Source organism: Lithobates pipiens, unplaced genomic scaffold (genome assembly GCF_037356315.1).
Source record: "Lithobates pipiens isolate NorthernLeopardFrog02 unplaced genomic scaffold, aLitPip1_a1.2 Scaffold_28, whole genome shotgun sequence".
NCBI classification, from domain to species: Eukaryota; Metazoa; Chordata; class Amphibia; order Anura; family Ranidae; genus Lithobates; species Lithobates pipiens.
In genome coordinates this window covers 31,246,720-31,301,695 of record NW_027507789.1, presented here as the reverse complement: position 1 = coordinate 31,301,695, position 54,976 = coordinate 31,246,720, and the positions used below count along the sequence as shown (strand labels likewise).

At 42.1% G+C, this 54,976-nt stretch overlaps 1 protein-coding gene across 1 annotated transcript; it reads right to left on the bottom strand.

Moving 5' to 3' along the window:
* Window positions 1–14,796: 14,796 nt before the first annotated feature.
* ERGIC3 (ERGIC and golgi 3) lies at window positions 14,797–54,603 on the bottom strand. The gene is made up of 13 exons (XM_077459023.1): window positions 54,442–54,603; window positions 46,168–46,238; window positions 39,026–39,113; window positions 35,192–35,311; window positions 31,315–31,411; window positions 29,426–29,591; window positions 28,491–28,548; window positions 22,949–22,980; window positions 22,739–22,835; window positions 19,931–19,995; window positions 17,361–17,497; window positions 17,208–17,263; window positions 14,797–15,439 (listed from the first exon to the last, which is right to left on the bottom strand). The coding sequence occupies exons 1-13, from the start codon at window positions 54,527–54,529 to the stop codon at window positions 15,360–15,362; spliced, it is 1,155 nt and encodes a 384-aa protein (XP_077315149.1). The 5' UTR covers window positions 54,530–54,603; the 3' UTR covers window positions 14,797–15,359.
* Between the last annotated feature and the right edge of the window lie 373 nt (window positions 54,604–54,976).

Here is a 54,976-nt window from a genome sequence, read left to right as displayed (position 1 = left end):
TATACGCTTATTTTATTTAAAAAAAAAAAATATATATATATATATTTCAAAAATATGTAGCAGAATACATATATGCCTAAACTGATGAATACAGTGTTTTTTTTTTTTTTGGGGGGGGGGGGGGGGGGGTTGCTTGGAAATGTTTTCTAGCAGAAGGGAAACCTTCCTTTTTTTTTTTTTTTTTTTTTTTTTTTTTTTAATTATAGACACAGAATAGCAACCAAAATTCCAGAAAAAACACACTATAAATGGAGTTGCAGTTGAGTAAAATAAGTATTTAATCCCCAAGCAAAACATGCCTTTCTACTTGGTGGAGAAACCCGTGTCGGCAAGCACAGAGGTAAGATGTTTCTTGTAGTTGGTTACCAGGTTTGCACACATCTCAGGAGGGATTTTGGTCCACTCTTTACAGATCTTCTCTAAATCCTTAAGGCTTCTTGACTGTTGCTTGGCCACTCAAAGTTTCAGTTCCCTCCATACACTTTCTAAAGGGTTAGGGTCTGGAGACTGGCCAGGCCACGCCATGACCTTTTCAATGTGTTTCTTCTTGAGCCACTTGTTTTGCTGCCTTGGCGGTATGTTTTGGGTCATTGTCATGCTGCAAGACCCATCTTCAGTGTTCTGGCTGAGGGAAGAAGGTTCTCATCCAAGATTTTACAATACATGGCCCTGTCCATTAGCCCCTCTAATGTGGCAAGGTCGGCCTGTACCTTTTTAGTAGAGAAGCAGCCCCAAAGCATAATGTTTCCACCACTGTGCTGGACTGATGGGGATGGTGTTCTTGGGGTCACATTTTCTTCCTCCAAACATGGCGAGTCTAGATTATGTAAAAGAGCTAAAATTTTGGTCTCATCTGGCCACAGCACTGTTGCCCGATCCTCTGTATCATTTAGATATTCATTGGCAAACTTCAGACAGGCCTGTTCATGTACATTCTTGAGGAGAGGGACCTTGTGGGCGCTGCAGGATTTCAATCTATGGTGGCGTATTGTGTTGCCAATGGTTTGGTGACTGGTGCCTTGAGTTCATTCACAAGCTCCTCCTGTGTAGTTTTGGGCTAATCTCTCACTTTTCTCATGATTATCCTTACACCATGAGGCAAAATATTGCATGGAGCTCCAAACCGAGGGCAATTTATGGTGGTTTTGTATTTCATTCATTTGTGAATAATCATTCCAACAGTTGTCTCGTTCTCAGCAAGCTTCTTGCTGATGGTCTTGTTGCCCATTCCAGCCTTGTGCAGGTCTACAGTCCTTTGACAGCTCCTTGGTCTTGCCCATGATGGTGAGGTTTGAATGGAAGAAAGATTCTGTGGACCGGTGTCTTTTATACACATGACAAGTTGTTCGGGGCACCTTCTTAAAGTGGATGTAAACCCACTCTCATCCTTTCTAAACGACTGCAATATTGGTTATCTAGAAGGATATACAGGCCTCCTGCATGTATATTTATCTGTCAAATGTCTGAGGCCAAAAAAAAACTGCATATTCTGTGGGTGGGTCTGTTTTCCAGGGCTCAGTGGATGGAGTCGTGATGACAGTAGACTCCCTGCCCACCTCTACGCTCCCCTTATTAACATGCATTTTCTCCTGTGTATTTCTTACACTGAACTTCTGCTGTGATCACTAACATCCAGTCAAAACCCAGAAAAGTCCCCACATGACTTCAGCATGCCAAATCGTGCTGAGGTGTGGATCAGTCAATTCTTGCAGAGCTGCTGAAGAAAGGAGTGGGGGTGGGAATTAAAAAATAATGCATGTCTAAGGCTAGTGCACGAGATATGTAAATCACCTGTCAATCACAGCAAGGGGAAGAACAGACAAACTTGTCCGTTTTTTTTTTTTTTTTTTTTTATTTCACTGAAAAAAGATATGAGCATTGCTCAGAGCTGGATTAACTCTGGGGCAAGACTGGGCACAGCTGATCCGAGATCCAATACTCTATATTGTGCCAGACAAAAAGAAAATAAAAAATTTCGGCTTTACATCCACTTTAAAATTGACAGGACTAATCTGTCTACTATATGAGCATATACTGTAGCCAGAGTTATGGTTGGTTGGGGATCAAATACTTATTTTACTCACTGAACTGCAACTTAAATTTAGAACATTTGATTTTTTTTTTTTCTCTTATTTAAAATACACCTGATAAATTATAGACCCTTCATCTATTTTGTAAGTGGGCAAACTTTTATAAAATCTACAGAGGATCAAATAATTATTTTCCCCACTGTATAGTTAGATTTGACTGGAATGCAAATTTATTTATGTATATAAATTTTCAGTTTTAGGCCCCTTTCACATTTTGGGGGGGGGGGGGGTCCGCTTGGTGGACTCCACTAGCTCAGCGGGGGGTTCACCCTGATGATGGCAGGTGACAAGTCTGTTTCTGTTTATGATGTAGGGGCTGACCTGTCAGAGCCCCACTGTCCTCTATGGCGAGATTGGATGAATGTTTCGCTATCCGTCTGGTTTCAGCAGATCTTGTCGGAGTGGATGGCAGGTGTCAGTGGACATCTCTGCTGACATTTGCCAGTCCATACAAGTCAATGGGTAACCCACTCCGATCCACCTGAAAAAATGGACAGGTGCATCTTTGGGGGCTGATCATGTCAAAGGGGCCTTTATAACAAGAAAAACAAGCAATAAAAAGAAAAACCACGATTCAAATACAATCACAGTATACAAATAAGCTTCCACCCATGTGACATTTAAGCCTTGAACAAGCAACATAAAATGTTAGTCCCTAGAAACCATATAAAAGATCTTACAATAGCTCTAATCCTGTAGTAACCGTTGTAATCATACTAAAGGCTTGGCATGTTGATGAAACATTAGGATGCAACCGATTCCCCTGAGAACATACAAGGCCCTCTACCAAACATTCACATACAAATGTCTCTTCGCCTTGCCACAACTTTAAGTCATCATACCCTGCCATATCGCCTGGGCTATTTATTTCACCAGACAATTAGAAACTTGGGGAATACCCACAGCCATGTGTAGCCATATGAGTGATGCTTATTACTCTATATCAGAATTGTAAGAGACCAGCGAAACAGTTTCTAGGCCTGGTATACCTAGCCATGGCTCCCAAAGTTTATGCAATTTGTTGGTTGTGCCCTTATTGTGGTAGATCTGCTGTTCTTTCAAAAGCGTGTCATTGAGCTGGAGTTGCCATTCTTCGTGAGTGGGAGGCCTAGCAGATAACCAACTTAGAGCAATGGTTTTATGTGCTATAAACAATCTGTAATTTGGTTCCCACTTGGCCTATGGCATAATGGCGCTGGCGGTGACCTCCCATCGATCCGGGTGGACGCTCCTTCCCAGATGGCGCTCAACCTGTCCAACGGCTGTGTCCACCAGACCAGTGGTCATCAACCCTGTCCTCAGGGCCCACTAACAGGCCAGGTTTGCAAGAGAACTGAAATACATCACAGGTGATATCATCTGCTGCTCAGTGATCTGCAGCTCCCCAAGGTAATACAGAAAACCTGGCCTGTTAGTGGGCCCTGAGGACAGGAGTTGATGACCACTGCACCGGACACAGCTGATGACCGATCGCTGTACTGGCCCGCTGCCGGTACCATGTGACCAATTACAGCATGTCACATGACAGTTGTAAAAAATGAACAAAACAAAAAAGGAAGGCGCACTGAAGGCGTATTACCATAAAAAGAGCTTTATTACAAACAGAACAAATAGCTACTCACAAAAGAGTATTGATGAAAGGCAAAATCAATACAATTGGATCCATCGCGCCGAACATCGACACATTCAGATCTGATGTCAAATGAATTGACAAATAGCTCAACGGAAACGGCTGACGTGTTTCGGGGGTGAACCCCTTTCTTCAGAGCGAAAATAAGAACCATTGCTTATTTTGGCTCTGAAGAAAGGGGGGTTCACCCCCGAAACGCATCAAATGTTTCCGTTGAGCTATTTGTCAATTCATTTGACATCAGATCTGAATGTGTCGATGTTCGGCGCGATGGATCCAATTGTATTGATTTTGCCTTTGCTCAATACGTGTTTGTGAGTAGCCATTTTGCTGTTTGTTTGTTCTGTTTGTAATAAAGCTCTTTTTATGGTAATACACTAGGTCAGTGCGCCTTCCTTTTTTGTTTTTCTCCAGTATTTGAACACCCGATGTTCTAAAGGAGGGCTGAAAGACCTTTTTTGACACTACCACCTTAAACTGTCGGTATCACACTTCGAAGACCGAGACACCAGAGCACAGGAGTTGTTTTTTTTTTTTTTTTTTTTTAAGTTGTAAACAATGGACGTATACAAGGAAAGAAAAGGAAAATAAAGCACGGCCACCCTAGTGTAATACGGTTAGAGCAAATGCTAAAAATGACTTGACAAAGGAGGCCACACCTCTGAAATGTGTTGTCATAGCAACCCAGCAGGCTGACATATTTGGTCTCCATTGGCTCTCCCTCTGCACTGGGTCAGATCATCCCAGCGTAATGCTGGCTGGGCTGGGTGCAGTGCGTGCCGGAGGTAATGACGGGTGGCTTGTGAGCTGACATCTGATACTGGGGAGGTTGGCTGTTCCTCGTCCATTGACACTTCTTAGACCCCTTTCACACTGGGGTGTTTTGCAGTCGCTATAGCACCTGCAAACCGCCCAAAAACAGCTGCTCCATTCACTCCAGTGTGAAAGCCCGGAGGATGGTGAAATGCAATGGTGGAGGAAAAAAAAAAAAAAAAAACTTTAAATTTTGCAAAAACTTATGCCAAAAAAAATAATAATAATACCTTGGGCTGTGTTCTATGATTCTATCCACTCTGTACTGTCCTGGCATTTTTTTTTTTGTGCCTGAAGAAAGGAAATGGGTCATCAGTATTGAACAATTTTCAGCTGTATACCATCGTTTTTGGAGTTTCCTACAGACTAAACGATGTACATTGATTTGATTTCTTTTTTCTAACTGTTACAGAATCCACTTTGGCCTAAATCCCAATTTATGCAACTCCCCATATTTCCCCCATAGTGTTGCATACACTGAGCTACCGTCATATTTCATAATGCGTCTCGTCTCTTGCCAAACTTTGTTGATGTGTATTAGCGTTAGGCTGTGAAGGACAGGGGCAAAAGCTCCTGACTCCAGTTGGGCTACAAGATTATAACGGGAAGAACAATACAGAAGCAGTCTGTATGGGGGTCTTCCCAGTTCATCACTCCCCATCTGACAAAGTGCTGAAGTTGAGCTTCCGTGAAGTAGTCTTGCTTGAGGCACCGCCAAGCACCCCTCATCTTTGGGCAATTGAAGCGTTGATCCCAGGACGCTGACCTTTCCGTATCGCTGTGTGGAATAAAGAGTATATCTTTTTGACTCATTTAAGGGACACCCACATAGACATAAATTTGCCGAGGAGCCCAAATCATTTTTATTAAGTTTGCTCTTCCCACCACTGGTAAAGGTAGTTTGGTTTTGGTATCTACACTATAGATAGAAAATGGACTTGGACTGTTACTGGTGAAATAAACCCTCAGCCTTGCCAAACAGTTTGAGTTGTGTATTGTTTTCGTTTCAGTGTTTGTTTATACAATATACCTATAAAGGATAACTACAATTTCCTGTTTTGTGTGATTCACTCATTTTTCTAAAGTGGTGTAAAGGGTTTTTTTTTTTTTTAAGTAGTTATGCAGTAGTTTGCACAAATTGTCCTGTTAGCCATGCCCAGTTATCTTGCTTAACTACACAATTGCACCCCCCTAAATCTTTTAAACATAGGGGACGATGTTCTGTATTCTTAGGGGAAGAACTGAGAGGGGGTTAAAAAAACAAAACAAAAAAAAAACTTCTGGACTGGAGACTGCAGAGATCACAGTACAACTCCAAATTTACATTGCCTCTGGTCCTGTGTTTGGACACTCAAGATCCCCCTTTACACATTACATAACCTCATGGTAATTGAGTTACCCGTCTATAATTACCAGGGTATATTCCTGTCACTCTTTAGAGCTGAAGAAGCCACTAACATAAGTACCCCGTTTCCCCGAAAATAAGACCTATTGATGGTGATGGCTGCAATATAAGCCTTACCCTCCAAATAAGCCCTACCCTGTTTCCCTGAAAATAAGCCCTACCCTGAAAAGAAGACCTACAAGGACTTTAACTAGGACTTATTTGGGGGGGGGTAGGGCTTATATTGCAGCCATCACTGACAATCACGCTAGGTCTTATTTTCGGGGAAACAGGGTAGTAAAACGTCTTCAATACTACCAGACAAGTCCATTTGAATGGGACTAAAAGGGGTGACAATAAACACATCAGAATTGTATTTAAATAAAATCATTTAATGAAGTTCATCAACGTTTGACACAATCACTCCCCCATAAAACACCCCACAAGAATTAAAATAATTGTTGTTTGGATATTTGGCAAAATTTCCCTGCCAATGATCAACATATTTAAAAAGGGCTAGGAAATTGTATTTTTAATATAGAGAGGAAGTCTTTTATGGTTGTTTTTCTTGTAATCCTCAATCTCGGGGGAAATATGGAGCCAATGAGGTTTCCTTCTGAAAATAGGAGATGCCCCATTTTTGTTTTTCTGATTTGCACACTTCATAAGAAGGAATTTGGTTGAGGCAATATGGAATTTTATGGTACCACCATAGACAGAACACCACTTTTTATATGAATTAAAAACCTATTTTAGTACAAAACTATAAAATATTGTAGATAATAAATCATGCCTGAAGAAATAGTATAATCGGGCATGATTTATGGTCTACAATATTTTCTAATTCTGTAATAAAATGTTTTTAATTCATATAAAAAAGGTGTGTTAGGTCTATGGTGGTACGATAAAAGTCCATATTGCCTCAAATTCCTTACTGTATAGTATTTCTGGATACAGATAACTTATGTACTAATCCTTTTTAGCATAGACTCGCACCCTTATTCTGGACCAGTGACTTATAATTCACATAAGCAGCACACAAAAAAAAAAAAAAAAAAACACTCCAGGGTGGTGAGTGGGCAGTTCAATGATCCTTTTTTATTTTTATAAACCTTTATTGGCAGTGTACAAAAATTCAAAACCGCCAATGCGCTACAGTTTTCTGCACCGCACACATCAACTTTGTGGTGGGATTTTGCAGCAACTGGTGTTGATCAGGTGCAGGAAAATACCAGTCGCCATACAGGTGAAAGGGTATATCATATTGTGTTTGTGTACACTAAAAATAAACTTTTTTTAAAGTCCTAAAAAATGTGCATTTGAAAAAATGGCTGCACAAATGTCATGTGCAACAGCCACCATTTTATTCTCGAGGATGTCTGCATTCAAAACAAAAAAAAAAATATATATATATATATGGGGACTTAAGTAATGTACTAGCAAAAATGCAGATTAAGGTGTGTGAAAAATTTAACCACTTCCTGTCCTGGGCAATTTTTAAGGTACAAAAAGCAGCAGCTCATAACAGCATTTTCAGAAGGTCAACAATAGAAGCCCCCAAACTACCCTTAGTAGTTTAAATTAAGGTGGACCTATATTTATAAAAAAAAAAAAAAAGGCTATGTCAAGAATCTTGCAGAGATAGATGATAGTATAAACTAAAACATCACTTTAGGCACCCCCCAGTGTTGGTTGTGGAAGACATAACATTTGACCACATGATCTCTGTTGAATAGAGGAGTTGCGAATTGGCTGGTTAACCATTCAGCAGAGTGAAAGTGACCAAACACCTAGGGTTCTGGGTTTGCAGAAGGTACTGAGGGGGAGCCTAGGGAAGTTTTCAAGTTCCAAACTAACTAAAACTGTATTATCTAGATTCCAACCATCAATTTTTTGAAATAAGATTTATTGGTTAGAATCCAGCACCTGATTGGTTGAAATGGGGACTAGCTCAGTCTGTATTCTTTTCTCTCTTGCCAGAGCTCAGCGTCAGTGTGCAGCAAACACACATAGTGAACAATGATCTAAAGTTAAAAATTGTGCCATTGTATTACTGCTTAAAGTGGTGTTGCCACCAAAAAATGAAAAGCTGCTTAAAATTCATAAAAAAAATAATTGGCAAAAAAAAATTTTTTTACTCGCCTCTAAATACCGGTTGCTAGGGGGTCCCTCGTAGTCTGCCTTCTTCATTGCCCGGGCTGGTGACATCACTTCCCCTTGCGCCACACATTCACCTGGGACCTGTCACATGTCCCAGGTGACTGTACGGCGTATCACGGCGCCCTGCGCCGCTCGCGCATGCGCAGTGGGTGCCCACAGTATGCATGACGGCGCCGCGAGCAGAGCGGGGAACGAGGGGGGGCTTCGTTCCCCCGCATTGCTGGACCCTGGGGCAGGTAAGTGTCCGATTATTAAAAGCCAGCAGCTGCAGTATTTGTAGCTGCTGACTTTAAATTTCTTTTTTTAAGGGGTACTTTAAGTGTAACCTGCAGCAAAAAAAAAAAAAAAAGTGGGCAGCCATGATATTCTCAGCACCATTATCCTGTAAAACAGCAATAAAAAAAAAAAAAAGCAGTAACCAATAGCAGCCAATCGGTACTTATGTATGTTACCAGAAATTAATTGGTTACCAGTATTGCACCACTTTAATAACTAGATCTATACAAATGTACCCTGTTCCATAAAATAAAAAGGGGAGAAGGTTCAATAGGCAGTAACTAAAGTAGAACACTAGAGCAGTGATGGTGAACCTTGGCACCCCACATGTATTGGAACTACATTTCCCATTTCCCTCCACTGCATGAGCATCATGGGAAATGTAGTTCCAAAACATCAGGGGTGCCAAGGTTCACCATCACTGCTCTAGACCAACTTTTTTTTTCAACCAGGGCACTTCAGATGTGCCTTAGCAAAATGTCAAAAAATTGCCAAAATTTGGTAAAAGGCAGTCGGGGTGGATCAGAACTGCTTTTTGTTACACAAAGTCACAGATTTTCATTGTGCAACATTCACAACCTCGGGCACCGTGCAGGCCAGCTGCCATCATCCTAATAACCGCTGAGGTCATTGGTTGATCAAGGACATTGCTCGCCCAATCCCCCCCGTCAGCAGTAGGATCAGTCACTGCATGGGAAAAAGAAAATAAGGAATAAAAATGCTGGAATATTAGTCAGTAGTAGTGTGCAAAAGTGTATTTTAAAGAATAAATCCCCTCTAATGTGGGATGTCTTATGTGCGTGGATGTCCCTGTTAAATGTAAAGTATTTGTTTGTTTATTACACTTTAGAAGGGGGTGCCTTGTAATTATGCAAATTTTAAAAGGGGGCCTTGACTGAATAACAGTTGGGAAACTGTTCGTCAAAAAAAAACAAAAAAAAAAAAAATTAATAATGAAGTTATGTACCAAAAAAATAATAATAAATCATTAAGTACAGTGTGCTTAATGGTGCATTCTGCCTTCATCTGAGATAAGTCTAAGTCACTCCTGAGAACATTCACAGTTATTTGTGTGTTTGACCTTTTAAGCTATATATCAAGTTACTTTTGCATTCCCATCCACTTGTAGAAGAGGACAAGCATTTCTGGTGCATGATAATAAGTCCGTTACTACAGGCCCTAAATGTGTTTTTAGAATGCAACTACCGTAGTAGTTGAATTCATCTTGAAGAACAGCACTGGAACTCGGCTGCCCTGCACACATGAGGACAGCAGAAAACCGATGGATGTCCTAATTACTGTACTGCTTTTCATTCAATTTTCCAAACATTAGGCTTGTAGTATATTCTAATCTAGACCATACCGTACAGCTTTTGCAGTCAAGTTCAAGTACCTGGCTGTGCTGTCCAGCATCATTGTCTGAGTCAAAACTGACTAAACAGAATAAATCTTTTGTTAGGATAAACAGATTACGTAAATGTATTTTTAACAAGGTATTTATTTTGTATTTATAAAAGTGTGTCCTTATAAATGAGACATCTCGTTTTAAACTGTCAAGTCTGGCTTCATAGATGACTGTCTTCAGACCTCCCATAGAGGTGCAGCCCCTCGGAGAAACAGTTTACTGTAAGTTATTAATGCAATGATATTTTAGAAACTTTAAAATGGACTACATTTCATATTACATTTATCTCCCCCCCCCCCCCACCTCATTGTAATTATACAGGTTATTCTGGGAACATATTCACTTTTAGCTATCTTAAACTATTTACATATTCTTACCAAGCAGTAAAAGTATTTTTTCACCCTTGACGCCACTGCCCCTTTAAAAGGCAGAGGTGGGATTTCAGATCTTGCAGCCACATTATCAAAAGCTGCCAATCGCAAGTAAGCATTGGGAGCTGCCCGTGACAGCTTCGGTACTGTTTTGTAAGTATACGCTCAGAACAGAAAAGCCATTCCCCATGTGGCCACTTGGCCTAAATGTCTAGAAGTTGCATATATGTGTATGTCCAGTGGGAACAGGTTAAATGACGCCATGCCTGACCTCTCCAGCGGTTTGTACTATGAAGTAGTTTATTCTCAAAATCTTCAAAGACTAAAGTCATGTTTCAGTCAGAGTCTAACAGCTATGAAACACCTGCTGATTGATTGTAAGAAAATTTTTTTTTTATATATTTCTTTATATTACACATACACACAGCATCTCACAAAAGTGAGTACACCCCTCACATTTTCATAAATATCTTGAAAAATCTTTTCATGGGACAACACTGAAGAAATGACACTTTGCTACAATGCTACAAAGTAGTGAGTGTACAGCTTGTATAACAGTGTAAATTTTCTGTCCCCTCAAAATAACTCAACACACAACCATTAATGTCTAAACCGCTGGTAAGAAAAGTGAGTACATTTGGGCCCAATTAGCCATTTTCTCTCCCTGATGTCATGTGACTCAGTGTTACAAGATCTCAGGTGTGAATGGGGAGCAGGTGTGTTAAATTTTGTGCTATCGCTCTCATACTGGTCACTGGAAGTTCAACATGGCACCTTATGGCAAAGAACTCTCCGAAGAACTGGGAGAAAAAACAAACAAAAAAAGGATTGTTGCTCTACAGAAAGATGGCCTAGGCCAGTGATGGGGAACCTTGGCACCCCAGATGTTTTGGAACTACATTTCCTATGATGCTCACCTACACTGCAGTGTGCCAGAGCATCATGGGAAATGTAGTTCCAAAACAGCTGGGGTGCCAAGGTTCCCCATCACTGGCCTAGGGCTATAAGAAGATTGCTAAGACCATGAAACTGAGCTGCAACATGGTGGTCTTACAGGACAGGTTCCATTCAGAACAGGCCTCACCAGGGTCAAGCAAAGAAGTTGAGTGCACGTGCTCAGTGTCATATCCAGAAGTCGTCTTTGGGAAATAGCGGTATGAGTGCTGCCAGCATTGCTGCAGAGGTTGAAGGTCAGCCTGTCAGGGCTTAGACTATACAATGCACACTGCATTAAACTGGTCTGCATGGCTGTTATCCCAGAAGGAAACCTCTTCTAAAGATGATGCACAAGAAAGCCTGCAAACAGTTTGCTGAAGACAAGCAGACTTAGTACATGGGATTACTGGAACCATGTCCTGTGGTCTGATGAGACCAAGATCAATTTATTTGGTTCAGATGGTGTGAAGCGTGTGTGGCAGCAACCAGGTGAGGAGGACAAAGACAAGTGTGTCTTGCCTACAGGCAAGCATAGTGGTGGGAGTGTCATGGTCTGGGGCTGCATGAGTGCTGCTGGCACTGCGGAGCTACAGTTCATTGAGGGAACCATGAATGCCGACATGTACTGTGACATACTGAAGCAGAGCATGATCTCCTCCCTGGGCCACAGGGCAATATTCCAACATGATAATGACCCCAAACACACCTCCAAGATGACCACCACCTTACTAAAGAAGCTGAGGGTAAAGGTGATGGACTGGCCAAGCATGTCTCCAGACCTAAACCCTATTGAGCATCTGTGGGACATCCTCAAATGGAAGCTGGAAGAGCGCAAGGTCTCCAACATCCACCAGCTCTGTGATGTCATCATGGAGGAGGGGAAGAGGACTCCAGTGACAACCTGTGAAGCTCTGGTGAACTCCATGCCCAAGAGGGTTAATGCAGTGCTGGAAAATAATTGCGGCCACACAAAATATTAACACTTTGGGCTTACCGTATATACTCGAGTATAAGCCGAGATTTTCAGCCTCTTTTTTGAGGCTGAAAGTGCCCCCCTCGGCTTATACTCGAGTCATCGCTGTCTGCCCGCTCGATCAGCGTGTCGAGCAGACAGACAGCGGCCATTCTGATTCAAAAGCCGCGCCTCCGGCTCCGCCTTCGCCTGTGATAGGCGGAACACTGAATTTCCCAGCAGCCTGTGTTCCGCCTATCACGGGCATCTTCTCATCCTCGTACTACGGACGAGGATGATACGACGTCCGTGATAGGCGGAACACAGGCTGCTGGGAAATTCAGTGTTCCGCCTATCACAGGCGAAGGAGGAGGCGCGGCTTTTGAATTTTACAATGGCCGCCGACGAAGAGGGCACGGGACGGAGGCAAGGCACGGCACGGGACAGGACGGGACGGGACGGGACGAAGGCAAGGCACGACACGGGACAAAGGCTCGGGACACAGGTAGGCTGGACACACACACACACGGATGGATGGATGGATGGAGACACACACACACACAGGGATGGATACACACACACACAGGGATGGATGGATGGATGGAGACACACACACACAGGGATGGATGGATGGATGGATGGAGACACACACACACAGGGATGGATGGATGGATGGAGACACACACACACAGGGATGGATGGATGGATGGAGACACACACACACACAGGGATGGATGGATGGAGACACACACACACAGGGATGGATGGATGGAGACACACACACACAGGGATGGATGGATGGAGACACACACACACAGGGATGGATGGACACACACACACACAGGGATGGACGGACACACAGGGATGGACGGACACACAGGGATGGACGGACACACAGGGATGGACGGACACACACACAGGGATGGACAGGCATGTCTCACCCTCGGCTTATACACGAGTCAATAAGTTTGCCAGTTTTTTTGGGGGTAAATTGGGGGCCTCGGCTTATATTCGGGTCGGCCTATACTCGAGTATATACGGTAATTTGGACATTTTCACTTAGGGGTGTACTCACTTTGTTGCCAGCGGTTTAGACATTAATGGCTGTGTGTTGAGTTCTTTTGAGGGGACAGCAAATTTACAGTTATACAAGCTGTACACTCACTACTTTACATTGTAGCAAAGTGTCATTTCTTCAGTGTTGTCACATGAAAAGATTGAATAAAATATTTACAAAAAACGTGAGGGGTGTACTCACTTTTGTGAGATACTGTGTGTATATATAGAGATATTTATTTCCGTGCCTCAGTTTTTAAGTTAAGGATTCAAAAGTCTTAAAAAGGTAAAGAGGAAGGTCTAAAATAGCGGTTCCTCTGGTGACACACGCTAGGCAGTTGCACGCATAATAACATCTGCTAAACCAGGACAATCAAACCTCAACAGATCTTGTGTGAGTAGAAGTCTAGGTTTCTGGTCCTGTAACCAGCACTACAAGGAGCTTGGGGCAGAATTTTACCCAGTAAATATATTTAAGCCCTTCTTTTTATATTCCTTTTATAAAAAGGTGTTGTGCTTATAGCTTTGATGGTTGGGATACAAGTTAATCTTCTACTTTAAATTTACCTAAATCTGTTATAATGATAAAGTGTAATATTATACATTATTGTGGCGTTTATCAGTCCCAAACTATCCATAAAATCTTTTAATTTTCCTATATTCATTCTTTGCATGACTTCATAAATATCAGCTGATCTACTGAATTCAACTAACAACTTTCACCTGGACCCGATCTATGTGCACTAAAAGGAAATGAGGTGGTCCCACATATTTGTCCATGAAACCACTTTACTCTTCACAGCAATATGTCCTTTGTACTGTGTACACAGCAAAGGGAGGGATAAAGGGGCACAATTTTGTTGCACATTGAATATTGGTGGGACAGGGGAGGGCGGCTAGTATGTTAAGAGAGAGGCTTCACTCAAGGGGTGGGAAAAGTTTTAAAAAGATAACTTTGAAGCATAGCCCGCTTTACAGGTTACTTGTGCCAAGACTTGTATGAAGAATGCCACTGCTAACATACTTTAAAAAAAAAAAAAAATACAAATTGCCCGTCTCTGGCTTCTGCCACATAACAGGAATGCCAAGAGAAGATAAAACACATTCTGCAGATTTGTTGATCTGCAACCCTCCCGAAAAATATGGCAAAAGTGCATCAAACTCCAGGAGCAAATGAAAATTGACCACTGTGCATTTTCTAGGACTGTCCCCACACTAACATCCTGGAGACTTTAATAGAATGTGGCTCCTGCAGTACAGGTCATCCCATTCAAGTCTATGGGACAATAATATATTAGACTTCCTTGTATAAAGCTGTAGGTAAAATGGCAAAGTGCCATACCACCATCCAGAAATCATAGCTTGGTGGCTCCTGTATCTGCTTCTCTAGCACATTCTAATGTGTGTTTGCCAGGTTAATGGACAGAAAAAAAAAAAAAGTGCAATATTTTCCATAGAAAAGGGACAAAATTTCCATTCACAACACAGCTCGAAGCTTTAAAAAAAAAAAAAAAAAAAAAAAACACATGTTCACAAAAGACTTCCGAAAGGAGAAAACATAAGACTAGCAGTAGATGACCCCAATAAATACCCAGGAGATTCCTTAGAGTCAGACACATTCAGTACAGTTAAGTATTGTGAGATTGCGTAGAAGGATCTCACCCAATTGTACACATTTCCACAAGATCAGCTGTGCACTTGCAAGTAGAGACAGGACAAAAGATTTTTTTTAAAAAATTCCTGAATATTTTACTGGTCAGGGATACTGCTAACCATACTTCATTAGGTCATTGTAGAGTAATTGATTTCCTCCTTTTTATGATCCAACAGAATGCAAACCTGCATACAGCGTCTGATGTGCCGCAAGCCCACGGTCCTCTGCTGGTGACCTGTGTGGTCTGGCTGCAAGATAACTCCAGTCCTATTTTTCCAACCAAGAAATGTTGTGGACCAGCCAGATGATTGTTTGGTAAATACCATCACCTTTCATTTGGGACACCGCAAAGGAAGATTAAAATGAAGACTGCACAAGTGCCAAGGACCACCTTACGGCTGCCAAGATAGCTTGTATAGCACCCTAATAAAAATTTCTGTGCGAAACAATGCTGGCTCCAACTTCTGACCATAAGAAAATATATTTCTTGGTAGATTTCTCATAAGGACAATATGGCGTGTGTCCAAATGCACACATTCTCTGTCAGCAAGGTTACCCATCCCCATCTGTAAACAAATGAGCAAGCTGGCTAGTCTCTGGTCTGTTTCTGGGGATGGAAGACAAATTTTCCTTTATGTCGTTTTCCCAAGTTCAATCTTCTTTTGAATGGCACGGGTGGAGTGATAGATGAGAGAGTCAATGAGGCCTGCAACTGTATATAAAAAACAAAAGTCCTATTTTAGAAGGATTGGTTACAAATAGACGGAAAAAGCAAATGAGCATAAAATGATTGCAAAGGAATAGATGTTATTAAAAAATAAATAAACATGTCATACTTACCTGCTCTGTACAATGGTTTTGCACAAAGCAACACACTCTTCTTTTTAAGTGCCCTGCCAGCACTCCGGGCACCTCCCACTTGCCAAGTGCTCCCATTAGCAAGCCGCTTGCTGTGGGGCATTGGTGCGTGCTCGTCGCCAGGCTTCCTGCGTCCATAAGAGACGGAGTATGAGCAAGTATGAGAAGGGAGCTGCACACTGAAGGTTTTTTACCTTTATGCATAAAGGTAAAATACCTTCAGCCTTTACAACCACTTTATAACTGTAATGTCCCTACAACACTTGTACAGTATATGCACACAGGCTCTATGGTCAATAGGGTTTACATGCTTATTAGAAGAAAGAGAAGAAGTTCCCCCGTATGGTTTTTAGGCAGCAATGAGGCAACAACACCATTTTATGTTAAATTCATCACACAATTAATTCACTATTTGGTAGTTTTAATAATTGATACTAAATGAACATATTACATGGATTATTAACATATCATATAAATAATGAGCATGTGGTGCATACTAAAATTGCATCTCATGCCTTATGTTTTACCATGTGCATCTACATACAAAAAAATAAATTTGCCATGTTTAAGTAACAACACAGACTATGATTATGTCAATCATTACTTTCAGGTGCCTTGCTCCCCCAATAGTGGACACTCTTGCTGCTGTGGGTGGACTCTCTAACACTGTCACCACTTGTAGGCTGGTGGGCTCTCTGGCTGGTCCCCCCTGCCCCCACCTAAGTGGGTAGGTGTGGTGTGGACGCAAATACAGCGATTCCTGGAATCACCGTCGGGGAGGAAGCTTGTTTGGGGCTTTTAGAATAAAAGATTTATGTGGAAAGGACTCCTCTGGTAAAGGGTAAATACTATTGGTTAATGTACATGTATATATAGAACAGTGATATAGCTCAACGTTAAATAATTGTCATCTTAATATGCCTGCAGAAATGCGGAGATAAGAGAAAAAATCCCCATGAAGAAGGCCATAAATCGTCCAAGGCTGAAATGCATTGGGGTATCAAGCATGCCAGATGGTTATTGAAATTACAAAATGGATATTGATTTGAATACTTTTTTTACTCTTTTAGAATGAATGTATGCATTATATTTGTACTCTGTAGCTTGCATCTTTACCACAGTAGGATCTATTGTCTGCTGTACACCAGAGCTCACATTTTAATTCCTGCACGTATTGTATATGTTAGGACTAATTTTTTTTGACCAATAAAACCAAGTAAATTTTTATGACTTTTTGCATCCTCATTGCTGCCTAAAAACCCCACAGGGAACTTCTTCTCTTTCTTCCATGTTTGTTATGGGGTGTGCAGCTAGCTCAGCTTGTCCTTTGGGCGCCCTCTTTCCCTTTTGAAAAATACATGCTTATTAGAACACAGCCCTGCTGCTCAACCTCAGGCCTGAGAACCGCATGGGGCCAGGTGGTGCTTGCCCTGCAACCTTGGATTATCTGTCCTACCTTGCCAACAACCAATCTACAGTATATTATAGGCCTGTGGAAGAAAATCAACCCAAAAACCCATACAGACAGCATCTCTAATGGGTAATCAAAAGTCTAGCTCTGAAAAGGGATAAAGTCCTTCCACAAAATACAAGATAATAAAGCACAGATGCAATACACTTACCTGTAAATACTCCTCCAATTATGGCGCACACTCCAGTTAGAAAATGGGTAAGTGACCTGGAAAACACAGAACAAGGTGATCTGAATTTTAGCGAGTGTGCATAATTATAATCTGAGGGCAGCGGGTGCACATGGGGACTTTCATATGGCTCACCTGTGCTTCTCTGTGAGTTTTACCATCATTGGAGACAGCTCATACAACACAAACACACCGGGCAATCCCTGATCACCAATCAGCCCACTGGCAATTTTTTCATGTCTGGTCACTGAAAACTGATTGGTGCGCAATACCTAAATATGAGATATACAAAGTTAAAAGGATAAGTGTACTTGAAGTAAAAGTGCACTATTCACGCTTCCCCCGCACTCCTGAGCTAAAACTATCCTGCCCACCATAGCTGCTAACCTCAGGAAGATTGCCATGGCTTTATGTTTATCCTTTGGCTCAATCCTCTTCACTGCTGGCTGCTCCAGAAACTGGAGAGGTTTCAGACGGCCGCATAGAAGTGTATGAGGGCTCACTGCAGGTGTGAGGAGGATTTTGGCCAGAGAAGGAAACAAAGCAATGCAAGCTGGGTGGGGTGCTTTGCTTTTTTAGCCCAGGAAGGTTTGTGAGCCAGGTTAATTTTAGGGATGCACCGAATGGGTTTTTTGGTGCCGAAACCGATACCGAAAATGAAAAATACACTAGGCCAAAAACCGATACCGAAACAGCACCGATACCGAAAATGACTGTTTTTAAAAAATATTTTTATACAGGAGGTGGTCAGAGACTGGCGACATGGTACAGGAGGTGGTCAGAGACTGGCGACATGGTACAGGAGGTGGTCAGAGACTGGCGACATGGTACAGGAGGTGGTCAGAGACTGGCGACATGGTACAGCAGGTGGTCAGAGACTGGCGACATGGTACAGCAGGTGGTCAGAGACTGCATGCATGGTTCAGGAGGTGGTCAGAGACTGCATGCATGGTTCAGGAGGTGGTCAGAGACTGGGGACATGGTACAGAAGATGGTCAGACTGGGGACATGGTACAGGAGATGGTCAGAGACAGAGGACGTGGTACAGGAGGCATCCCCCATTGCAGCCAGTGTGCCCCATTTTGCAGCCAGCCTGTGCAGGGAAGAGAGCCGCCTCCGCCGCCTGTTTGATCACAGCGCCGGGAACATCACAGCTTTCAGTTCAATAGCTGTGTGTTCCCGGCCGTGCGCCGTCACACGCAGCCCCTCCCCCTTGTCCGGGCACTTGCCCCGCCCCACCCAGGCCACGCCCACCCCACCCAGGCCACGCCCCATTTTCGGCTCCATTATCGGCCGTTTTTCTCTTTCGGCAAATTGCCGAAAAGGGCATTTTTGGCCGATATGTTTCGGCGGCCGAAATTTCGGTGCATCACTAGTTAATTTACTTTCACTGTAACACTTAAAAGGAATCTTTCCTTTACTACATGCAAATGTTACTGCCTGGATACTGGAAATTCCAGCAGTATTAAAGCGGAGGTCCACCCTAAAGTGGACCTTCCGCTCATCGGAACCCTCCCCCCCTCCGGTGCCAATCGGCACCTTTCAGGGGGGAGGGGGGTGCAGTTACCTGGATAATCCAGGTAACTGCACCCACTTCCGGGATAGCTCTCTGCGGAAAGGGGCGTAACTTACGCCCCTTTCCGCAAGTGCCCCGCTGCCTGCTGGGAAACACACAGATCCCAGAGGCAGCGGGGAGCGTCCTTATTGCGCAGCGCGATTCGCGCATGCGCAGTAGGGAACCGGGAAATGAAGCCGAAAGGCTCCATTTCCTGATTCCCATACCCAAGATGGCGGCGGCAGGACCCGGCAGGCGACCTAGAGATCGGCTTCGGGTGCCGACATCACGGGCGCGCTGGACAGGTAAGTGTCACTATTTTAAAAGTCAGCAGCTGCAGTATTTGTAGCTGTTGGCTTTTAAAAAATTGAAAAAACCCGGAGTCCCGGTGGACTCCCGCTTTAAACTTCTGAATGAGTTGCAAGACTCATGTGGATACCCCAAGGCTGTGTATACCATCACACCAAAAATAGATCCGAGGTGTGGTCCTCAGACTAGAAGCATCATATAAATAAGAGGATTAGGCCCCTTTTGATTTACCGTCGTTTTAGCGGCACTATTCGGCCACTAACGGGGTGGTTTTAATCCCCGCTAGCGGCTGAAAAAGTTAAAGCTGCCATATATTTTACGCAAGGTCATGTTGACTTCAACACCTAGAGGCAAAAAGTCACCAAGCGTGGAAGATTTGTGAGGTGCAGTAACTGACGGTACTTACCCAGATTCCAGTGCACTATAGTTCAGTGGTTCTCAACCTCAGTCCTCAAGTACCCCCAACAGGCCATGTTTTGGGAATTTCTCTTAGATAAAATAGCTGTCCAAAATACCAAGCCATTGACTCTGATTTAAAGCACCTGTGCAAGATAAAGGAAAACCTGAAAGCATAGCCTGTTGGGGGTACCTATGGACTGAGGTTGAAAACCACTGCGATAGTGCATCAGTCAAAGGTGGATTGACTGCCATGAATTACCACACTCATCATATTGCTCATTAAACTTTTAAAAAGCCAATCAATTCTCTTCCTCTTTCAGCCCAAGCTGGTTGTCAGACAATTACTCAGGTCTGTTCGGTTTATTACAGCAATAGAAAAGTAAACATAAAAATATATTTTGACTTTGTTGTTTGTACAAAAATGAGAAGTGATTTTACTTGCCTCTCCATCGATTTGTACATATACTGTGGGAACAATTTTCACAAAGTACTGAAACATCATGGAGGCTAAGAAAAAATAAATAAATAGGAACATATAAGAAAAAAAAAAAAAAAATTAGAAGGTCATTTTTGTAACTTTTTGCTCATTCTTTGAACATGTAATTGACTACTGGATTGCGTCACTCCCTCTATTGTCACCAGTAAAGAAAATGATGGAAAGTTAATTCAACGGTCAAACATTAAAATTATCACCTAAACAGGAAAATCTGGGAAATCTTCCATTAAAAACACCAGTTACATTGAAAATTGTCTGAGAGGGGATTTCCCTGAAAATTGGAGAGAGTTCCTTTTGCTTCCTGTTACATTTGTGTGACAGAAAGTTAAGACTCTGTACTGTGACAAGGCTGTGAAAAAAAAAATTGCAGAGGTTCTAACCCTACCTTACATTATTCAAAGCTAAAAAAGATTTTGGCTTTAGTCCATATGGTGTGTTGCAGTTTTAGATGTTCATTTTTAATTTGGCAGTTCAGGTCCAATATTTGATGGTTTTAAAAATAAGAAAAGGAGTAAATGTAACAAAGGACATGAATACAAACACCACAGTCCATTTCTACCCCACCCCAAAAAAAAAAAATTATAATAATAAAATTTAAAAAAAGGGACGTTTAATCAACAATAGAGTGGTGGGTCATGTGACACTCTCCATAATACAGCACAGTGTGCATATTCCTTATTTCTGCTGTCTGCAAATTTGGCTGCTGTCATGCCCTGCTACCATAGTTATTTATGGTCTGTACAATCCTCTCCAGCATTCATTCCTATGTACAGTCAGTGTGAAAATGTTCTGTCAACACAAGAGCAAAAAACAGCACAATGTGAAACAAAGAAGGATGTGCCATGCACGCAGTGTTACCCGATCCAATTCATACAGACAAGGTAGGAAAATTTGTAGATTACTTTGGATCAAAATTTTCAAGATCTAGGCTTGTAACAGTAGTGGAGTAAACACAAAAAAAATAAAAAAAAAATAAAAATATTATATATATATATATATATATATATATATATATATATATATATATATATATATATATATATATATATATATATATATATATACACATATATATATATATACATACATACATACACACACACACACACATACCTGAATAATATTGATTATGAATAGTTTTAAATTTTTGGAGCATCAGCATTATTTTGAAATGTCAATATATATATATCTTTTGCTAGATACAGATTATATTTTTTAGCATAACTAATAATTATAAACAGACACACAGCTAAAAACCAAGCAGAAGTACAAATAAAATGTGACATAACTGGCATCCACACTGGTCCCTATGCTAAAAAGACAAAACACTGCACTAAAACCTAACTAAACCCTAGCACACACCAGCCGAATGTTGGGCGGCATTGGCTGGTTTAACCGAAAACGGACGACATTCGGCCCGTTGATACTAAATTCTGGCTGGCTTCTGCCGAAGGGGCATGACCAAAAAAGGTCTGATGATCCACTCCTGATCAGCGCCCTCAGCCAACAGCTGCTCCGACCTGAGCGGTCTTTTTTTTCCCCCCTTCAGTCCTGCAGGGCCCACAGCAAAAGCATCTCGCTACTGGGGAACCCGAGCCAGGCCGCAGCTCCGTGTGTTCTTTCAGACACGGAGCCGTGGTTCGGCCCCCGCCCCCTGAATCTCCTCATTGGCTAACTGTCTTTGACGGCAACAGGAGCCAATAGTGCCGCTGCTGTATCTCAGCCAATCAGGAGGGAGTGTCCAGGACTACCAAGGCACTCGTGCACATCGATGAACCGAGATGGGGCTCAGGTACTAGGGGGACTGCTGCACACAGAATGCTTTTTATCTTAATGCATAAAGATAAAAAAAACACTTGTGCTTTTACAACCACTTTAAGGCTGATAGTCTCTATGCTGCTGTATGAAACTCTGAAGTGGCAAAGTCCTGAGAGCTGCACAAACACAGTAACTAGGAAAACAAGCGGCTCACAGAATCATCCTAATAGTCCTGGGATAGTAAAATTATATATCATATTTATCAGCGTATAACGTGCACTTTTCCACCCTTAAAATAGGGGGAAAAAAAATGTGTGCGTGTTATACGCCAATATATGCTGCCACGGAGGGGAAAGAAGGGACGAGTGCTGCTGAAATAGAGCTGGATCTCGATTGTACTCACAGTCACGCTCAGTCCCGCCCTTGGACGGCTCCTAGCATTGACATCCTGGAATTGGACCGGCGTTATGTCCATCATAGGATCTGGGCCAAGGGGTGGGACTGGGTGTGAGGCCGAACCGAGTACACAGGAGATCCGGCTCTATTTCAGCAGCGCTCGTCCCCTCCTTCCCCTTTGGAGGGGATGAGCTTTCTGGTCATAGCTGTCTGGAATTCAGGTAAAAATGCACATGCCCCACATGATGTATAATGTAGAAAAGATAGTCACAGGAAATGGCTACATATCCTGAGATAGACTCGCCATTGAGATTTAATTCAATTATTTAATTTCGGTACTAGTGTAGTTATGTTCCCTGTGTTGTTTTTTACATTTAGACTTCATATGGGTACAGATCAGGCTGCATTGATGCTCACTGACCATTATTTTGTTTCAAAGTGTTTTTTTTTTCTTCTGAAACTTCCCTCTTAAATTGGGGTGCGTTTTATACGCCGGCCTGTGTTATATGCCGATGAATACGGTAACTATGTGAAAAGAGAAGGATATCATGCAGAACAGCTCCATATACAAACTGAAGAAAGTATGTAGCAATTACTTACATTGCACAGCTGTCACACTTGTTCCATCAAGAGGGTTCACTAAACCTGGATAATCTCTCCCAAATGACAAATGTTTGATATGATGTGTCATATTTATCTATAAAAAAAAAAAAAAAAAAAAAAAAAAGAAATGTCAATATATATTCTTAAGATCACAGCTATTAATGGGATATAATAATAAAATGATAATATAATAAAACTCAAACTTACATTGTCAAGTCCAAAACTCTGTAAGTCGTGGACTGTAGAAGCAAACAGACAAGATTGTTAATACACCAACATACAAAAGGAAATAAGTTGTTACAGCCACTTGAATAAAAGAAGAGAGGTAAATTCTTGAACTATGCAAGTGGTTATAAACCACAATAAGCATATGTGTCCTCCTAAACCAAATATTTCAGGTCTGGTTTAACCAGTCATCAGTGTCTAAGGAACTCTGAAGGTAAGATCTGTGGACATGAGTTCCCAGCTCCACCCACCTGCAGAGGTAATTATACAAGGCTCCAGTGTTTCCCATGAACTATCTACCTACCTATCTAGTATTAGAGATTCAGAAAGGAAGGAACGCTAAACCTAGTAACAGGCAGTATAGGACTGCGAAACAGAGACAAGGATTTCCAGCGGGAGCCTCTCACCAGCACTGGACAACTTAAGAGTAAGGATAATCTCCGGCGTGTTCGCATACGCCACGAAGTCGGCGCATCGCTAAATCACAGGCAGTGAGACATTGCCCGATCTCTGCAGCTGCGCATCGGGGCAATGTCTCATTGCCTGTGATTAGCGCAGCGCCGACTTACTGGCGGGCTCTGCACGTGGCGTATGCGAACACCCCAGAGCTCATCCTTAAGAGTTATAAAAGCAAACTAGTAAACTTTGGGCAAAATTTTTAACCCACAGCTAAAAAAAAAAAAAAAAAAAACACAACAACAAACACAAGCGGACTCTTTACAGAGAACCTGTTGCTTTGCTCAGCCTGGGCGAATTTACAGGTGTGCTTTAAAATCCGGCAGCCCAGCAGCTTATACTTGCTTTTCCTCTCACTTGCTGCTACATTTAGCTACTGGGTTTAAGGAAAATACTCTGTATTTCTGGATAAGAAACAGCATGCGACTTCCATGGGCTGGGCTAGGTAACTGGCCCCCTGGGGAGGGAAAGAAAGCAAGCCAGGTAGAGGTTTTGACCAAAGAACCAAATAGAGCTTACACTGTCTGCTGAATGAAGTGGTTAGGGAGTGAATAAAAAGGAGAATATAAGCTGCTGGAAGGAGGACATTAAAGTAAACCACCTGCTTGTGCTGCCTAGGGAAAAAAAATAAAAAAATCACAGGTTCCCTTTGAATACATTACACACGTTGTTCATTACACTGGTCCGAGGCAATTCACATAAGTGAGTGACCCCGTGCATGTTCCATAATAAATAATGCTTGTAGCCTGATAAGAAATCTTTTACAATGATAATTTAACAGTGTTGCCTTGCGGTTTCATAAAAAAGTAAAAACAGCAACAATACAATAAAAAAGGACAAAGTAGTACAAGAAGAAGGCTCAATGGATCCGATCTCTAACAACTTTAAATCAGCAGGTGATGTGCAGTGTGATGATTTTCTGATGTCCATATTCCGTCTGGCTACATTACAACACCACATCAAAGAATCACCTGCCCTTGTCTGTTTACTTTTCCCAGGAATCCATATGTAATCACTTATTCTACAAGCTAGTCTGCACAGCTATATATTGCAGTTGCAACACACAGCCTTGCATTAGGCTAGCCGCATTTTGTTTACAGGCGTTTTCCATTTTTGGCTATTTAAAAAAAATAAATTTTTTTTTTTTTTTTTTAATGCTTCTAAAATGCAAGCGCCGCTAAACGTGGCGTGTAAACGCAGCAAAACTGACGTTTTAAACGTGGGTTACCATCTGTCCAGTTAAATTGTTCAGGGGAGGTTGCAAAAATGTCCCATGTACATGAAGCCTTACAACTGCAAAAAATAAAAAAAAGCTTTCCAGATAGAAATCTTTAAGCTGATAACTTGTGCTTACTGCCTCTGGCCTGTTATCCATTAGCATTGTTCCAGGCTAAAAAAATACCTCCCACTTGTTTTGGAGAAGAGAAGGGTTTGTTATGTAGTTCTTATGCCTCATACACACGGTCGGACATTCCGACCACAAAATCCATCGGATTTTTTTCCGACGGATTTTGGCCGAAACTTGTCTTGCATACACACAGTCGCACAATTTGTCGAAAAATCTGATATTTCAGAACGAGGTGACGTACAAAACGTACGACGGGACTACGTAGAGGCCAGTAGCCAATAGGTTTAGTCTCAAAAAATTTTCTGAGCATGTGCGGCACTTTGTGCTTCGGAAATTCTCTACACACGATCGGAAAAAGTCCTACTGGATTTTGTTGTCGGAAAATTTTAGATCCAGCTCTCAAACATTTTCCGTTGGAAATTCCGACAGAAAAAGTCTGATAGACCCCACACAAGATCGGATTTTCTGACAACATAATCCGATCTGACTTTTTCTGTCGGAATTTCCGACCGTGTGTATGGAGCATTACACTACTTTTCCTAGGGTGAAAACATTTTTTTTTTTTTTTCTGAACTGAAAAAACTGTGCAGCAATCTTGGGAGTACATTTTAAAAAGAAATTAATAACTGCATCCAGGCTTTCTCCACAAAAGAATGCTGATGGAAGATGGAATCAGGTATATATTTACAAAAAATAAAAATAATAAATCTACATGTGATATCTGATCAAATATGAAACAAAATCTGACTTTTTGTGGCCAGCTCCAGGCCCCTTTCACACTGAGTGGACTCAGTTGAGTGCAGGACGACAGATACATGTTCGCTCTGCATAAGCCGGGGGGACCTGGTCTGCTCTATGGGCAGCTGGGAGTATACAGATACCGCTGTCCATTTACACCAGACTGCCCTCTGATCTGATTAGATTACATGGTGGATTTGATCGGAAAGGAGCCTTACTGTGGTATCCTTCTGCCTGTAACCGTCATGCCTGTGGAATATTTTTGAATACTAAAAGACACTTCTCAGAATGTCAAGGCTGTCAATGGTGCATAGGGCAGAGGCACAGCACCAACTCCTACTGATCTCAACAACAAGCAACAGCTGAACCCTATATCCCACAATAGCCACAAAGTACATAAATCCATTTTGTGGGCACCAAATGCATTTGCAAACCTAGATATTACCTTTTAAAGGTAGCACTGGCATCACTGTTCTGCACATTGCTTGTACAGACAGCAGAGCTGTGGGAGGGACCCAGCAGGTCCTCCCAATACAAGCTATCTGCAAAAAACTACAGGGGTGTAAGAGGTACAAGACCAGTCACTCAGCACAAGGAGATGTCAGCAGTATGGTTTCCTATGACAGGAAACTCCTGCATAGAAACAAAGAAAAATTGTGGTTTCATGCTTGATTACGGAACAGATCTGGAATACACAGGGAAAACCAAAATTCAAGTACGAATACACATGGCTCTTGTATTTATGCAATATTTGTGTAGTTTGGATTACAGCATTAATCTGAGTGTCTGGTTTTGGAGATCAGCTGATTTCCTACTTGCCAGTCTTTCTGACCTAAAACACTGAGCTTTGAGAATACATTGCTCCACAGTGCCTGCAGCTACAGAGTTCAATGAGGGATTTTTTTTAAAAGCCAATTTACTACTAGTAAACATGTAAGTACTCAAATTTCAATAGCCTGGCCACTGATTAACCTTAGAGTATTGTCTTTACCAGGGGTCTTCAAACTATGGCCCTCCAGTTGTTCAGGAACTACAATTCCCATCATGCCTAGTCATGTCTGTGAATGTCAGAGTTTTACAATGCCTCATGGGATGTGTAGTTCCACAACAGCTGGAGGGCCATAGTACTAGGATCCCTAAAACCAGGGAAGTGGTTGCATGCAATATCAGTTTCAGCTAGGACCATATGCTGATCCCCACTGGCATTGCTCTGTTGGTCCATCACATTGGTAGAACAGGAGCTAGGCACAGAAGCCTGGAGGACAATCACTGATTGACTGGCTGACCTATCTGAACAATTTTAAGAGCAAAGCATATTGTAGGTCCCCCAGGGAAACCTCAACAAAGGAGATGGGTACTTCAAGGTGTCTGCACCAAAATTTGGATGCCACTCTGCATCAAGTGAGGCAGATTCACGCTACTAGGCATTAAGAAATCTAAACACTTTTTTCCCCAGACTTATGAAAACAGTCTGTCAATTACAAAATCTTGGGATGGTCTTGGGATGGGCAGAGAAATGATAGACTAGATGGGCTAAGTGAATGGAAACGGTAATGTGTAACACATGGGAGGTGAGAACGCAGGCTGCCCAGAACATTGTGGATTGTATATACACAATTTCAGACTTACTCTCAACAGCATGAACTGCACAGAGAAAGCAGAAAGAGAAGAGAAACATTGGCTTAATTACACAGTGGTACCTCTTAATAATTTCCCCCAGATTTCCTTTGCCCAGCACATGGGTTAGCTAAACAAAGGCAATTATTTTGCCATCATTAGCAAAAGAAAAATGAAACCAGTCATGAAAAAATACTGAGTGGTATAGAAACAATTATTATGCATACAGTATTTTTTGCCTTTAGGTCCTTTCACACGGGGCAGACTCCGTCTGCAATTAGCTTGCTCAGCTGGGAATCGGTCTATTGGCTTCTGCAAAGCAGGCAGATGACAGGTCCGTGTCCGCCCCGCTCATGCATAATAAAACAGTCTGCCTCTATGGGCAGTCAGAGGTAAACTAACCACCTGTCTGTTTACACCAGACTGCCATCTGATCCAATCCGCTGGACGGAAGGGAAATGGATCTCCATCTGTCTATTTTTAGCGATTGGATTGGATGTAGATGGGTGTAAAACGGACACGTCCATTTGCACCCGCTGATCCATAGGCACTGAATATATACTGAATATAACGTTAGAAAGCTGGCATGAGTACTGTGTGCCACATTAACTCTGCAAAAAGACCTGTTTCAGGTCTGTATGTGCCACTCAAGCCAGTTTCTATTTCAGGGTCATTGAAACTGGTGCAGGGTCTACACCCAATTAATAAAGGGAATGTCGCAGATTTCAATAAAGGAAAACGACCACAGATTCCTGCCATGTCAGGCCTGGAGTGCGGGAAGTGAGCTGTCTGCAGACAGCTCACATCTTTCTCTACGCTTGTACAAGCTGAGCCTACAGACTTAATAGCCCTCCTCCTCCCGCCCACACTCAACTGAATGGGGGGAGGGAGGGGCAGAGCAATCTGGAGCATCCAGCTCCAACTAAGCTACTCTCTGTGCTGTGTCTGGCAAAGGAAAGAAAACCACAAAAATAAAAATCAATCGTACAAAAAAAAATAAAAATAAAAATACTAAGAACTTCATGATAATTCAACTAAACGTATGTGACATGTTCCCCTTCTCTGAACCCACATAGTCTCCTTGTTTGTCTTTCTGCTTATATCCAGTGGAAAGATTATTAAACACTAAGCATTCAACCATGTATTGTATTGCAGAATAAACACGGTCGTGTTCAGCAGCATCCACTCATATGGCTCTATGTGGATTACTGGTTGCTGTTATTTACTGAAAGTCTAAGCTCTATACACCTTTTTAAATCAAGTCTTCTGTTTTCTTTTAGATGCAATTATTAAATATAAAACTATTTGTATTACGATAAAACCTAAATTATTTATTTTGTAACTGCGCAGTAAAGAGCCATTTACCGTGGACATGAGACTGCTGGAAGCTTTTCCCAGGAGCAAAATGGAAGTTTCCAGCCACCTAGAGAAGGAAAGGTAAACATTTTATTGTTTTTTACACTCAGTGCAGTTATTAGTTATTCACATTCTCATTACTAGACATACAATCACTGGGGTCCCTCCAGATCTTAAAGGCCTCCAATCATGCGCATTATGAAGCAAGCTTGTGGCCACCTAAAAAGGCAAGCAAGCCCAATGTATGTCCTCCAGAGAAGCAGCAGATCACTCAAAGTGTCAATTGATACTTTCTGGACCACTGAATGGCAAATAACACCCAAGCCAATTTCAGTGCCAGGGAAATAACAGCCAGCACCAACACTACAGCCTCTATTAGAGTCAACCATAATCTGGAAAAGTTATTCTCAACAAGGATTCCATGAAACCCTGGGATTCCTCCAGAGGTTGCTAGGAGTTCCTTGAGCTGTGGTTGGCTGACCTCCCATCTGATGGTGCCTACAAAATTTCAGGTCCAGCACCACTTGGCAGCACAAGTGGCTTGACACCAATAGTCTTTAGCTGTCTGTAAAAAGGTGGCTTTCTTCCCAATGACCCCCGATGAATTTGTTTTTACTAGTTTCCCTGAACCCTGAAAATTATTTCAGGGGTTCCCCTGTAGTAAACATTTTGAGAAAGACTGATCTGGTCAATAAACCATGACAAAGCCACGCACATACTGTATATTAGTGTGTTTGCAGCAATTTTTTTAGCTATGGATACATGTAAGGGTTAGAAACCCTTTCAGTTTTGTTTTCTCTAACTAAAACAGTGGGGGGGGGGGGGGTGTTTCATGTCTTACCTTCTGGCAAAATATAAAAGGGAAATCTCTCCAACAGAACAGAAAGAGGAAAATAAATACATAAAATACATACATAAACATGCTCCGTAAATAAAACAATTACCTTATTGACTTCCAGGAATCCATACAACTCACAGCCCTCATTTTTCTGCTCCTGCATCTTCTGACTGAAGCCCTCCCTTTTACACTGCTCTATGGAATCTGGTGTTTTGAACGCCCACCCCTTCCGGCGATAGGCCTCCCGCACATCATCACATGTATTACAACACCTGCAGAAGTCCAGAGGACATTAAAGTGGTACCATGGTCAAAAAAAAAAAAAAAAAAGGAAGTAATATCTAAGGCAATCTTTTACTAGCATTAACACAAGTAGGTCCCCCCATAACAATTGTATTACAAGATAATCCCACCAGTTGATAAATTATTTTGATCACCTCCCACTTTCTGCGTACTTTAACAAGGTGCTCGGTCTACAGAGAATTTGTACAGCAATGTTGTCACCCTGTGTACACAATAGACAGATATGCAGTTTTAAATGGACTTTATAACAGAGCTAAACCCATCAATTTAACTGCTTCCGTGACGTTTCTCTATCGCCACCTTCTGTTCATGTCCCCAATTCAGCTAGGGATTTTACAGCTGTGATGGCAACTCTGCACATGCTCAGTTTCAGCGAGCTTCTATGCTCAGCATTTCCTATCATATCTGAGCAGCCCATGTGACTATAGAGTCACACATGTGGGCGTATACGCAGTGGTAAATGACAGCCCACTCCCCCCTCCGCCTCCATGCCCACTAACCAGCTAAACACAATGGGATGGAATATTACACGTAGATTAATGGGAAGCTTCACCTCCCTCCACACAGACACAGGCTGAAGCGGCCTGACAGCCTGTGACTGGCAGAAACCCACCCACACCATGTTATTGCCTAAATAAAAATACAGATTTCAAAATATATATTTGTATGTCACTTTTGCTGAAAAGCATTGTCTGCGTGTACATGTGGAAAATAAATAAAACACATACACACACACACACACACACACACACACACACACACACCCACTTATAGTGAACACAATCATACATACAAGTATTTTTTTTTACTATAGTGGTCATTTAGCCCTCCCCCAATACTTACCTGAGCCCGATCTTGAGCCAGTGCTGTGCACGGGTGCAGCAGCTCTCCTGGGTCTCGCTCCCACTGCTGTCATTCACAACCAGTGAGAAGAGAGCAGGGGTTGGGGCTGAGTCACACGCTGTGCGTTTTATAGACACACAGAGCAGGGTTCAAAAGCAAGCACACACGACTGCCCCCATCGCAAGCGGCTTGCTATGGCAGTACTCAGCAGGGGATAGGGGCCAGAAGCACCGAGGTGAGGTGGGACTTAAGAAGAGGAGGATCGGGGCTGCTCTGTGCAAAACATGTGTTTTTTTTTTTTTTTTTTTTAAATGAAGCCTTAAATATCACTTTAACATGGATGTAAAGCACGGCAAAAAAAAACTAAAAAAAAAAAAACTAAAAAAAAAAAAACTAAAAAAAAAAACTTTTCCTTGTAAGAATTACTAGTACATTGCATACTAACACATTATGAAATACTTACCTTAGAACGAAGTCCTCTATCAGTGCCCTGTCACCGCTGACAGGGCTGACATCTTCCCCCGGTCTTTCTTCAAGGTTTGCGGGCTCTGGCTGTGTGAGTGGCTGGAGCCTTCATGACATCATTCCCGACCGCGGGAGCACTCGGTTCCTGCACAGTGCTTTGAAGGTCCGGCACAGTATGCCAGACTGTCAGCGCGCATGCACTGGTAATGTCACAGGTCTCATCCAGTGTGAACATCTCCTAAATGGTGCACGTTTAGAAGATATTAATTTTACCTACAGGTAAGCCTTATTATAGGCTTATCTGTAGGTAAAAATCACAACCTACCACTTTAAGCTTCGAAAAAAACAGCAACCAAAGAACCTTGTTCATCCCTGAAGCAATTACCTGATATCTTCTGTCTCTGCACCATAGCAGCTTTCACAACGATTAGGATCTAAAGTTTTGGGATCAAACACTACATGCTCCTCTGATTTTCCCAGATCTGCAAAATAGAATGCAAAATAAAAAAACTGCTAAATTTCACAGAAAACTCCATCTCCAATGTTATACAATTGCAAGTAACTACCATAGACTACCGAAGGACAGGCCAAGGACAATCGAATTCTGTTTAGCTGCACCTTCAACAATACACATCCTGTGACCATAAACTAACATGTGAATTATATACACTACATGGCTAAATGTTTGAAGACAACTTTCAAATCATTAGGTGGGCATTTTCAGTGAAAGGTACTGTCAATATCAAGGCTTGCAAAGTGATTTACACAATTGCGCACTTCCAGCCTTGTGGTCACAATACGGGAAAGGCCCTTATGTGTGCTAGCAAGACTGTGTCCTTATGTACTATGTATAAAGCCATTTCCATAAAAGGCATGGTTTGAGGAGTATGGTTCAGAGGAATTTGAGTGCCCAGCACAGAGCCTTGACTTCAACCCTAGTAAACCTCTGAAAATTGAATAAGTGCCTCAAAATAAATAACACCACTTCACACAAAAAAAAAAAAAAAAAAAAAAAAGGGGGGGGGGGGAGAGTTTGCCGTCGCCACTTTTTGGCATTCTAGAGACACAAGTGCACATTGATAAGCAACCAGTCAATCATTCTAGTGTATCATTAGGTTTTTTACACCTATTACTCACATTATGTTTTTGTATCTGATTAATATGATGTGTTGTTTCAGCATAAGTAATGCTCTTTCCTCCTGAAAGAATCACCCACTTGGTTTCCATCATCCTAGGCTGTTACATCATCTGTAACTTGTGTATTCTAATATAATATTTTGTCAACTTGTTTGATTTTTAGTTTTGGTACCAATTAGCGTATTCATTTTTATGTCATTTCAAATGTGTTATCAATGGGTACTGAGATAGTCCATTTATCCTGCCTTTGGGTCATTACCCCTTGTTTTTTCACGTTACGAACCTCTGATAAATTGGAATGCTGACCACAAGCCAGGTCTTCTTGTCCAACATTAGCACCTAAACTTACAATGTTCTTTTTCTGTGGGAATGCAGCCAACACTACAAAAACTTTAAAAAAAAAAAACTTTTTACAAGTTAAGGCTGTTAAAGCCACAGAGAAGGGGTGGGGGCAACTACATAATAATTTCCCCAACTTTGAAACTAGTTGTCATAGTTTTGATGGTCAGGTTTGGCAATATAGCTGCACAAACTGTTGGCGCTATATAATAATAATAAATAGATAACCATGCTCAATATACTCTACGGCTTCTAACTCGATGTTTAGAACAAGCAAACATGGCTATTTTGGAGGCCAGTGAATCAGCCCAACACTCCTGTTCATACTTTAGAAAATGTTAAAAAGGACACCTGTTATTATGGTTTCTCTAAAGGATTGAGTTATATTGGTTTATACAGGCATAGCATCTGCTCTACCTGCTTCACAAGCTCTAGAGGACAGTAAGAAGGCAGCTTTCAACATACTTAGATTGCTGCAGGAGAGAGAATGTAGAGAACTTTCATTCTCAAGTGGAGGTCTTATACACCAATCAGCCATAACTTTATGCTAGGGGTGCAACGGATCAAAAAACTCACGGATCAGATCGTTCCTCGGATCAGAAACACAGATCGGATCATTTTTCGGAGTCAGCAAATAATAACTGAATTTGCAAAAACCTGTGAAAATGCCACCACCTTATAGTGCCCACTGTAATATCCACGTCATCTCCCCCAATGTAATACTGGCTAAGCATGGATGGGTATGGCTGGGTATCGCCGAGTACTGGCAGGTACTCATTATGACACTGGTATGTATACAGGTGATCGCTCCATCATTTGACGGAGCGATCACATTGTAAATGCAGACGGGTGCAACAAGATGGCCGAGGCCTTTCCTAAGAGACCGCGGCGTGTGCTGATCCGAGCGGGGTGACCCGTTCGGATCACGGATCGGTGCTGATCCATTGCACCCCTACTTTGTGCCCACCCACCTAATATTAAGCAGGTCCCCTTTTTGCTGTCAAAGGCAGAGGCCTGGACGACTAGACCTCTGAAGGTATTATGTGGTATCAGCCAAGCCGTCAGCAGCAGGTCCTTCAAGTCCTGAAAGTTTCAAGGTGCAGCCTCCATGGATCGGACTTGTTTTTCCAACACATCCTACAGATGTTCGATTGGATTGAGATCTGGAGAATTTGGAGGCCAAGCAAAAACCTCAGACTCGTTTTCCTCAAAACATTTTTGCAATGTAGCAGGGTGCATTATGCTGCTGAAAGAGGCCACTGTCACTAGGGAATACTGTTTAGATGAAGCGGTATAGTTGGTCAGCAACAATGTTTAGGTAGGTGGTACGTGTCAAGTAACATTCACGTGAACAGCTGGACCCAAGGTTTTCTTTCTTCCCATATTGCATCCTGGTGCCAACTCTTGTGATGTGAAAGAAAATGAGACTCATCAGACCAGGCCACCTTCTTCCAATTCTCCGTGGTCCAGTTCTGATGCTCACATGTCGATTGTAGGTGCTTTTGGCTGTAGGCATGGGTCAGTATAGGCACCTTGACCGGTCTGTGGTTATGGAGCCCCATACACAAACTGCCATTCCCTTTTTTTCTGCTCTCAATACAACTTCAGGGACAACATGTGTTCTTGCTGCCTATATATACCTCCACTTTTCATATGTCATTGTAAATGGATAATCAGTGTTATTCACTTTACCTGTCAGTGGTCATAATGTTAAAGCTGACTAGTGTTTACCATAAGTTGAAGTTTGCGTGCCCATGGAGGAATAAAAAAATAAAAAATAAAAAATAAAAAAAATATGCAGCTTCTGGGTTTAATGTGAACCTGTAACATAAGCAACACATACAAACAGTAAAGACTGCTAAAAGGCAAGGCAAAGGGCAAAGCATCACCTTATCTGTGTGCATGGATTCATGGGAGAGAATCTATTCCCTAATGCCTAGAGACTTGTGCCACAATGATATATTGAGGCCAATTTACCAAAAGATGGAGAATGTTCCCTTTAGAAAGTTAAAGAGGAGTTTGGCGAAGTGAGCCGGAAGTGGGAGCAGGTACGTGTCAAAAGCAGGTACCCACTCCACCCCCCCCCCCCCCAAATAGTGCCAGATGTGGCCGCAGAGAAAGAGGCAGATAAGCAAAGCTTTAAGCGGCGTTCACTTCAATTAATAAATCATGTGCAAAGCAAATTCCTGTTTATTGCATCTGCACATGATTGGGTATTCAATATAAACAGCCACATATTACTGTATAAAGGTTCACATCTCTTTTAGGAAATCAACTCTAATTTCATCCCTGAGAAATAATGTACTGTTAAAAGGAAACCAATACTTTTCAGACCTCCCAGATTATTCGGGACCCCTGTGGCGAATGCTCCAGGGACTAGCTAAAAATGACTGAGGATTTTGAGGAGCACGTGTTTAGGAAAATGGAAAGATTGGATACTTATTTCACAGAACTGATTCTCTTGGAATGGCTTTGATTTAAATTGGAAAAGTAAAAAATTTGCTTTCAATTAAATGGGCCCCCAGGTGGTTTATGTCATAATGTGCTAGCATGCACTACATTATGGTAGACTTACCTGTCAAACGAATCGCTCCAGAGTGGGTGCCATAAATGTGGTCTGAGCTGGGCATGCGCAGCTCAGATTGCATTACAGCTGAAAGGTATACATGGCAAGAGATCACCAAGATCTCCTCTGCTATAAAAATTCTTCCCGTTAGCAGCTTTTCAAACTTTGACTTTAATAACTCTTTAAAGAATGAAGCCTAGAGTTCCTTGTAAACACATACCATGCCTTTCTACTTCTGACGATACTACTTGCCCATCTTTTCCCAGTCGCCGTTTGAACAGATTGTGCTCGACATCTAGTTGCTGCTCACCAGCTACATCCATGGCATCTATGCTCAAATCTACAAGACAAATAATTATTTTGTAAAACAAAAAAAAGCACAGAACAAGGCAGACACATAAAAGAGAGAAGACAAAAAAGACCAAGCAGACTAGTATACGTGTGTGTATGTATATATATATATATATATATATATATATATATATATATATATATATTATATATATATTTTTTTTAATCTATTGTCTGACCAAAGTCTGTTTCCCAAACACTTTGGTCACTATTGTGGAAACATTACAACCTTTGCAGTGCAATTTACTTGACTAAAAAATTATTCCATACCTCCAGCAGATTTAGGCTCGGTTCACATATATGCAAAACAAATGCGTTTTGAACTGCATTTGATTCACATGACATGTGAAATAACATTGAAGCTGATCATATAGATGCGGACGCAGTGCATATTTAAAAGGATTCCTGCATGTTTTCTGAGCCCTGTGGTAAGGTTCAGGTGCAAATTCCAGGCTCACTGAGTTCTATGGGAACACTTCTGTAGTAGGAGAGCAATCCGTGCTCAAATCCTGAACACAACTGAATTCAGGAGTGGACACCCTTTATCTACTATGCATTGGCCAGCACTGAAATCACATCTGTGACAATCGGAACCGCATCAAAAAAAAAACAAAAACAAAAAAAACACACACACACAAATGCTTTTTTTTAATCTCTAGTGACAACAGACATACAATTTGCACTGGACATGCGTGAACCCAGCCTCAGTTCTCAGTTTCCTGAAAAAAATAAATCCTAGTTTCATGGCCATGTCTGCCTTAAATAGTAAGGATAGGCAAAACATTTTGTTTTTGCCATGTCTTTCTTCAATAGATTTACCTTGATTTCACCTGCTGGAGACGCAAGAGGGATTCGAGAGGAAATCTCTTCTCTACATGGCGTAGTGGATTCCCCTCTTAGGCAGCTGTCACCAAAACAGTTGCCCCCCACTGGAGGATTTACATTCAACCTCTTGTTCTGGAGACAACTTTGAAGGAGGAGTTCACCTTTTGTAACATGTTACACCCATCTTCAGGGTGTAATGTGTCAGAAATCTACAGCTTACACTAGGGTCAGGCCACCTGGGGCCTTCCAGCTGTTGTAGAACTACATTTCCCACGAGGCATTGTAAGGATGGCAGTTACAATTACTCCCAGAGGCATGATGGGACTTGTAGTTCTGCAACAGCTGGTGAGCCCCTGGCTTACACTGATAGTCTGGAGACCTGCATGGCATCAGAGATCTACTGACTGAGCCTGGAAAGCATTGCACCAAAAAAAAATAAAAAAAAAAATAAAAAAAAGGAGATAAAAGTAAATGCACTTTTTTTTACCTGCAAAAAAAATAAAAAAATATTAGATTTATTTTTTTTAAAAGGTGAGCTTATGCTTTAATGGATTTCCCATTACTTTTGGTTTCAGCAATACTGGGTACACAGACAGCAATAAAAATACAACAGATGTTACTACCATTACCTATTCTACCCAAAACGAAGAAAAAAAAAATGTTTTGGATCACTTTTCAGTCACAGACCCAGAACAGGCATAATGTACACAAGTGTCAAAATTCCTTATACCCTATACTCGTTTTGGGTCAGCTTCAGTAGGACAGCCTGGAAACAAGCATTCACAGAAGGAGAGTTCAGCCGTGACAGCATTCATGATCCTTCCATGAGTCCAGCACTGAAAGCCACTACATATTAGCCCTGGTTCACATATATGTGGTTTCCCCGTGACCGTGTTGCTTGTGCACAGCAGCCTATTCAAGTAAATGCAGCTCAGTCACGGGGGAAACCGCATATATGTGAACCAGGGCTAATATGTAGTGGCTTTCCATATCCACAAACTGCAGGGAAAAGGTCCTTGCACCTTTTTAGAAAATGCAGCCGCGGGGAAACTGCATTATGCAGTGGGGCTTCCAGTGCAGGAAACCAAATCGTGGTTTCCAGTGTGCGGGGGCTCCAATAGAATTAAGGGTACTCTCCAGGCATCTCCTGAGCCCAGCGCGTTTTTCTCTGAGGGTTGTTGTAGCTGCGGGAACAAGTGCAGTCCTACTGCGGCATCCACCCACACAACTGCAAATCTAGCCTTACACTGTATGTAAACCCCATCAATAAAAGGTTTCTAATTCACGCCATTTTGGTCTGTTTCATATACTTTTAAAAAGGTTTTGTTATATCTGCTCAAGAAGTGCAAAAACACCTGTTGATCCTGCCAGAAATCTAGTGAGATGATAATTTGAGGACTTCCTTCCTGTGCTGCACCCTTATCTGTTACCTTTGCTTCCAGCAATATTTGAGAATGTTGTTATGAAGAAGAGAGGATAAAGTACATTTGGAAAGGAAGCGTGCTACTGGCAGGATCACGGGTGAAACAAATAAAAAGCCTGAAATAAAAAAAAGCCCCAAAAACCTATTTGGGGTTTAAGGCCCCTTTCACATGAAGGTTATAATCAGGTCCACCTGTCCGTTTTTCAGGCAGACCCGACTGGACCATCAATAGCCCTCTATGGAGCAGCGGATGTCAGCAGACATGTGTTCACTGACACTCACACCAGCATCCTTTCAGGGCCACCCAAAAAACAGGCGGATGGGGATCCGTTCAGCGTCTGTCCGATGGATTGGATGACCGTCGGATAGAAAACGGACACTTGGTCCGTTTCCATCTGACCACCCCATAGAAAACCGTGGGCTGTGTCCATGTCCGCTCTGCATAGCGGAGCAGACACAGACATGCCATCTGCCTGCTCAGCGGGGATAAACGGAGAGATCCCCTGCTGGGCAGAAGGATCTGCTGGACGGAGTCCGCCCCGTGTGAAAGCGGCCCAAGACATTTGTGCTCCCACAATGGTGAAGGAAACACAAAAAACTGAGGAATTCTTTCTTCTACAACAGATTCCATGGAGAAAGTATCCCGCTTTAAAACTGGGTTCTCTTCAATTGCTGCCCTGAAAGACGACTGGGGAAATATCTGACTTAAGCTGGCTATACATTATACAATGTTCTTATTCAAATTTTCCTTTAGATTTACCTGCAATGGTATAGTGCAAGGGCCTGCCTGATTGCATACAAATTTAAAATGTTTAGGTTTGACCTCATAATATACGGTTTTGGTAAATATAAATTGGTTAAACTAGATGGACTTGTTTCTTTTTTCGGCCAAACTATGTAAAAAGAAAAATTGTAGAAGAAAAAAATAAATAAATTGTACAATATCTCCAGGTGAAAAAAACAAAAAAAAACAAAAAACAAATGCAGCCACCACATGTAAGAATTGGTAAGCTGCAATTTATTACATTTTGGTTTTTGGGTTTAATACCATTTTAAACCTCTGTTATGATTCGTCATGCACTGACTTTCAGTACCAATCTTAGATTTTCACTTTGTCAGGAAATCTGGTTGGGAGATTCTGCTTCAGGACTCCCAATAAGGCTGGATTCACACCTATGCATTTTTAGTGCTTTTTGCATATTTGCACTACAGAACGTGTTGCATAGGAAACCATGTTAAATGGACTGCAGTGCAAATCTGCAAAATGCAAGTCATATAGTCAGCCAGCTCCCACCAAAAACTAATAAATATATATATATATATATATATATATATATATATATATATATATATATATATATATATATATATATATATATTTATATATATATATTTATTAACACAAATCTTCATGTCAGGAAAAAAAAAAAAAAAAAATGAATAAAGGTTACTTACAAGCACAAGGCATATGTGGAAATACAATATCAATATTGATTTTTAACTTGTCTCCTCTAGTTTTATCAACAAATAGTTCAGGATACACCTAAGAAATAAAAAATAAACACAGGAAAATTCAGTAAAGTCACAAATGCATTTCTGCTGTCAAACTTCAGCCAAAAAATTTCATACACTATGAAGACACATTTCATTGGCCTGTTAAAGGAAGTAGAAAAATATGGGATCTAGGAGCAAGATAAATAGGAGGACTCAGTAATAAAAACTGCTGTTAAAAAGGAGAAGTCCAGCCTGAGCTTGTTTGCAATTCATTTTGCACTCCTGTGAGCCATTTTCAGCAGAGAACGGTCTGAAGTTCACACTCTGCTGACATCACACAGATCAGTCCAGGCACCGCGTCATCCCAACTCTGGGAGCCTGGATCCTCCAAGGTGCCTGGACTCATGGCTGTCTCAGCGATCTGCTAAGAGGCGGCCGCTCCCCACCCCTCAGCAGCTCAGCGCTCCAGTGAGTGTGGAAGAGCAGAGCGGAGAGCTGCTGATTAACAGGCAGCAGCTCTCCTCACAGGGAGCTGAGAGAACCGAGCCATTGGCTGTGTTCGGTGGCTCGGTTCTCAGTGTAGAGACGCCGGGGGACAGATTCTTCTTCATCCACATAGGCAAGTAGGATCATGGGAGAAAAAAAAAAAATTCCCATACTTCTCTTTTAACCACTTGCCGACCAGCGCACGACGATGTACGTGAGTCCGGTCGCGGGACCCGCGGACTCGATCGCCGCGGGCATACCCGCGATCGGCTCACGGAGCGGCCAAATGAAGAAATGCCGTTGTAAACAGCATTTCTCCATTCTGCCTAGCAACTAGTGACGCTGATCTCTGCTCCATGTGATTGGAGCAGAGATCAGTGTTCACTAAATGAAAGCCCAACCCCCCCACAGTTAGTAACACACCCCTAGGAACACTTAACCCCTACACTGCCACCCACTGGTTAACCCCTTCACTGCCAGTGTCATTTACACAGGAATCACTGCATTTATGCAGTGATTACTGTATAAATGACAATGGTCCCAAAAATGTGTCAAAAATGTCCGATGGGTCCCCCACAATGTCGCAGTCACAATCAAATAAAAAAAAAAAAAAAAAAACGCTGATCGCCGCCATTACTAGTAAAAAAATAATAAAAAAAAATTATTTATAAAAATGCCATAAAACTATCCCTATTTTGTAAACGCTATAACTTTTGCGCAAACCAATCAATAATCGCTTATTGCGATTTTTTTTACCAAAAATATGTAGAAGAATACGTATCGGCCTAAACTGAGGGAAAATAACGAGTTTTTTTCAAAATTGTCGCTCTATTTTTGTTTATAGCGCAAAAAAAAAAAAAAACGCAGGGGTGATCAAATACCACCAAAAGAAAGCTCTATTTGTGGGAAAAAAAGGACGTCAATTTTGTTTGGGAGCCACGTCGCACGACCGCTGAATTGTCAGTTAAAGCGACGCAGTGCCGAATCGCAAAAAGTGGTCTGGTCTTTGACCAGCAAATTGGTCCGGTCTGAAAGTGGTTAATGCTAGTGACAAAACTGCATCATCATGTCATTTTTTTTTATTCTGCCCATTTTTGTTTCACTTTAAAATTTTAGAGACTTTAGTTAGCACTGTTTAAATCCTGTTTTTTTTATTGTGGTGTGGGCCTCACTGAGGTAGGTGTCTAGAATTCTCCCAAAGGGGACACTTGTTTCAGTGACAACTGTCATAGGTGGGCTCATTCAACCTTTTTAGAGATGTCCTCACACTTGACACCTGGAAGCCGGGCCGCCCAAAGATGCCAGCGGGGAGTTCCAGAGACGGCCCAACGCTGGATTCAAGGTAAAATACTAATACAGTGTATCTGGAAAAAATTCACAGCGCTTCACTTTTTCCACATTTTATGTTATAGCCCTATTCCAAAATGATTAAAATTGATTATTTTCCTCATAATTCTACAAATACTACTACATAATGATAACATGAAAGAAGTTTATTTGAAATCTTTGCAAATTCATTAAAAAAAAAATCACAAAAAAAACACCCATGCACATAAGTATTCACAGCCTTTGCTCAATACTTTGTTGTAGCACCTTTGGCATTAATTACAGCCTCAAGTATTTTTGCATATGATGTTACAATCTTGGCACACCTATTTTTGGACAGTTTCTCCCATTCTTCTTTGCAGGACCTCTCAAGCTCCATCAGGTTGGCTGGGGAGTGTCGGTGCACAGCCATTTTCAGATTTCTCCAGAGATGTTCAATCTGGGCTCTGGCTGGGCCAATCAAGGACTTTCACAGAGTTGTCCCATAGCCACTCCTTTGTCATCTTGGCTGTGTGCTTAGGGTCCTGTTGGAAGATGAACCTTCAGCCCAGTCTGAGGTCCAGAGCGCTCTGGAGCAGGTTTTCATCAAGGACGTCTCTGTACATTGCTACATTCATTTTTCCCTCTATCCTGACTAGTCTCCCAGTTCCTGCCACTAAAAAACCATGATGGCATTGGTCAAGTAATGAGCCATGCCTGGTTCCCTCCAGACATGACGCTTGCCATTCAGGCCAAAGAATTCAATTTGTTGTTTCATCAGACCAAAGAATTTTGTTTATCATGGCCCGAGAGTCGTTCAGGTGCCTTTTGGCGTTTTAGCGCTAAAAATAGCGCCTGTAAAGCTCCTCTCCTGTCACTCCAGTGTGAAAGCTTTACCACTAACGTGGCTGCCGCTTTAGTATGAAATTGACCTTACTGAGGAGTGGCTTCTGTCTGACCACACTACCACACAGGCCCAATTGGTGGAGTGCTACAGAGATGGTTGTTCTTCTGAAAGGTTTTCCTCCCTCCACAAAGAAATGCTGGAGCTCTGTCAGAGTGACCATCAGGTTCTTGGTCACCTCCCTGACTATGACCCTTCTCCCCCAATCTCTCAGTTTGGCTGGGTGGCCCGTTCTAGAAGGAGTCTGGGTGGTTCCAAACTTCTTCCATTTTACGGATGATGGGGGCCACTGTGCTCATTGAGAACTTCAATGCTTCAGACATTTTTCCTGTACCTTTCCCCAGATCTGTGCCTCCATACAATCCTGTCTCAGATGTCTACAGACAATTCCTTGGACTTCATGGCTTGGTTTGTGCTCTGACATGCACTGTTAACTGTTGGACCTTATATAGACAGGTGTGTGCCTTTCCAAATCATGTCCAATCAACTGAATTAGCACAGATGGACTCCAATCAAGCTGTGGAAACATCTCAAGGACGATCAGTGGAAACAAGATGCACCTGAGCTCAATTTTGAGTGTTATGGCAAAGGCTGTGAATACTGGGAATTTTTTAAGTTTATCTTTTAATAAATTTGCAAAGATTTCAAGCAAACTTCTTTCACGTTGTCATTATGGAGTATTGTTTGTAGAATTTTGAGGAAAATAATGAATTTAATCCATTTTGGAATAAGGCTGTAACATGTGGAAAAAGTGAAGCGCTGTGAATACTTTCCGGATGCACTGTACATCTTTTGAACCTAGAAATTGGTGCTATCTGGCCTACTATATTGTTTTATAGTTATGCTCCAGTTTCAGCTGATTCTTTTGTATTATTACTTGTACCCTATTGTATGCATGCAATGTTCTATATGGGTCGCGTACTGTATATATTTTACCACTTTTGTACTTTGTATTTTTAGGTTCTCAGCCATACACAGGGCCCAGCTCCCCGACCCCCCCGACAAATAAAAATGGCCAGAGTTGAGCTTTAAGACCTCCCCAGCAGCAAGTAAAATAAAATAAAGGAGTGATAAAAGTAACACTCACCTCTTCGGCATGGTTTCCCCAAACTATTCAATACTAAAAGTCTTTAGGGTACAATGACAGCCACTGTACCAGACAGAAGACATACTGTGAGTTCATCTTAAACCCGTCCCCTGTGATGAGACACTATGGTGCCCTATACTCACAGGGCAATTATGCAATGACAGATTATGGTGCCATTCTCTGCTTCACCGAGGATCATCCAGTGGCAAAAAGGCAAATAGGAAAAAGCAACCTGCATGGCACATGACCAACATGAAAAAGTATTAAAGTCCAACTCAAGGAATTAGATAAAATCTACCCTTGCAGTTGGGTGCGCGCCCCCCCCCCCCCCCCGCAAAAGGTTAAATGCTTGTCATGTCTACAGGGTGCAGTAATGGGCATTAGTGCTTACCCCTCATCCCAGCACTCATCTTTTCCCCAGAGCTTAACATATTCATGTACAATGCAGGATTATTAAAAGGAGAAGTAGGGCCAAAGATTTTATGGCTTTACCTCTCCTATGGATCACATGAGTGCAGTTAATTCTGCACTCCTGTGACCTGTTTTCAGCCAACAGTTATAAAAAGTTATAAAAAGTTCAAGTATCCAAGTTATAAAAAGACCCCAACCATATGGGGTCAGGATCTGTCCAAAAACCTAGACTGGCAGCTGGCTCAGCCTCTCAGCGATGCCACATTGAGCACTGGAGGGGCAGAGCAGAGAGTGGTGACAGACAGTCACCTGCTCTCTGGCTGAGCAATCAATGGTGTTTGATTGCTCAGTTCTGAATCTAAAGTGGGGTACACACTGCAAGGGAATAAAAAAAAAAAAAAAAAAAAATCGGGCGAAAGTTCGCCCTATTTTCTTCTTGATGTTTCACAGCAAATCAGAAACCGGTTCACAGTTTTATTGTGAACTACAAAGCACCCCTCTTTCCCATATTACAGGGGTGAGGAGGGATGTTTTGTAGTCCTAACAGAGGGTAACAACGATGCTCCCCCATAGACACAGCATAGTAAGCAATCCTTGTCAACTGAGGACAGGAAATGTTTTACTAGCAGGACCACCAGTTAACAACAGAAAAAAAGCTCTGAAAAAAGAAAAATACAGCCACCATATCTAAAAAGGTCAGGTAAGGTGCAATAGATTACATGTTGTTCCTGAGTTTATATGCCCTTTAAATCAAGGGGTTATCTCTTACTATTTTTGAACAACAACATTTATCCTGCTGCCTACAATAGAAAGTACACAGAATATGCTCCTCTCAGGTTACTTTATGAAAGGTCACGTTATTTAAAGTGGAACTTTAATCAGAATATTAAGTCCTGTTAGATCAGGTTTTGCAGGTATAGCTATGGAAAACATTAACCCCTTGTGGCCTCTCTGCACCTGGTCCTTAGCATCATGAGGCTGCTTATTTGCGTGAATTACTGTCAATACAGCGGTGCCCAGGGTGTGCATATGCTGTTCGCTCCAGGCACAGTTACCGGCGCTTAACTGAAAGCTTCCGATTGCTACTTGCGGATAACGTAACCGCCAGTCACGGTGGTCATGTGATCCTAAACCTCGTAAAGGGCCAGGAGGCGCCAGCGTAAAGAGGTTAAGATATGGTTTAAAATCCAGTAATACATCGTTTCCCCCTGCTCTGCACATGCTCAGTGGCTCTGCCATTTTAGGCACTTCCATGTTTGTAGAGGCCGATCTGCTGACAACCTTAAAAGCAGAATTAAACCCTCCTATCTTCTACAGCCACTTCTGTTTGATCTGCAACTTCCATGGTGCTGCACATCAGTTATGACTCCAGCCATTTGATAGTTTGGTTTGCGGACACAAGCAAATGTGACAGCTAGCAAACCTGGCATTCCACGAATGTAACCTTTTTTTTTTAAACTCTTAAAGTGGTTGTAAACCCTTTACAACCACATTTCACTACAGGTAGAGCCTATAATAAGGTTTACCTGTTGCAACCGTAGATATCTCCTAAAACTGCGCAGTTCAGGTGATATCCCCTGTATCAGCATGTGCCCAAGTCATCGGCACATGCGCACTGAAGCAACGGCTTGTTTGCACGGGAGTGACATCATCCCGGCTCCGGCCAATCACAGCACCGGAGCCCACGATACCCGAAAGTAACGTCTTGTAGATTTGTTTTTGGGGGGGGGGGGGGGGGTTGTTTTTTTGTGGATTAACAACCACTTTAAAATTGATGGGTTTAGCTCAGCTTTATGATTTACTGCTGCTCAGGGGCTCTAGGCTTCAGCAAAATGGCTGCCTCCTGCAAGAAAAAAAAACAGGAGCAATGCTGGAGGCAATTTACAGCACACACTAATTTTGGTAGCACAATGTGGAATGCATGTTCCTTGTTAACCACTTTCAGACCGGACCATTTTGCTGGCTTAAGACCAAACCACTTTTTGCGATTCGGTACTGCATCGCTTTAACTGACAATTGCGCGGTCGTGCGACATGGCTCCCAAACAAAATTTATGTATTTTTTCCCACAAATAGAGCTCTCTTTTGGTGGTATTTGATCCCACTGCGGTTTTTATTTTTTGCACTATAAACAAAAATAGAGCGACAATTTTGAAAACTAAAATCATTTTTTACTTTTTGTTATAATAAATATCCCCCAAAAATATATGAAATTTTTTTTCCCCTCAGTTTAGGCCAAAAAAAAACAAAAAAAAAAAAAAACACACACACAACAATAAGCGATTATTGATTGGTTTGCGCAAAAGTTGTAGTGTTTACAAAATAGGGGATAGTTTTATGGCATTTTTATACATTTTTTTTTTTTTACTAGTAATGGCGGCGATCATCGATTTTTATTGTGACTGCAACATTATGGCAGACACATCGGACATTTTTGAGACCATTGCCATTTATACAGCAATCAGTGCTATACAAATGCACTGATTCCTGTTTAAATGACACTGGCAGTGAAGGGGTTAACCAGGGGCTTTGTGTTTGGGAACACTGATCTCTGCTCCAATCACATGGAGCAGAGATCAGTGTCACTTGTTGCTAGGCAGAACAGGGAGATGCCGTTTACAACGGCATCTGCCCGTCAGACGGTCGCAGGTATCCCTGCAGCGATCGAGTCCGCGGGACCTGCGACCAGACTCACAGGGGTCCCGACCGGCACACACGCGATGGCAGGGCGGCATATAGAAATGGACGTACCTGTACGCCAATATGCCTGCCCGTGCCATTCTGCCGACGTACATCGGCGTGAGCCCCTCGGGAACTGGTTAAAGAACATTATTTTTTATCAAGTCACTTTAAGTCAACAGAAATATAAATCAAATTAAACAGCAAAAATCAAAAATGAAAGCGGACTTACCTCTTTAGTAAGAAAATACTGGAGCTCGGAGAAAAACAAAATCAGCATTATAAGACCACTAATCACGGTAACTGGAAAGAAAAATGAAAATTTGGATAAGAATGACAAGTCAGTGCACATGTGTGTTACAATATCAACATTCAGACTCGAGGCTTATGGAAACTTATGACTTGGGCAACGCACTTGAACTTGTAAATAAAAAACTAAGACTGAAACTCTTTGGTATTCAATCCAATTGGCATCATTACCAAAAGAGCACAAAATGATATCGAATGACCAAATTGATCTTGTTTGTGTCCCCAAGGGCGAGTTCCCTCTTCACCTCTGCCTTAAGAAATCTTTTGGCTTTCCCTCTTAGTTCGGACTATACACACAAAGAAATATATGACATGCTGCTCCAGGAAAGATCAGTCTCCACAAATCACATCTCAAGTGCTGACTCAGCTCGTTTTTATCAATTAATTGTACCAGCAACAGGAATGCCTCACACCGAGATGCAAAATGAGACCTGCCAGGTTATTTTCTGACATGTTTCACCCTAGGCACAGTACATTCTCTTTGAAAAAGCGCTGTGCCTAGCATGAAATATGTCAGAATAGAATCCGTTCCAATTATTGTAATAAAGGAAGAATTTAAATTTTGCATGTTGGTGTGCGGCATTCCTTTTGCTTATAAAGCCACAAACTTCAAGTAAATGGCAAGGATTTCTAAACCTTGTGCTTCACCAATACTGTTTGGGTTACAAATAGGTGGGTGTAATAAGGTGCATGCCACCTCCCGGATTGTCTTCTACACACAAGCTGTCCTCGTCTCTCTGCAACACCTCTCAAAGTTGGGACAGGGTGAAAAAAAAAAAAAAAGAAGAAGAAAAGCACAGCCATTTTTACAACTGTGTAGTATCCTCTTTTCTGTAAAAGTCTGGAGACTGGTTGCTGGAGTTTCAGGAGAGGAGAAGAGGAAGATTGTTCTTTTCGTGCCTGAGCATATGCTGCTCTAAAACCTGGATATATCTTTCAGCATTGATGGTGCCATTCTGCCCATTTCCTTTTCACTAACACACCCCCATACCATCAAAGATCAAAACGTTCAAACAGAGTGCTGATAATAAGCCGGAAGGTCCCTCTCCTCTTTAGTCTTGAGAATGTGGCACCCATGGTTGCCAAAAAGAATGTAAAATTTTGATAAATCTGACCACAGGACAGTTTTCCACTTCACAACAGACTATTTTAAAATGAGCTTTGGCCCAGAGAAGACGGAGGAGTTTCTGGATCATGTTCAGATATGGCTCCACCTTTGCATGACAGAGCTTTGCCTTGCATTTTTGAGAGACTTGTGTTCACAGACAGTGACTTTTGGAAGTATTCCGGACCCCATGCAGAATTTTCCATCACACAATTATGCTTGTTTTTAATGCAGTTCCCTCTGAGGGGCTGAAGATCATCAATCTCCAATATTGCATTTCGGCCTTGTCCCTTTCTGAATCTTTTGATATTATGTTCTGCAAATTAGATTTTTTTTTTTTTTTTAAATATATATACACCCCCACATACACTTTGTAATTTAACATTAAACATTTATTCTGAAATTGTTCAACAATTATTTTAGATGCAGCTTTTCACAGATTGGTGAACCTCTGCCCATCTTTACGTCTGAGATACTCTTATGCTGCATACACACGACCAGTTTTTCCGTCAGAATAAATTGACAGTTTTTTCGACGGAGTTCCACTGAAACAGGACTTGCCTACACACGATCACACCAAAGTCCATTTGTTTAGAACACGGTGACGTACAACGCGGGACTAGAAAAAGGAAGTTCAATAGCCATTAGCCAATAGTTGCCCTTGTGTCCTTTTTGGTACAGCATACAGACAAATGGTTTTCCTGACAGGAACTGATTCCAGTGGAAAGATTTAAAACATGTTCTATTTCTAGATCCGTCAATTTTTTTTTTTTTTTTTTTTTAAGTCCACTGAAGCCCACACACGATCAGAATATCTGATGAAATGATTCCATCCGACCGTGTGTACACGGCATTACTCTCTAAGATGCTCTTTTGATACCCAGTCATCTTACTGACCTACAAAATGTTCTTCCAACTCCTCCTTGTTAGTACCACTTACGTTTCCAAAATTTTGTTACCCTGTCTCAACTTCTTTGAGACGTGTTGCTGTCGTCAATTTCAAAATGACCTTTCCTTCTTATCTTACACCTGCTTACAAAGTGAATTTGTATCAACTTTGTACCCAGAGTTCAACTTTAAATACTTGTGGGTCACTGCAGTGTAACAAGCAGACAGCAGATGAAGTCAAAGCCACCAACCTGTATGCCTTTTCCAGGTGCAGGATTAAAGGAGAAGCGAAGCAACCAAGTAGTGAAACAGGGACGAGAATGACAGTCAGAGCTGGCACCTTTAGTAAGATGAATAATGTTATATCTGTATATAGGGTTCAACACAGAACATGCTACTATGCAGAACCCCCGTTCACTCTCCCTGTATCAGCAGGTGGGTTCTTCACCCCACAGCTACTGTGACATCTTAAAAACAGTGTGGCTGTGTGGGGCTCTGCCCAAACAGCCACATCATTCACAGAGATCTGTGAATTAATAAATTACAAGTTCTGTCTGCCAACATAGCAGATGGCTTGCAGTTTTCAATGAAATAACAGGACTATTATCAGTGCCCTCCTAGTTCACTGACACTCCCTTCAGCTGAGCAATTGTCTGGCTGTACAGATGTAGGGGCGGAGAGCCGTCAGCAGTGTGTTCAGGAGACCGATCCACTAAACGTCGGTGCATTTCTTTCTGGGAGCCAAGAAAAAAATAAAAAGTGAGAGACTTTTCCTTTAAACCTAGTTCTTTTTCTGCCCAATATGTCTGACTCTTGTGGCTTATGGACAGTAAAAGGTTAACTTCCACCTACACAGTCACATCATTGTTTAAAGATTTACGGTTCGCCAACATCTGTTTGTTTAACAGTGCCTTGTCATCTCACCTCTCCATGTCCTAAAGCAGCTCTGGAAAAAGTAATCCTCATTTGAGGAGCTCTTTGTGAGCTGGGACAGTGGGGGTTATTTACGAAAGGCAAATCCACTTTGCACTGAAAGTGTACTTGGAAGTGCAGTCGCTCTAAATCTAAGGGGTAGATCTGAAATGAGTGGAAGCTCTGCTGATTTTATCATCCAATTGTGTGCAAGCTAAAATGCTGTTTTTTATTTTCCTTGCATGTCCCCCTCGGATCTACAGTGACTGCACTTCCAAGTGCACTTGGATTTGCCTTTAGTAAATAACCCCCAGTGGAAGAGCAGATATAGCTATTGATATGACTTATGGAAGAGCTGTAAACAATTAAAGTGGTTGTAAACCGTTACAGACCACTTTGACCTACAAGTAAGCCTAGATTAAGGCTTACCTGTAGGTCCATGAAATATCTCCTAAACCTACACAGTTTAGGCGATATTTCCAAAAAGACAGGCACCGCTGTCTACAGCGCATGTGCCGTAGACAGCAGCACGCAGGCGCACTGAGCATGCCGCTGCTAACGCCGATATGCTGTTAGTGGCGGCTCACGTGCGCATACGCGGGAGTGACGTCATCGCTGCTCCGGCCAATCACAGTGCCGGAGCAGCGATACCCAGAAGATGTAGCGCTTCGGGCTACAGGGGACAGCAGTGACATCGCTGGCTCCTGTGTCAGGTAAGTGACACATAATAGGCTACTATGCAATGCATAGTAGTCCATTATGCTTTACCTTTGCACGGAGACGAAGAGGAAGTAAAACCCATCAGGGTTTAATTCCTCTTTAAAGAGATTGTTGCCAGAAGAAAAAAAATATCTCTCTAAAGGCCTATGCACATGGGCACTATTGCCTGTATAGCCTATAAACCGGGCATATTCTGGTGGCCAGGAGGCACACATACAGCAGAAGCCCTGAAATTAAAAAAAAATTAAAAAAGACACAATGACCTGCTGAAATATACAGCAACTATATGCTGTTCTGAGCTGTAACTCATGTGCAGAGCAACGTATGCCCGGAATGTGAAATTTCTGCATTCAGGACATGTGTCCCTGAATATGAGTAGTCACTGTGCATGTCATCCTGTGAATGATTATGACAGGGCTGCTGGAAGGGGGCTGTACACTGCATTGCCACAGGCATCAGAACCCACCAGCATTTTATAGGCAAAAGTGCCTGCCAAAAAAAAAAAAAAGGCCCCTGTAAAAGACTTTTAAAGGACATCTAAGAACAAAAATATTGCAGATTAGCAGTCCTTAGATGTGGTGGCTGAATTGTTTTCAGGCTAAGAATATTTTCTGCAAAAACAGAAAATACCTGTTTATCTTGCCGGAATTGCAGTGTCCTTGTCCCTTCCTGTGCACTGAACTAATGAATCGCACAATGTCACTTTTTCAAAACTGTGGTGCAACACAGACGCTACAGTAAATATGAATAAAACGAAGGAAAGGAAAAAAAAAAAAAAAAAAAAAAAAAACACAATTCTGAGGAAGTGACGTCCAACCAGGAAACAGGTTTTTGGTGTTTAATAAACTGAATCTTTACTAATGTCCCCTTGAGATCAGTATTTTCCCTTAACTCAGGTGCCTCTGCCACCACATGGCTATTTGATATTTCACTACACCACTATTGCTTCACAATTTTGATGTTTCAATTAAACTGGAAACAGTGAAACTGGACCTGGGTTACGCCAGAGCACTGAATACAACCTCTTCTCTGATCTGTGCAACTGATCCCTCAAAGTCACTTCTTTTTGGTGCTCCATCTGTCAGTCACACTCTGACGTCATCAAGTACAATGCCGGGACAGCTTTCCTGCATTATAAGTGAGGATGCCAAAGGCTCGCCCATAACACTTCATCAGCATCAGAGGTAAAAGCTGAGCATAGGCTGCTAGAGGAGAGAGGAATAAGGCAAGTAAACACTGCATGTAAAAAGATACCCAAATTAAAAACAAGCATTTAACCCAGGTGTAGGCAACCTCAGCCCTCTAGCTGTTTTGAAACTACAAGTCCCATGAGACATTGCAAGGCCCCAACAATCACAGACTTGACTCCTAGGGGCAGAGGCATGATGGGATTTGCAGTTTCACCACAGCTGGAGGGCCGAGGTTGCCTACCTCTGGTTTAACCCTTGCAGTGTGGGGTGAGCTGCACTGTAAAGGCAGTTTTCATTGTTTCAAATGAACCTGACAAGGTCAGAGAAAGAAGAGTTTGTGTTACCTGCATGTGCCTGTCTTAGTCTCCCCCCTAGCCTTGTATTTTTGTGGATCCCTTTGGATCTTAGACATCAGCTGTCAGTCAAGCAAGGTCAGCTCTCTGGGGACTCTCACACTCCTCACTGCCTGAGGAGGCAGCAGCAGGTGCCATTGGCATCCGCTGCTGTCAATCGAATCCAGTGAGACAAATCACAAGAGGGAGGGGACGGGGTCAAGTCACAACTCTAAGTCTGAATGAACACGCAGAGCTTGTAGGAGGCTCAAAACTGGACGAGGAACAGCCAAACTCTGATACTAAAAGGCGAGGTTGTGGAAGACAGTTTCATGTCACAGGTCATATAACATGGCAAGACTGAGCACACAAGGTTCTTACACTGCATCAGAAAAGGTCTTTCCAAGGCAAAGATTTCAAAGCAGACTGGGGATTCATGTTCAAACTCTTTTGAAGAAGCACAAAGAAATGGGCAACACTGAGGACTGTAGACAGTGTTCAGCCAAGGAAACGTAATGCAGCAGATTAGAGACACATCATGCTTCCATCCCTTCAACATCAGGAGATAGCCAGCAGTGCCAACAGAACTGGCAGGAACCAGTGGAACCCAGGTACACCATCTTAAGAAGTCTGGCCAAGGAATGGTCTTCATGAAAGACTTGAGGACACAGAGCCATACCTCCGATGGAGACACCAGGCTAAGCGACTCAACTATGCATGAAAACACAGGAACTGGGTGCCGAAAAATGGCAGCAGGCGCTCTGGACTGACAAGTCAAATTTGCAATATTTGGCTGTAGCAGGAGGCAGTTTGTTGGGGGAGAGGGGTACAATAATGAGTGTCCGTAGACAAAAGCGAAGCATGGTGGAGGTTCCTTACAAGTCTGGGGCGGCATTTCTGTAAATGGAGTTGGAGATTTGGTCAGAATCAATGGTGTCCTCAATTCTGGGAAATACAGGCAGATACTTATCCACTAGGGATGAGCTCAGGCGTGTTCGCATGGAACACATGCAGAGCCCGCCAGGAAGTCGGCACAGTGCTGCGCTAATCACAGGCAGTGAGACATTTCTCGACCTCTGCAGCCACACATTGGGAAATGTCTCACTGCCTGCGATTAGCGCAGTGCTGACTTCCTGGTGGGCTCTGCACGTGGACCATGCGAACACGCCGGAGCTCATCCCTATTATCCATCATGCCACACTATAACAGAGGCGTGTGACTGGCCCCAAATTTGTTTTGCAGCGGGACAACGACCCACGAACATACAGCCAATGCCATTAACCAGTTCAAGACCACAATACATACCGTATATATAGACTCGAGTATAAGCTGACCCGAATATAAGCAGAGACACCTAATTTTACCAAAAAAACTGGCAAAACGTATTGACTCGAGTATAAGCCAAGGGTGGGAAATGCAGCAGCTACTTGTAAACAATGCCCATCTGCAGCCTCGTGATAGACAGAACACTGATCCAGTTTCCCAGCATTGCATCAGGGTCCCGTCTTCCACAGACGAGGAGGGGGCGGGGCTTTATTACAGCGGATGGCTGCCGAACACTGCGTGACACAGCAGGAGACCCTCACTCGAGTATAAGCCAAAGGGGGCTTTTTCAGCATTAAAAAATAAATTATAAAAAAAAAAAAAGTGCTGAAAAAGAGAATATATATATATATATATATATATATATATATATATATATATATATATATATATATATATATATATATATATCTCCTGTACCGTTTTTTTCCCCCAGTCGGTGGCTGGCTCTTGAAAGTATTGAGGGGCCCATGGCTCTCAGAAGCAGCTGGAGGGCACATCCTACCCCCTTCCACCACTTGCCAGTGTCTTAAGCGTACCATTTCCACCGGTTCACCCGAGAAACGATCCAATGGTGCGGCCAGTAGATCCTCTCCGATCAACTCTACAGCCTTTGCTTTTCAAAGGTAAAAAGAGATATTTGGGGTCTTTTTGACCCCAGATCTCTCTATAAAGAGGACCTGTCATCCTTATTTCTATTACAAGGGATGTTTAAATTACTTGTAATAGGAATAAAAAAAAAAAGGGGACCGTGAAAAAAATAAAAAGATACAGTACAAAAAAAAAAAAAAAAACAACACACACAGTACAATAAAGAAGGAGAAGGAGAAGGAAGCACCCCATCTCTCCGTACTCACGTGCAGAAGTGAGTGCATGTGTAAGTCACGCACATATATGTAAATGGTATTCGTACCACACATGTGAGGTATCGCCGCAAGAGCGAGAGCAATAATTCTAGCACAAGACCTCCTCTGTAATTCTAAACAGACCTGTAAACATTTTTTAAATTGTTGCCTATGGAGATTTTTAAAGTACCGCCATTCCACGAGCGTGTGCGCAATTTTAAAGCGTGACACGTTAGGTATCTATTTACTCAGCGCAACATCGTCTTTCACATTGTACAAAAAAAAATTGGGCTAACTTGCATTTTTGTTTTTTCTCTATCATTAAAGTGTATTGAGTTCTTTTAATTGGGCGTGCAAATATCATGTGACATAAAAACTTGCATCGATCGCCATTTTATTCCCTAGGTAAAAAAAAAGTATAATGTTTGGGGGGGGGGGTTATAAATCGGTATTTTTTCGCTAGAAAAATTACTTTAAATGTTTTGATAACAACAAATGATCGCTTCTATTTCTGAAAGCAGTCTTCATTTACTTCATTTTTCACACCTGCCTAAAACTTTTGCACAGTATATACAGTGAGGCATACAGTATATACAATGCTGGGTGTATGGTGTGTATATACAGTGTTTGGTGTGTAATATATATATATATATATATATATATATATATATATATATACACACACACACACAGGGTGTCAGGTGTAAAGTACACACAGGTAAGTAGTGCCTGTAGGTGGTCAGGTTGTCATAGAGTCCTCTATACTCCCCTCCCATGTACAGTGCAGTGCACATTCAGGAGCCATGCCTGTCCCTGGGAAAGCCCTAAGGATTGTGGGTAACGTGTCGGTCGGCGCACGGCCCCCCTCCTCCCCTCACTCACCCACAGCCCCGCCGCATGTCTTCACTCGGAAGTCCTCCAGAGTCTTGGGATAGGCATCAAACTGCCGAAGCCGGTGCAAAGTCTCCATCTTCCCTAACCGGAAGTCCAGTCAGTCACCTCAGCACTTCCGGGTCCATTTTGCGATACGTCCTAAACTCATTGGCTGAGTGAAGAGCGAATAGGGGCGCGTTACGGCCCTCGGAGCTTGCGCATGCGCGATCTAGCGCTGAGACCTGCTGCGTGAAGAGCGAATTGTGTCAGCGCCCCACCTTGCGGCTAAGAGCTACATTACACCTGCCAAACTTTTTTATTTTTTTACAGTAAAAGTTTTGTGACTGGTTCAGTTATTTTATTTATTTTATTTTATTTTCGTTATTTTGGCTATTGCAGATAGTACTTGGTGGCCGCTAAAGCTAACGGCTATTTTATTTTCTACAGAAACTATAACGATATAAAAAGGTAAAAAAACAAAACAAAAAAAGTTCTATTTTTACCAGTCCTGATTTAGGGCAAGTTCACACCACATGCAGACCAG

What these genes read in the sequence shown, in the direction of transcription:
- ERGIC3 (XM_077459023.1), bottom strand. Translation starts at nt 54,529, where the DNA reads ATGGAGACTTTGCACCGGCTTCGGCAGTTTGATGCCTATCCCAAGACT. An exon ending in GACATGCGGCGGGGCTGTGG is followed by an intron (nt 46,239 to 54,441) that starts GTGAGTGAGGGG and finishes TTTTCTTTCCAG; the next exon opens with TTACCGTGATTAGTGGTCTT. An exon ending in ATGTACAAATCGATGGAGAG is followed by an intron (nt 17,498 to 19,930) that starts GCAAGTAAAATC and finishes TCTCATATTTAG; the next exon opens with GTATTGCGCACCAATCAGTT.